Source organism: Ovis aries, chromosome 3, assembly GCF_016772045.2.
Source record: "Ovis aries strain OAR_USU_Benz2616 breed Rambouillet chromosome 3, ARS-UI_Ramb_v3.0, whole genome shotgun sequence".
NCBI lineage: Eukaryota > Metazoa > Chordata > Mammalia > Artiodactyla > Bovidae > Ovis > Ovis aries.
The window spans coordinates 205,533,647-205,588,401 of NC_056056.1; the positions used below are offsets into that span (position 1 = coordinate 205,533,647).

Genomic DNA, 54,755 nt, shown 5'->3' on the forward strand with positions numbered 1-54,755 from the left:
CAGGCTCTAGAGAAGCTCATTACAGCTGAAAATGACAGAGAGGGGAACAGCCTGGTGGTGTTAACCATGACTGCTAGAATTTCTCTGCTAAATGAACCTCCAGATATCCACAGTGGTGATTTGCTTGACAGGTCTCCTGTTTCAATTCTCTTGTTCCTTTCTCTCACTTTCAAAATAAACTGCCTGCACTAGAGTTCTCCACATCTGCTTATCAGCACTTCATGTCCTCTTTTTCTACTTCCGCTTTCTCTAGTTTCTTTCCACCTTGAAAGAAACAGCAATCTGTCTTCTCTTTGTTCCCTGCTCCTTTCCTGTTCTCAGTCCTTGGGCTGCATCACAACCTAACGTTCACGGAGAAATATAAACAGAGAATCAAGGAAAACCCCCAACCAAGCCCTGGAACACCTAACAATTTAAAAGATTTAAAAAATGTTGTGATCTAAGTGAGTTGTCAGGTAAAATACATCTTGTATTTTGAATTAACTGAATAAGATACCTGAATATTTTATTCAGTTAAATTGTAAATTTAGCTTAAAAAATAATATGTTTTTCAAGTAAGTATGCCTTATGCAATATTTCTATTTATTTTAATATGTATTGTTGACCTGAAATTCAAATTCAAGTGGAAAATCTAGGTTTTAATTTGCTAAATCTGGCCAGTCTGCACATAATTGCATTGGAAAGGGTCAGCTAGAAAAATGAAGACAAATTTGTATAGGCAGAAAATTTTATTTTAAACGGAAGAAAGCTGTTTCCTGACCACCCGACCCCACCCCTCCAGCCACATATCTGTCATTGTATCTATTTGTAATATTCATTACAAACCTCATGTTTTAACCTTTTCTTCTTTGTATGTGAAACTTTTAAACACTCCTTCTGAAGTGCGTGTATGCGTGTCACTTCAGTCCTGTCCGATTCTTTATGACCCCATGGGCTGTAAGCCCACCATGTAAAATTGTCTCAGATTTGAGATTTTGGGGGGACTATATAAAGAAGCCAAAACTGGATCACAGTGGCTTTTCCTGGCTCTGCCTTGAGTAGTTACCCGGTGAGAGGTAAGGAGCCAATCAGATGTGAAATTCTCAGAGTTGTCACTGTGCTCCAGCCAATCCCAGGCTGCTGATCCACCGCCCCTGCAGCTAGGGTACCGGTTGGTAATTGCCTGACAGCCGTTACTACCCAGGTTCATGAAAACGTAAAAGAAAAGGACACGTGATATGCGCTAGCCAAGGGGGCATCTGGATGCTAGATTTCTGCACTGTTTCCAGCTGAATCTTTCTTCCTCCCGCTTCCCAGAGAAAACTGGCTTCTTGCTTTCCTGCAGTGAGGATCAGATATAATTATCAGTTCATCCCCAGGATTATTCCATCCGCTATGACTGTCAAAGAGCCTTCTCCAAGAGCGTCTGAGATGGAGAGTGAAAGGATTGAGAATAGGAAGGTTGTGGAGCAGAGGATCAAAAGGCCAGGTAAGAGGAAAGACAGAAGTTGTCCTCGGATACAGGAACTGAGCATCCTTTCTTGATCCAACCTTGCATTCTCAGAATTTTGGTTTATATCATATGTAAAGCTGACCCTTAAGTAGAAACAATCTTCTTTACAAAGAAAGCAAAGACGTCAGAGAAATTGTGGATCTACCCTTCTCCACCAGATTAACCCCCATCTCTTGGAAAAGGCAGTATTTCATTAAAAAGCACCAGGAGAAACTTGTTTTTCTTGTCTGGAGTCCAGATAGAAGATTGAGTAACATAATTCTCAGAAATGGCACCAAAAAGTAGAGCCAAAGCACTTTTGAGACTACTGTTGCTGCAAATTAGATATTTGTGCCTTTCCTCATTTTCCTAAGTGTTAGTTACTGGGTTGTGAACTATAGCATGTAGAGATGATAGAGGGGAAAAATTATTTGGGCCTTTTGTTTCTTTACTTGTTCGCTTTTCTTTACAAGATAAACAGTGACATGTTTTCTACAGGTATAGTAACAAAGAAAATGCTAATCATGTCAAGTATGATTTGTGGAGGTATTGCCTTTCTTCTTTGGGCAGTGTTAGGATTTCCTCAAAAATGTGAGTAAGCAATTGCTGCTAAAAACATATTGATTGTATTAATATTGAGTTGGTTATACCAGTGACTAGCTTTTCCTTCCCCTTCACTGAACAACTGGACTCAGAAAATATTCTCCCTACCAGAGCCACCTAGTTTTTCTTCAAAATTAGTTACTCTGCTTTGTCTTCTAGAATGAACATTCTTTTAATAAATATCTCTTGAACTTCAGGCATATGATGATACCAAAATGAAAATTAAAAAAAGTAGATTTTTCTGCCCTGGAAGGAATTCATTATTAACTGAAGAAAAAAGCATGTAAACATGAAAAGAAAAAGGTGTCAGTTGCTCTGTCGTGTCTGACTCTTACAATCCCATGGACTGTAGCTGCCCAGGTTCCTCTATCCATGGGATTTTCTAAGGAAGAATACTGGAGTGGGTTGCCATTTCCTTCTCCAGGGGATCTTCCTGACCCAGGGATCGAACCTGGTTCTCCTGCATTGGCAGGCAGATTCTTTACTGCCTGAGCCATGATAAAATAACTACTAAGTCGAAGCACATTCAGTTTGAAGCAGAAGAAGAGATTATAAGTCTACCTCTAGTAGTTGGGCTTCCCTGATAGCTCAGTTGGTAAAGAATCCTCCTACAATGCAGGAGACCCCAGTTCAATTCCTGGGTCAGGAAGATCTGCTGGAGAAGGGATAGACTGCCCACTCCAGCCTAGAGAATTCCATTGACTCTATAGTCCACGGGGTTGCAAAGAGTCAGACACTACTGAGTGATTTTCACTTCACTTCGCTAGTAGTCAAGTGAGACTTTGTGATGGGAGGAGTGTTTGTGCTGAATCAGGAGATCAAGTAGGCATTTATCAGTGAGCTTGCCTTTGAGGAGAAAAAATACATGAGCATCAGAGAATCATACCAGGTGCAATTAGGATAGTTAAAAATAAATGGGTTGGGGTCTAGCAATTATATTACATTCCCCTAGTGCATCCTAAAGGAGATCAGTCCTGGGTGTTCATTGGAAGGACTAATGCTGAAGCTGAAACTCCAGTACTTTGGCCACCTCATACGAAGAGTTGACTCATTGGAAAAGACCCTGATGCTGGGAGGGATTGGGGGAAGGAGGAGAAGGGGATGACAGGGGATGAGATGGCTGGATGGCATCACCGACTCGATGGACATGAGTTTGAGTGATCTCCAGGAGTTGGTGATGGACAGGGAGGCTTGGCGTGCTGCAATTCATGGGGAAGCAAAGAGTCGGACACAACTGAGCTACTGAACTGAACTGAGTGCATTAATTCTCTTACTTCCATAGATGATTATTTTATGCTTTATCCTTTCTCTCCAAACCTTTATGGAGTTTTTCCAAATCTTCACTGTCAAGTCTATATATTTGCTTCCAATCTTACAGTTTAGTTCAGTTCAGTCGCTCAGTCATATCTGACTCTTTATGACCCCATGGACTGCAGCATGCCAGGCCTCCCTGTCCATCACCAGCTCCTAGAGCTTACTCAAACTTGTGTCCATCGAGTCAGTGATGCCATCCAACCGTCTCATCTTCTGTCGTCCCCTTCTCTTCCCACCTTCAATCTTCCCCAGCATCAGGGTCTTTTTCAAGGAGTCAGTTCTTGACATCAGGTGGCCAAAACATTGGAGCTTCAGCTTCAGCATCAGTCCTTCAAATGAATATTCAGGACTGATTCCTTTAGGATTGACTGTTTGGAGCTCCTTGCAATCCAAGGGACTCTCAAGAGTCTTCTCCAACACCACAGTTCAAAAGCATCAATTCTTCAGTGCTCAGCCTTCTTTATGGCCCAACTCTCACATCCATATGTGACCACTGGAAAAACTATAGCTTTGACTAGACAGAACTTTGCTGGCAAAGTAATATCTCTGCTTTTTAATATGCTGTCTAGGTTGGTCATAGCTTTTCTTCCAAGGAGCAAGTGTCTTTTAATTTCCCCTTTACTTTGATTCATTTTATGACAAACTAGTATAGTTTACTCGCAGAAGGCAATGGCACCCCACTCCAGTACTCCTGCCTGGAAAATCTCATGGATGGAGGAGCCTGAAAGGCTGCAGTCCATGGGGTCACTGAGGGTCAGACACGACTGAGCAACTTCACTTTCACTTTTCACTTTCATGCATTGGAGAAGGAAATGGCAACCCACTCCAGTATTCTTGCCTGGAGAATCCCAGGGACAGGGGAGCCTGGTGGGCTGCTGTCTATTGGGTTGCACAGAGTAGGACATGACTGAAGTGACTTAGCAGCAGTAGCAGCAGCAGTATAGTTTACTAGACATGTAAGTCCCATTAAGGAGAAGGATATTTGTATCTTATTTATAGAGTTGTACTTCTAAAGCTACAAAAGTTTATCTGGCACATGGTGGAAGCTCAAATGATAATTGTTGAATGAATGAACAAATTAGTGAGTGAATCAGAAAACATGGCTTTCTGGTGACCCAAGTTCTGAGCCAAATACTTGATTTTTGAACAAGATGTTTATTTGAACTTGACATTTTAAAATCATTTTGAAATTAATATTGGTGACCTGAGTTTTTCCACTTGACTTTTATACCAGGACTCATATGTATAGTCCCACACTGCTGGTTTATTACACAGTTTGAGGGTCTTCAAATTCAGAGTATTGAGTGTGAGCCAGTCATTTCTTTCAGCTGGGGTTAGAGGTGTCCTTTTTATTAAACCTAGTTTCTCTGAAGGTTGTTTCACTTTCATGAGTAATTTTATCTACCTAGTGCCAGTAAGTTGGAGAGTAAAAAATGGATGTTCGTTAGATTTCAACATTTTTTCCTCTCCATTGTTTTGAGTTTAAGGGTAAAGGAACAATTTTAATGAGAGGTGCTGTTTTTGAAAGACAATCTAGTCTCACTTAATTCAGCAATAGGGAGCCAAGTCTCTGAGATTAACAACAGGGAGAAATACCTTATTTATCATGAGATATGTCCCAGCCATCACAGTAAATTACAGGGAAGAAAACTGGTAAATAAAGAAAATACCAGTAGTATGAAAAAAAAATGGGAGGAAAGATGTCTAAAGAAGATTGAGTTTCTGAAAGTTTGTTTATTATTACCATTTTAAAGTATGCATAGATCTGCATTCTTCAGTGATGATTTGTTTTATGCTCTGTTCTTGACCTTTAACTTTCCTGAATTATGTCAGTTAAATCATTTGAATTGAACATGGAAATAACATATTTTCTCAGTCTGAAACATATGAGAATCTTTTACAGTGAAGATGAAACTCTTTTATTTTCTTGCAATTTCTTCATTTTCCCCCCTCAATTACTGTGTTAATTTTAGCTAAAAATCCAGTGATCTTCAACAACAAGACATGCTCTGAGGATTCAATTATATGTCCACAAAGCTGGAACCGAATCAATAATAATTGTTTCTTTCAATCTGAACGTGAAAAAACTTGGATGGATGGCCAGACAAAATGCACGGCTCACTCTGGATCTCTGGCCATATTCAACTCCAAGAATGAAGTGGTTAGATGTCTCCTTCACAGTATATATTCCATTTAATTTACTGAGTAGCTACTCTGTAACAGGTATACTTCAAGGGTGTGATAGATCAGTCAATGAGACAGTCAAAGATCTTTGTCTTTATAGAGGTTAAATCACATAGGAAGAGACAAGGAATAAAAAATAATCATAATAAACATAAATTATATAGTATGTTGCAAGTTAGTAACTTTTATGCAAAAAATTGTAAGTTGAGAGGATTTTATGAGTGTTTTCAGTGGGTAAACTGCAAGTAAGATAATCAACTCAGTGATAACACTTGAGGAAAATTTAATGTACATAGGGGAGTTAGTTGGTCAAGGGAATATCTGGGAGACAAACTTCCCAGAAAAGGAAATAGCGAGAATATGAATCTTAAGATAAGACTTGCCTGGAAAATTCAATGAACAGAAAAGAAGCAGCCAGTCAATGTACCCAACATGAGAATGTGAGTGAGGGATAGGGATCATCTAGGTCTTGTAGGCTTTTTTAAACTAGAATTAGGAGATATTGCCGAAAATGAAAAATAAAGAGTATGACGTAATTTGACTTAAGTTTTAAAACAGTCATTTTCTTTTAAATGTAATGTGCCCATGAATTACAAATATAAAAGCAGAGTGTATGTTATTAGGCTGTTGCAATAACTCTAGCAAGAGGGTAGTGGGCTCAAAATGACCATAGCATTGGAGGTAATAAGAATGAAGAAACTAGGAGAGCACTCTGTATTTTGTGAAAGGAATCTCTGATGCCCTATCTGGGACCCTCTTGCTATTGGATTGGACTGAAAATGGACAGCACAAGCAAACTCTGGATATGGACAAATGGAGATGTATTCAGCAACTGGTAAGCATTAATAGCATGTATTTGTTCATAGATGTGTTAAGGATGGTAAGAACTCTGAATCTATAATTGTTCTTGTTTGTTTAGTTGTGCCTGACTCTTTTGCAACCCCATTGACTGCAGCCTGCCAGGCTCCTCTGCCCATGGGATTTCCCAGGCAAGAATATTGGAGGGGGTCACCATTTCCTTCTCCAGGGGATCTTTCCAAACCAGGGATCAAACCTGGATTTCCTGCATTACAGACAGATTCTTTACTGCTGAGTCACCAGGGAAGCAGAAATCTATGATTAGCCACCTCCATATTTTCCTCCACACCATCTCCCAAAAAGGACCCTCAACAAATTAAATGCCAAAGAGAAGCTTCAGACAAATATATGGTCTTGGGTGAAGGTCAGATACCAATATTTATTTCTACACATTGAGATGGACTATACCACTTGTGAGCCACAGAGATTTCTTTTATTCTAGATGAAATGAAAATCCAACATGTAAGAACCTTGTCTTATTCTCAGGGCTTTGCCTTTGGTTTGTTTGTTTACTATTGCTTTGAATTCTCATTGGCATGGGAATCTTAGAAAGATCACTCAAACCTACACTTACTACACCCACTGGTGGCCTGAAATGGAAGAAAATTAAGTGATAAAGGCAAAATGTTTGCTTCCATTGACCATTGAAAATCTAGACTTTCTCTGTGTTCCTAAGCTTGAAGAACTGATTGTATCTGTAGGCTTCACTTCTGTTCTTGAAATATTTAAGATTTTCTCCAACTTCATGGAGGAGAAAGGAATTGGAAGGATACTGATTTCCCCATAGAGAGGGGGCACTAGCTACAATTTACTGAGCACCTATTAAAGACAGATGCTGTCTCAATCCAGTGGCATTTGGTGCTAGACATGATAGAATGTGTATGACGTAACAGAGAAACAGGAGTTGCTAAATTTAGAGAAATTTCTGTCATCACTGTGTTTATATCCAATTTGGGGTGAAAATACACATGCAATGATTTGAGCCCAATAATATAGCCAATCATTATGTTTTCAACTTTGAAAAATATATGACAAAGTATAACATAAACTTTCTGACTACCAAACTTAACAATTATGGAATTTTCTTGAGAGAAGATATCGTGTATTATATATAGCTCCACTTCGAAAAAAAAGATGAGAGAGAAGTAAAACTAAGTTAGTTAAAATTGGTGCAATAGTTTGCTAAGGCTACTGTAATAAATACCACAGACTTGGTGGCTTAAATAATAGTTGTGGAGACTAGAAGTCTCAGATAAAGGTTTGGCAGGGTTGATTTCTTCTGAGGCCTCTCTCCTGGGCCATCTTCTCCTCTGTGTCTTCGCATGGTCTTCTTCCCTGTGCACTTGCCTATCTGTGCCCAGATTTCTTCTTATGAGATCCGCCATACTGGAGTAGGGGCCCCTGTAAAGACCCCTTTTTAACTTAACCAACATTTTAAAACACTTCACCTCCTAAGATAATTGCATTCTGAGCTATGAGCAGTGAGGTCCTCAATATATAAATTTGAAGAAGGGGGTACATAATTCAGCCTATGACAATTATTGAGCTCTCAACACCAAAGAATGCATAAGAAAAGAAATCGCATACATTATGGAAACAGGCAGATAAAAATTTCAAGTTACACTAGAAGCTAGGAAGTGACACCAGTGTCACAAAGTAACTCCCCAATTGCTGAAAGCATTTTAATTAACAGAAATTATATACCAGGAATCATCATAACTCTCCATTCTATTTTGAACTCTCAACTTCCTTTCTTTATATATGACCCAAAATAGGTATTTAGTAAACCCTTTCAAAATATTTTATTTATAATTATTTATGTGTGTCATAACCTATCCAGCAAGAAACACCCACTTAACCATGACAGTAGTTGAAAGAGTAGATGAGTGAACATCTATTTCAGCCTTAAGATTGTCCAATTTTTTTTTAACAAGTGAAGGGTGGTAAATTTAATATCAGTTATAATGTCTCCCTTTATATAATCTTTAAATGGCAAAAGAAATTTATTTGATCATTTTTATTCTGAAGTATATTGCTTCTCAAGTAGCTCAGTGGTAAAGAATCCACTTACCAGTGCAGGAAACACAGTAGACATGGGGTTGATCCCTGGATAGGGAAGATCCCCTGGAGAAGGAAATGAAAACCCACCCGAGTATTCCTGCCTGGAAAATCCATGGACAGGGTAGCCTGGCAGGCCTACAGTCCATGGAATTACAGAGACCGTGACTTGGTGACTGAAAATGCACAATTCTGAAGTATAAAAGGAAGAATTCCATCCTTTATGAAATAATTTATAGTGTTTCAGTTCAGTTCTGTTCAGTCACTCAGTTGTGTTTGACTCTTTGTGACCCCATGAACTGCAGCACGCCAGGCCTCCCTGTCCATCACCAACTCCCAGAGTCCACCCAAACCCGTGTCCATCGAGTTGGTGATGCCATCCAACCATCTCATCCTCTGTCATCCCCTTCTGCTCCTGCCCTCAATCTTTCCCAGCATCAGAGTCTTTTCAAATGAGTCAGCTCTTCACATGAGGTGGCCAAACTATTGGAGTCTGAGCTTCAACATCAGTCCTTCCAATGAACACCCAGGACTGATCTCCTTTAGGATGGACTGGTTGGATCTCCTTGCAGTCCAAGGGACTTTCAAGAGTCTTCTCCAACACCACAGTCAAAAGCATCAATTCTTTGGCGCTTAGCTTTCTTTATAGTCCAACTCTCACATCCATACATGACAACTGGAAAAACCATAACCTTGACTAGATGGACCTTTGTTATAGTGTTGACTACCCTCATAACAAGCTGGAATCAAGATTGCTGGGAGAAATATCAATAACCTCAGATATGCAGATGACACCACCCTTATGGCAGAAAGTGAAGAGGAACTAAAAAGACTCTTGATGAAAGTGAAAGAGGAGAGTGAAAAAGTTGGCTTTAAGTTCAACATTCAGAAAACTAAGATCATGGCATCTGGTCCCAGCATTTCATGGGAAATAGATGGGGGAACAGTGGAAACAGTGTCAGAGTTTATTTTTCTGGGCTCCAAAATCACTGCAGATGGTGATTGCAGCCATGAAATTAAAAGACGCTTACTCCTTGGAAGAAAAGTTATGACCAACCTAGATAGCATATTCAAAAGCAGAGACATTACTTTGCCAACAAAGGTCCATCTAGTCAAGGCTATGGTTTTTCCAGTAGTCATGTATGGATGTGAGAGTTGGACTGTGAAGAAAGCTAAGCACCGAAGAATTGATGCTTTCGAACTGTGGTGTTGGAGAAGACTCTTGAGAGTCCCTTGGACTGCAGGGAGATCCAACCAGTCCATTCTGACGGAGATCAGTTCTGGGTGTTCTTTGGTAAGAATGATGCTAAAGCTGAAACTCCTGTCCTCTGGCCACCTCATGCGAAGAGTTGATTCATTGGAAAAGACTCTGATGCTGGAAGGGATTGGGGGCAGGAGGAAAAGGGGACGACAGATGATAAGATGGCTGGATGGCATCACCGACTCGATGGACATGAGTTTGAGTGAACTCTGGAAGTTGGTGATGGACAGGGAGGCCTGGCATGCTGTGATTCATGGGGTCACAAAGAGTCAGACACGACTGAGCGACTGAACTGAACTGAACCCTCATAACCCTTTCTTCTCACCATCACAGGTAAAGTTTGGAGGTAAAAATTGGATAAGAAAAGAAATGTGGCTTATTTCACTTCTTCTATTCCTTCCACATCCCACGTGTTGAAACATAGTCACCAGAGTTTGCACTGCATATTTTAGGTTATGCTTTACGGTTTCTCATGAAGTTCAGTCAATGAAGAGTCCATCTTTTTGTTTTGTTCTAGGTTCAGTATTGACGGAAGTGGAGAATGTGCCTGCATGTTTCAGAAGGGCATAAGCAGTGGCAATTGTAGTGATGCAAAAAAGTACACATGCAGCAGAAAAGGGTTTTGTCCTTAGATAAAGAGTTTTTCCCATACAGAAAATAAAGTGATTAAAGAAAAACGTATCTTTTTATACTTTATAAATTCATGTTGTTGCATGTTGTTCTTTCCATCAAACATACTTTTTTTTAAATAATTTTTTTCCTTTATTTTAATTTACAATACTGTATTGGTTTTGCCATACATTGACATGAATCAACCATGGGTATACATGCGTTCCCAAACATGAATCCCCCCCCCCCAACTCCCTCCCCATAACGTCTCTCTGGGTCATCACCGTGCACCAGCCGCAAGCATGCTGTATCCTGCGTCGGACATAGACTGGCGATTCGATTCTTACATGATAGTATACATGTTACAATGCCATTCTCCCACATCATCCCACCCTCTCCCTCTCCCTCTGAGTCCAAAAGTCCGTTATACACATATGTGTCTTTTTTCCTGTCTTGCATACAGGGTTTTCATTGCCATCTTTCTAAATTCCATATATATGTGTTAGTATACTGTATTGGTGTTTTTCTTTCTGGCTTACTTCACTCTGTATAATCGGCTCCAGTTTCATCCATCTCATCAGAACTGATTCAAATGTATTCTTTTTAATGGCTGAGTAATACTCCATTGTGTATATGTACCACAGCTTTTTATCCATTCATCTGTTGATGGACATCTAGGTTGTTTCCATGTCCTGGCTATTATAAACAGTGCTGCGATGAACATTGGGGTACATGTGTCTCTTTCAATTCTGGTTTCCTCGGTGTGTATGCCCAGCAGTGGGATTGCTGGGTCAAAGGGTAGTTCTATTTGCAATTTTTTAAGGAATCGCCATACTGTTCTCCAAAGTGGCTGTACTAGTTTGCATTCCCACCAACAGTGTAGGAGGGTTCCCTTTTCTCCACACCCTCTCCAGCATTTATTGCTTGCAGATTTTTGGATCGCAGACATTCTGACTGGTGTGAAGTGATACCTCATTGTGGTTTTGATTTGCATTTCTCTAATAATGAGTGATGTTGAGCATCTTTTCATGTGTTTGTTAACCATCCGTATGTCTTCTTTGGAGAAATGTCTATTTAGTTCTTTGGCCCATTTTTTGATTGAGTCATTTATTTTTCTGGAATTGAGCTGCATATGTTGCTTGTATATTTTTGAGATTAGTTGTTTGTCAGTTGCTTCATTTGCTATTATTTTCTCCCATTCAGAAGGCTGTCTTTTCACTTTGCTTATATTTTCCTTTGTTGTGCAGAAGCTTTTAATTTTAATTAGATCATATTTGTTTATTTTTGCTTTTATTTCCAGTATTCTGGAAAGTGGATCATACAGGATCCTGCTGTGATTTATGTCGGAGAGTGTTTTGCCTATGTTCTGTTCTAGGAGTTTTATAGTTTCTGGTCTTACATTTAGATCTTTAATCCATTTTGAGTTTATTTTTGTGTATGGTGTTAGAAAGTGATCTAGTTTCATTCTTTTACAAGTGGTTGACCAGTTTTCCCAGCACCACTTGTTAAAGAGATTGTCTTTACCCCATTGTATATTCTTGCCTCCTTTGTCAAAGATAAGCTGTCCATATGTTTGTGGATTTATCTCTGGGCTTTCTATTTTGTTCCATTGATCTATATTTCTGTCTTTGTGCCAGTACCATACTGTCTTGATGACTGTGGCTTTGTAGTAGAGCCTGAAGTCAGGCAAGTTGATTCCTCCAGTTCCATTCTTCTTTCTCAAGATTGCTTTGGCTATTCGAGGTTTTTTTGTATTTCCATACAAATCTTGAAATTATTTGTTCTAGTTCTGTGAAAAATATCCTGGTAGCTTAATAGGGATTGCGTTGAATTTGTAAATTGCTTTGGGTAATATACTCATTTTCACTATGTTGATTCTTCCAATCCATGAACATGGTATATTTCTCCATCTATTAGTGTCCTCTTTGATTTCTTTCACCAGTGTTTTATAGTTTTCTATGTATAGGTCTTTAGTTTCTTTAGGTAGATATATTCCTAAGTATTTTATTCTTTTCGTTGCAATGGTGAATGGAATTGTTTCCTTAATTTCTTTTCTACTTTCTCATTATTAGTGTATAGGAATGCAAGGGATTTCTGTGTGTTGATTTTATATCTTGCAACTTTACTATATTCATTGATGAGCTCTAGTAATTTTCTGGTGGAGTCTTTAGGGTTTTCTATGTAGAAGATCATGTCATCTGCAAACAGTGAAAGTTTTACTTCTTCTTTTCCAATTTGGATTCCTTTTATTTCTTTTTCTGCTCTGATTGCTGTGGCCAAAACTTCCAAAACTATGTTGAATAGTAGCGGTGAAAGTGGGCACCCTTGTCTTGTTCCTGACTTTAGGGGAAATGCTTTCAATTTTTCACCATCAAGGATAATGTTTGCTGTGGGTTTGTCATATATAGCTTTTATTATGTTGAGGTATGTTCTTTCTATTCCTGCTTTCTGGAGAGTTTTTATCATAAATGGATGTTGAATTTTGTCAAAGGCCTTCTCTGCGTCTATTGAGATAATCATATGGCTTTTATTTTTCAATTTGTTAATGTGATGAATTCCATTGATTGATTTGCGGATATTGAAGAATCCTTGCATCCCTGGGATAAAGCCCACTTGGTCATGGTGTATGATCTTTTTAATGTGTTGTTGGATTCTGATTGCTAGCATTTTGTTGAGGATTTTTGCATCTATGTTCATCAGTGATATTGGCCTGTAGTTTTCTTTTATTGTAGTATCTTTGTCAGGTTTTGGTATTAGGGTGATGGTGGCCTCATAGAATGAGTTTGGAAGTTTACCTTCCTCTGCAATTTCTGGAAGAGTTTGAGGAGGATAGGTGTTAGCTCTTCTCGAAATTTTTGGTAAAATTCAGCTGTGAAGCCGTCTGGACCTGGGCTTTTATTTGCTGGAAGATTTCTGATTACAGTTTCAATTTCCGTGCTTGTGATGGGTCTGTTAAGATTTTCTATTTCTTCCTGGTTCAGTTTTGGAAAATTGTACTTTTCTAAGAATTTGTCCATTTCTTCCACGTTTTCCATTTTATTGGCATACAACTGCTGATAATAGTCTCTTATGATCCTTTGTATTTCTATGTTGTCTGTTGTAATCTCTCCATTTTCATTTCTAATTTTATTGATTTGATTTTTGTCTCTTTGCTTCTTGATGAGTCTGGCTAATGGTTTGTCAATTTTATTTATCCTTTCAAAGAACCAGCTTTTGGCTTTGTTGATTTTTGCTATGGTCTCTTTTGTTTCTTTTGCATTTATTTCTGCCCTAATTTTTAAGATTTCTTTCCTTCTACTAACTCTGGGGTTCTCCAATTCTTCCTTTTCTAGTAGACATACTTTTTTTTTTTAAAGTTCACTGATGAAATATTCAATCATACTCATCTTCATTTAAATATTTATCTGAGAAGACAAGAGTCAAGGTGGTGGATTAGTAGAGTGTGGAGTTTGCTTCTCCCCACAAATGCATCAAGAGTAGAGCTACAGGGACTACCCTGGTAGTCCAGTGACTAAGACTTTGCACTCCCAATTCAGTGGGTCCAGGTTCAGTACCTGGTCAGGAAACTGGACCCCACATGCAGCCAAATATATATATATATATATATATATATATATATATATATATATATTTAAAGCAGTACATTTATAAATGGAGTAATTTTCGAAGAGCAACTGTTGAACACTATTAGAGGAATTTGGACACCTAAAAAGACAAGAAAAAGTCCTCACACAACTGGGTTGGACAAAAGAAAGGCAGAAAAAGAAGAGGAAACAGGAAGGGACCAGGACCCCATGGAATATTTGAAAAGAGGAAATCAACTTGTAATCTACACATGAACCACCTCTGAAATGTCCAGTTCAACACATTTTATTAAATTTTATTAGATGATGTCACATTTTTGGTGGAAATATAAATTGGTATAATCTCTTTGGAAAGCAATGTAGCCAGATCCATCACAATTTACATGCATAGTCTTTGACTCCACTTACAAGATTTAGTCCTCTGGATACACTTGAAGATGTATCTAAAGATAAATGTAAATGGATTTGTACTTAGAAGACTGAGAAACAACCATAGTATCTAAAGGAGCAAACTAGATTTGTTTTACCCATACAGAATACCTTATATTCATATAATTCTTAAAAACGAGTTATATGAAAATCTTTTAAGATTTATTGTTAAAAAAGAAGGTGCAGAATAATATACATTATATGTTAATATTTGTACAAAAATATAAACACCCGTATGTGAACATATGTGTATAAATATATGTGTGTGTGTTAATCTCTCATTGTGTCCAACTCTCTGAACCCCATGGACTATAGCCTTCCAGGCTCCTCTGTCCATGGGATTTTCCAGGCAAGAATACTGGAGTCGGTTGCCATTCCTTTCTTCAGGGGACCTTCCTGATCCAGGAATTTAATCCAGGTCTCCTGCACTGCAGGCAGATTCTTTATTGTCTGTCTGAACCACCAGGGAACGTCGTGTGTGTGTGTGTGTGTGTGTGTGTGTGTGTGTGTGTGTGTGTACGACATCTGAGTATATATATCTTCCTCTGACATTTACTGAGTCTGAGGCCAGAGAACAAACTGTGGTTCACATATCCTATGTTTAAATATGCACATTTATAATTCAAGCTCTATGCTCTATCCTCCTATCTGAACAAAAATAACTTCAGAACCACATAATTGAAAAATATGTAAAAAGAGCATAGGAGTGATGAGCGTGTGATTTCTAACATTTTCTTAGATTAAACAGAAACTCAAGATATACTTCTCACAGAGAACAAAAAATAGACATTAAATGTGCTATTTAAATTTTACAAGTGACCGCTGAATACACACACATACAAAAGTATGTGTGTGTGTGTGTTTAGATAAGAATCAAATAAGACGAAGTAGGGCTGCTATTTTCCTCAGGATTTTTATTGATAATCCTCAGTTATCAACAAGAAATTTAAAAGATAGTATCTATAAAAATAATATAAGTATATTTTTGATAGTTTCTTTTGGAACCACCAGAAAAACCACAAATAGTAATATAACTTCATCCTTTTATTTCTTAGTAAGAAGATTTATTTTAAACACCTTTTATTTCATTAACAAACATTTTGAAAAAAATTTTTTTTTACTTTATTTTACTTTACAGTACTGTATTGGTTTTGCCATACATCAACATGAATCCGCCACGGGTATACATGAGTTCCCAATCCTGAACCCCCCTCCCACCTCCCTCTCCATATCATCTCTCTGGGTCATCCCAGTGCACCAGCCCCAAGCAACCTGTGTCCTGCATCGAACCTAGACTGACGATTCATTTCTTATATGATATTATACACGTTTCAATGCCGTTCTCCCAAATCATCCCACCCTCTCCCTCTCCCACAGAGTCCAAAAGACTGTTCTATACATCTGTGCCTCTTTTGCTGTCTCGCATACAAGGTTATCATTTCCATTTTTCTAAATTCCATATATATGTGTTAGTATACTGTATTGGTGTTTTTCTTTCTGGCTTACTTCACTCTGTATAATCGGCTTTAGTTTCATCCACCTCATTAGAACTGATTGAAGGCAAAACAAAACATCAATCTTTTAGATACCTTATAAGTAAACAGCAGTCTTTCTGTTGGTGCATTTTGTATTGCAAAAGGTTGGAAGTTGCCATTCCAACATAAGCCAACCCAGAGAGTATGGCATGGGATTATTCACTAATAATAAAGTACAAAGCAGAAACCCTCAAGGTCAACTAGAAGACCGCAAAATAGGCTGCTGCTGCTAAGTCACTTCAGTTGTATCCGACTCTGTGCGACCCCATAGATGGCAGCCAACCAGGCTTCCCTGTCCCTGGGATTCTCCAGGCAAGAATACTGGAGTGGGTTGCCATTTCCTCCTCCAATGTGTGAAAGTGAAAAGTGAAAGGGAAGTCACTCAGTCATGTCCGACTCTTTGCGACCCCATGGACTGCAGCCCACCAGGCTCCTCTGTCCATGGAATTTTCCAGGCAAGAGCACTGGAGTAGGGTGCCATTGCCTTCTAAATATATTTAAATTCTCTAGCAGATAGAAGATAAAGAAAACTACATGTGTGAAATATTGAAGAAAAATAATGTAGCTCTAAAGAAGCTTGGATTTAGGTGTGGAATCAATGCTCACTGAGAATCTGTAATGTAGAAAACAGCCTCACCATCTTTGTTTCTGGATATCCCATGACCATACTCCCCAGGTGGAAAAGTAGAGTCACTAGTTTAATGTCACCCCAGAAACTGAAGTGGGTCAAATAATTTGTATTTTTAAAGTATGACCAGGTAATCACAGCATTCTGACAAGTTACCAGGCCCTAGTAGTATTGATACATATGAGTATTTTGTTGCCTCTGTCAGGTTTAAGGAAAACAACAATGGTGATTGCAAGGCAAAATGTGGGGTGCTTTAATACAAGTCCTCAACCACCAGGATCTAATGCCCTGTGATGTGAAGTGGAGCTGATGTAGTAACAATAGGCATAAAAGTACACAATACATGTAATGCTCTTGAATCATCTCGAAACCAATCCCAGCCCTCCACCCCCATTCATGAAAAAATTGTCTTCCAGGAAACCTGTCCCTGTTGCCATGTAAGTAAGACTGTGAGGGACACATAAGGGGAATTCAGTAAAGTTGCTCAGTCGTGTCCGACTCTTTGTGACCCCATGAACCAAGCACTGCAGGCCTCCCTGTCCATCACCAACTCCTGGAGTCCACCCAAACCCATGTCCATTGAGTCTGTGATGCCATCCAACTATCTCATCCTCTGTTGTCCCTTCTTCTCCTGCCCTCAATCTTTCCCAGCATCAGGGTCTTTTCAAATGAGTCAGCTCTTCGCATCAGGTGGCCAAAGTATTGAAGTTTCAGTTTCAGCATCAGTCCTTCCAATGAACACCCAGGCCTGATCTCCTTCAGGATGGACTGGTTGGATCTCCTTACAGTCCAAGGGACTCTCCAATGCCACAGTTCAAAAACATCAATACTTCAGCGCTCAGCTTTCTTTATATTTGAACTCTCACATTCATACATGACTACTGGAAAACCAGAGCCTTGACTAGATGGACTTTTGTTGACAAAGTAATGTCTCTGTTGTTTAATATGCTGTCCAGGTTGGTCATAACTTTCCTTCCAAGGAGTAAGCGTCTTTTAATTTCATGGCTGCAATCATCATCTGCAGTGATTTTGGAGCCCAGAAAAATAGAGTCAGCCAATGTTTCTGCTATTTCCCCATCTATTTGCCATGAAGTGATGGGACCAGATGGTGATTGCAGCCATGAAATTAAAAGACGCTTACTCCTTGGAAGAAAAGTTATGAGCAACCTAGATAGCATATTCAAAAGCAGAGACATTACTTTGCCAACTAAGGTCTGTCTAGTCAAGGCTATGGTTTTTCCTGTGGTCATGTATGGATGTGAGAGTTGGACTGTGAAGAAGGCTGAGTGCCGAAGAATTGATGCTTTTGAACTGTGGTGTTGGAGAAGACTCTTGAGTCTCTTGGACTGCAAGGAGATCCAACCAGTCCATCTTAAAGGAGATCAGCCCTGGGATTTCTTTGGAAGGAATGATGCTAATGCTGAAACTCCAGTCCTTTGGCCACCTCATGCGAAGGGTTGACTCACTGGAAAAGACTCTGATGCTGGGAGGGATTAGGGGCAGGAGGAGAAGGGGATGACAGAGGATGGGATGGCTGGATGGCATCACTGACTTGTTGGATGTGAGTCTGAGTGAATTCTGGGAGTTGGTGATGGACAGGGAGGCCTGGCATGCTGCGATTCATGGGGTCGCAAAGAGTCGGACACAACTGAGCAACTGAACTGAACTGAACTGAACTGATGGGACCAGATGCCATGATCTTGGTTACCCGAATGTTGAGCTTTAAGCCAACTTTTTCACTCTTCTTTTTCACCTTTATCAAGAGGCTCTTTAGTTCTTCATTTTCTGCCATAAGGGTGGTGTCATGTGCATATCTGAGGTTATTGATATTTCTTCCGGCAATCTTGATTCCAGCTTGTGCTTCTTCCAGCTCAGCGTTTCTCATGATGTACTCTGCGTATAAGTTAAATAAGCAGGGTGACAATATACAGCCTTGACGTACTCCTTTTCCTATTTGGGACCAGTCTGTTGTTCCATGTCCAGTTCTAACTGTTGCTTCCTGACCTGCATACCGCTTTCTCAAGAGGCAGGTCAGGTGGTCTGGTATTCCCAGTTCTTTCAGAATTTTCCACAGTTTATTGTGATCCACACAGTCAAAGGCTTTGACACAGTGCATAAAACAGAAATAGATGTTTTTTTAGACTTTTCTTGCTTTTTTGATGATCCAGTGGATGTTGGCAATTTGATCTCTGGTTCCTATACTTTTTCTGAAATCAGTTTGAACATCTGGAAGTTCATGGTTCACATATTGCTGAAGCCTGCTAGGAGAATTGTAAGCATCTCTTTACTAGTGTGTGAGATGAGTGCAACTGTGTGGTAGTTTGAGCATTCTTTGGCATTTCCTTTCTTTGGGATTGGAATGAAAACCGACCGTTTCCAGTTCTGTGGCCACTGTTGAGTTTTCCAAGTTTACTGGCATATTGAGTGCAACACTTCACAGCATCATCTTTTAGTGTTACCACAGGCTTATATGCCCATTGTGCCACCAGTGTACTTTGGTGAAGTCATGAGTTTAAATTGGGAAAGACATGTTTTTCTACAGGAGCAGTGAAAGAACACCCAATGAAAAGAGTTCATGTAACTTTCCAGAAGTCAAAAAAAAAAAAATTGCAATTGTAAACCCAAAATTAGAATCAGGTCGATCCAATTCCATAAGTGGCTCCTTCCAAAAGTTCACCAGACATGGACCAACCACAATGAAGGTACCCAAGCTTCTAGCAATATTGAGCAAAACTTAGGGGATGGTCATTGGTCCTTGTATATAGGCTTCTCAATTCCACAGAAATGAACAGAGTACTGGCTCTACACAGCAAACAAAAGGTATGCACAGATTTTGGTTGTCATAATTGCATGTATTTCAATACATTAAAACCCAGAGAGTAATGCTGACTAACAATGAAAGTGAATCAGTGATCTAATGAAGGACATAAAGATGTAACATTCTTTAAACATAATATAGCTTCATACATAAAATTATTCACAAAGAATAGCTTTATTTTAGCTCATATAAATGCTGAGATTCATAAGCAGATTCCAAAGTAACACAAAATATACCAGAATATATGTGTACAGATAGATAAGAGAGATAGAAATATGTTTGACATAAATGCCAGGCATGAAAATTCTGAGCATTGTCCCTATAATGTCTCATCTGATCATTGTATCATTTTTACAAGATTAGTACAATTTTCCTCTCAATTTTACAAAATGGACAACTGAGCAAGAGCATTTAGGTAACTTGCTCAGAGTCACACAAATAATAAATGTGTTTGAATTTATACAGGCTTAATATCTGTTTATAATTATTATCAATGATTGGTGTATAGGTTTTCTATAAAAATGAGAAATGAGAGACCACTTCAAAAATAGCATGAAGTGCTATACAAAATAAATACTACTTTTTATGTGCTCCACTCAAGATGTTTTTCTTGTTAGAGAACAAAAAGTTTTCACTAATTTCATGATGTCCCTTGCCTGTGGATGAGTCAATTTTCTGATTTCTTTTCTGAACTAACAAGTTTGTCTACATTTATATTTGATTTAAACCAGTAGTGCCAGTTTATTTGGATTCCAAGAGCCTATTTTGATCATCAGTTGTTTTAATTCTATCTTTATAAGATAGAATTTTATCTTTATAAGATTCTATCTTTCTAAGTGTTTTTTTTTAATAGGTGGTGTATACAAGGATCTTGGTTTCCTCCTATTGATCTGGATTAATTACCACCTTTGCCATTATTATTTTGGAACTATGTTATCGACAGGCATGACAACTGGATACACATGGCAGTTAAGTTGCATAGAATGAATGAGAATAAAAGAGAAATAAAAATCAAGTACAAGACAGCCTCAAAATGCTAACTTCCTTACTTAAGGAGGAAAACTGCTAAAAGAAGTGAGGTATGGGTGAAAGTACTACTGCAAAGTAGCAGAAGGTTTGGGAGAATGTGCAGAGCTTTATGTCTGCAAGAGTGGGCATACATAAGCTTGTGTGTATATAAAGATACTCAGAGTTGAATTTTGTGGCAAGTGTATTATACTCCAATACAAAAGATTTTTTAAATGTGCTTTTACAGAAATGAAAGAGGTTGTTTACTACAGTTTTGCCCCATCCTGTAATCAAGATATTTTTCCCCCGATTCAACTGGCACAGCCCGAGAATGGGTAGAAATAGCTAATGTCTGGCTAAAGTGAATGAAGATGTTTCTAAATGACTTATCTTAACTCTGGTTGACTTCAAGAATCATTAGGCATCTAGCAGCTTCTGTTGTTTCCTCATCACCACCTTAATATTATGGAAAATAGAAATAGAAGTAGAGAGGAGAGTAGGCGGGAGTCTCAAGAGGGAGAGGATATATGTGTATATTTGACTGATTCATGATATTATACAGCAGAAACTAATGCAACATTGTACTCCAATTATATTCCAATTTAAAAAAAAGAAATAGAAGTAGAGAAAGTCTGAAGATGGCTTAAGGATGCATAATGAGATCTAAAAGTGCTTTTAAAGAAGTTTAGGATCGAATGAACCTAACAGAGTTGTATTTAGTACCTGAAATATGAACAAACAAGTGACAACAAGGCACAAAAACAGAACAAAACAAAACCCCACCATGCACAATAATTCAGAGAGTTTATGTTAGACAAAATGAGTGAATTGTGTGCCAAAGGACTGGAATAGGCAACCTATAAAACTTCAAGATAAAGACACTAAAGGGAAAAAATTAAAAGTTTGATATGAATTGCAGATAACAATTGAAACCACTGATAAAAATTCCAATGCTGACTACTCGATAACTCTCTTAATAAATAAATCTGATCATCGTAAAAGTTAAAGAGACTTCAGCAGTCACTTAACAAAACTTCTTGTCTAATGTGGTATTCCCAACTACAGCATTCCTAACAGCCTGTACTAGAAGATCTTCAGTGATGAGAATATTTCTGCCTTTCAAGGCTGTCTATCTCAATTTTGACAAATTTAACTAGAAGTGTCTTTCTTTAGTGAATGGATATAATGTCACTCATGATTCATTTAAAAGTGGATAAAATGCTTACATATATGCATAGAGTAGTCTTAGATCTCCAAAAGAGTTTCCAGCAGTCCCTCATGGAATGTTCTTTAAGCTATGAACTAGCAGAAAATAAATTCAAACAAGAAGAATACAAGTGGGACAGGAAAACAGCTTGAGAGCAAAAGGACAAAAAATATTGAGTGTACATAAGAGCTTTTTATAATTTTAAAGTGACCTTAGATGACCTTAAATATTATCTCTCTGAGCATTTGTTTCTGCATTTATAAAATGAAGATAATTAATCCTGTGTTATAGCTATTGTTATAAGGAATAAATAAGACAGAATCTATGAAGACCATTTATTTCATTGCCGGATAAACACTGAATTCTTGGTAAAGGGTAACTGCACACATATACACACACCTGTGTTTTGGGGTGTGCATGTGAATGGATGGATGGATAGATGGCTGTGTACATGACAGATAGAAAGGTACAAATAGATTACAGTAATAAATGCAAAAATTTGAGAATCAGAAGCTTTATTAATATGTCTACATTCACATCATTAGAGATTCCCTTTCACCACTGGTAACCAATAGTGTGTTCCCTATCTGTGAATCTGCTTCTTCTTTTTTCAAATTAATTAATTTGTCTTAATTTGCATCAGGTCTTAGTTGCAGCATGCAGATTCTTGTTGTCTTTTGTGGGATCTTTGTAGTACATGAATTGTCTAGTTGTGGAGTGTGAGCTTAGTTGCTCCATGGCATGTGAGGTCTTAGCTCCCTGACCAGGGATCAAATACACGTCCCCTGCATTGCAAGGCGTTTCTTACCCACTGGGCCGCCAGGGAAGTCCTTGTGTCTTTTTTTGTGTCAAGATCCAGAAGACCCTAAGGTTGATGCCTGCCCACTAGTGGGTGAAGCCAGGTTCTGGGGTTAGTGCAGAACTCCCTGCAGGCGGAGCAGCCCTGGTTGCAGGGCCCAGGGATCCCAGATCTGGTGTCAGGCTGCTGGTGAGGAGGTGCTGATTCCTCTCATGGTTGGGTACATGGTCTGGCTTGGGGTGTCCTAAAGTTTGTGTTGGCCTGCTAGTGGTCAGGACTGAAGTTCAGCTGATCCCAGGGCATAGTCTGGCCTGCTGTGAACAGGCTGGTTTTACAGGCTGTCTGACTGTCATTTTCTTACCTCTAGTGTTTGCTCCCTAGTGGGTAAGGCTGACTCAGAGTCCAGAGTAGGCTCCTTGGAGAGCAAGATCACTGGTAGGTGAAATTGGGTCCTGGGGCCCTCTTGTAGGCAAGGGCAACCATGGCCATAGGCTACTGTGGGCTCAGAAGAACTTTATGCAGCCTATCTCCTGTCTTCTTGTGGGTGGGGCTAGGTGGCCCCACTCAGCAAGGGGCGTGACCTGAAGCCTGCCATTACAGGCTTTCTGTCTTTCATCTACTTTCTGTCGAGCAGGGCCGGGTCTTGGTGCCAAAGAGCTAGAGGGAAGATTCCAGGATGACTTCGTCCTGCACCAGCATTCACTTGCTAGAAGAACCTCCCAGTGTGGAAGCCATTCGCTTCCACCAGTGTCTGTGTCTCCAAGGTGAGCAGCAGGCCCTCCCAGCCTCTACAGGAGGTGCTCCAAGACAAGCAGGTGGGTCTGGCCCAGGCTTATATCAAATTTCTGCTTTTACCCTGGGTCTTGAAGTGTGTGAGATTCTGTGTGTGCCCTTTAAGAGTGACGGCTCTATTTCCCCAGTTCTGTGAGACTCTTAAAATTAAACCCCGCTGAATTTCAGAGCCAAAAGCTCTGTGTGCCCATCTTTCAGGAGCAGGATCCCTGGGCTGAGGGCTCTGAGGAGCCTAAGGAATTCTCACATCTGTGGGAGAACCTCTACAATATAATTACTCTCCAGTTTGTGAATCACCTGCACGGGGCATACGGGACTTGACTAAACTGTGAGTTCACCCCTCTTACCCATCTCTTTATGGTTCTTTATTTATATCCTTAGTTACAGAAGATATTTTCTGGTAAGTTTCAGTCTTTTCCATTGATGGTTGTTCAGCAGGTAGCTGTGATTTTGATGTGTCTGTGAGTGGAGGTGACCTCAGGGTGTTCCTACTCCGCCATCTTCACCCATCTCTCTATTATATGTTAAATTTATGCAGCATTTTTATGATGTTTAGTAATGAAATGTTATAGACTTATGATTAAGGATAAGAAAAGGTGCTCACTCCTCGGTACCCTTCAACCTAGTAGAGCTCTAGCTTTTGTCAGTGATACAAGAAAATTAAAGGAAATAAAAGTTGATTCTGTTGGTGTTTCTTTTTATGTAATCATACTGTCTAAAATCATTGCAGATACATCTCTTCCATTAGAATCCTTTACCCTTTTTATTGTGATCATGAAACTGAAGGAAACCAGAATATGTCACCTCAAAATTTGCCTTTTGATATAAAAATGACTTTGAGTTGAAGGCATGTAGAAACCAGTAAACAGCAGAGAAAATTCATTGTGCCTGCTCTTGTTTTTGCCCAAAGACAGGATACAAATTCTCTCAATTACTCTATTAATTTCTCCCTACATATTTGCCTTCTCACAGTTGGCTACTCTTGAAAGTAAAAAACTGCTTTTTCTGTCCTCTCATTTTTCTAGAAATGTATTGTCCTTGGTGGAAGATGCTCCATTAGCTGGGGTTCTAAGCTATTGCTTTTAATTACTCTTTATGTAGGTTTTTCCCAAGTGGTGTGCACCACAGCCATTAATAAACTGTTTTTCTCTTATTAATCTGTCTTTTTGTTAAAAAAAAAAAAAGCCAGCTGAAAACCCAAGATGGGTATAGTTAAAGTTTTGCCTCCCCTATGAAACCTAAAAACTTCATTTTCAACCACTAAGTCTGTGGTACAACTCTGAAAAGAGACAGAGTGTATGACATCTTTTTAATTTTTTTCTTTAAAATTTCCTTTTTCTGGTATTAAATGTGTGTGTGCATGTGTGTACACAATCTTCCCAGATTGTTTTTATATCTGCTAATGGTATGATAGAGGATGAAATGGTTGGATGGAGTCACCGACTCAATGGATATGAGTTTGAGCAAGTTCTGGGGTTTGGTGATGGACAGGGAAGCCTGGTGTGCTGCAGTCCATGGGGTCACAAAGAGTCAGACACGACTGAATGACTGAACTGAATAATGTGTCAGACATGGGGATCTTAGTCATTAATAGAATTATTACTGTTTGTTCCTAATGTCCTAACATTTCCACAAGTGCTAACTTCCTTCTTTCTAATTCATTCTGCTCAGTACAAATTACTGTTTTTAGCTTAACTTGCTTTTGCTCAAAGACATTAAACTTCTGCCCTCTGTTGCTTATCAAATTAAAAAAAGTTTATTTTACATTTTAATTCTTCGGTCATACATACTTATGACTTTTTTTTCTTCCCTATCTTTGTTTTGGTTGATTCATATTTCTTTTGTAGCCATTTGTCTGATTATAGCCCTTTTGTTGATTCTGATGCTTTCTTGACTCTAATCTTTCATTCACACTATTTCCAGCTTAGGGATAACCTTGTTTTTCTTTCTTCCTTCCATCAAATCTAAGTACTCTCCTCACTCCCCACTGCCAATCTGAGCAGTTATAGCAATCATTGGGGCTTATCTTTCTTGTGTTAGTACTTTATAAGGCCAGTATATCCTTTATTACTTTAGGATGTAGATGCTTTTAGTGTGAGTTTCTTGATTGATTATTATGGCAGAGGAATAAGTGAATAATCAGTTCCCAGTCAGAATTTCTCTGGAAATTTAATTTTTTTTTTCATTTTACAGTTTGCAAGTTAAAAAAAGACTGGTGGAAGAAATTTCTTATATGTGTCCTTGTAGTAGTAACAGGTGGGTGACTTGTGAATTTTCTTTGGTTCTTTATGCAGCAGGCTATGCATTTATACCTCATGCTTAGTCCCAAATCTCTCAACTCTGCAGTAATAAAAAGACTGTAGAGACTTGACCTCAGGTTCCTACTAGCTTGGCAGCATTTGCCACCTTCCTTGGGGCTTTCCAGTAGTTCCACTGTAAAGAATCTGCCTACAGTGCAGGAGACGCAGGTTTGATCCCTGCGTCGGGAAGATCCCCTGGAGGAGGACATGGCAGCCCAGTCCAGTATTCTTGCCGGGAAAATCCCAGGAACAGAGAAAGCTGACTATGTATGGTTCTTTGGGGTCACAGGGAGTCAGACATGACTGAGGTGAGTGAGCACACATGTACCATCTTCCTTGCCTCTCTTAAAATTACTCTCAGAACTTAGTCATCTTCTTGACTTCGTAAGAGTTCTTGATCTTTGAATAAAATAATCATAGGTTCTCAGATAACCCTCAAACAGCAACAGCAATAACTTTAATTGAGAGTATTTTGTGTAAACTGAAGAGCTAATGTTAAATATACTATATTTATTATTATATTTTTATGAAGTAGTTATGAAATCCATTCACACCCAAAGAAATAGCAACCAGAGTGAATTAGTCACTTTTTACAAATAACAAATTCCAGGGCCAACCAGACTTGAGATTCTTTTCTGTTGGCTAAATTCCAGTTCTCTAATTTCTGATATTTTAACTACCATACAACATTATCTCCATAATTGCAGTATTTCTTTAATTTCTTTTGGATCAAGAGTGAGTTATATTACTAACAGTTGCTCTGTAAAATATTTGCTTATTTCTATTATGTTAAAAGAGAAAAAGAAAAATATGGAACTGGGGATTTACTTCAAGATTTTCTCTGTTGGAGTAAATTTGCAAAGATGAAGATATTTACATTTTTTTCCTGTATATTATGGGTCTATTTTCTGAAAAATATCCAAAGGTAGATTTTAATTTATGACTTGTAGCCTAATAGTCTCCAGAACTTGATTTTCCATCTGCAAGTTTTGCTGAATTTAGCTCTGAAATTAAATAAACACTTAACATTCTAGAGTCTCATTTTCTTTCTTTTTGTCATTCACAAAAGTTCTGATATTATTCCTGTTTATAGCCTCTTCTGTCATTATAAAGTCCTGAGAGTGCAATACTAATTATATTTAAACATCTGGAAATTAAATATTTGGAGGGAAGAGTTTCTCTAAGACACATTTATATTCATTTATTCACTAAAAAGGTAAAATTGAAACGATGTATTTTATTACCCGTTTGTGGTAGTCTGGATCCAATTCTGAGTATTACAGAAGAGAAAAAGTCAGGAGTTTGGAGTTGGCTCTACATTTAAACATTTACTTGACACTGTACCCGTTAATTAGCTTTAAACATTTGGAGGGCCAGGACTTTATCTAATCTAACCTAATTACTCAGCACCTCACTAAAATCTGGAAACAGTAAATTCTCAAAACAACGTACAGAGAAATAAAGTCATCATTATTCCAGCTTCTTTGGCACTGAATATTGGTGACATAGAACCAATATTTGATTAATTCTGATTTCAATGATTCATTGTCCTCTATGGTGAATTTCACTTCCTTAGCTCATATGTCCCCTCCTGTCCTTAACCTTTCCGTTTCTTTGAGGTAAAAGTAAGCCTTTATTTCTTACATTGGTCCTTGACACTATTTATATTTTTGTCTCTTCCTTGGTTGCTAAATCTGCTGCATGATTTTTGGTAGGATGTCAATATAGACCATGAGAGGTTTGCAGTTCCTCTTCTCAAAATAGAAGCCAGGAAAATAGAATAAAATCTAGACTTCTCAACCACTAAATGGTCTTCCTTATGGACAACAGAGGATTTGAATTCATCCATCATTCCATGAGTGAAGCTAGTTTTCATGTTTCAAACCATGGCAGTAAAAAATAAAATTGATTCACCAGAATGAGTACAAACACTTTGTAACTGTTTTTATTCATTTCTCTTTTTTTCAGGATTATATTTTTCAGTATCACGTTTGATATCTTCAGAAAGTACCAAAGCTATGGAATGTTCAGAGGAGTGGATTGGTGTAAGAAGGAAGTGCTTCTATTTTTCTGATGATACCAGAAATTGGACAGCCAGTAAAAGATTTTGCAGTTCACATGGATCAGAGCTTGCTCAGATTGATACACCAGAGGATATGGTAAGAAAAGGGAAAAGTTTTCAATTATTTTGAAGCTTAATTTTGTACAAAGAGAAAAAAAAATGATAAAAGCTAATACTCCATGATTATGTCAGAGAGGGGAAAAATTTCCTCTACCCTTCTATGTTCTTCTGGCTGATCTAAGAATTCAACTGGCATGAGACAGATTAACAAGAGAAAACCAAATTAATTATGTACATATGAGGGCTTTATAAGAAATGATTCCCAAGGACAAGTTAGGCAATTGAGGCTTATATTCATCTGAGAGAAGAAGAAAGGAGTAAAAGTTTGGAACATCAAAGTGAAAGAAAGCAATTCACAGGAGATGGAAATACAAATAATTTATTTTTAATTAGCTTATTGGAGTATAATTGCTTTATAATGTTGTGTTCGTTTCTACACTACAGCAAATTGAATCGGCTATATGTATACATATATCCCCTTTTTAAAAGATTTTCTTCCCATTTAGGTCACCACAGAGCACTGATTCTGAGGTTCACATAAGCTATCTGTTATATACATATTATCAAAAGTGTGTATATGTCAATCCCGATTTTCCAATTCATCCCTCCTCTCCTCTTCCCACCTTGGTATCCATGTGTTTGATCTCTATGTTGAAAGGCACATGTTTGGTGGAGCGGTTTGTTTATTTATGAAGAAAAACTATAGGTTTGTGGTTCAGTAGCAAAGAATCAGTAGGAGAGACTGTGGAATGATGGCACTCAATATACTTTATTAGAAGAAATTATATTCTCCCATAAATTAGACTTCTGATTATAGGAGATAATGTGCAATGGAAATTACATTGTCTCTTCTAGTTTTATTGAGATGTAGTTGTATAAGTTTAAGGTGTAGAGCATAATGATTTGATTTACATACATCCATCATGAAATGATTATCACAATAAATTTAGTGAACATCCATCATCTCCTGTAGATACAAAATTAAAGAAATAGAAAATAATTTTTTTCTTGTGATGAGAACTCTGAGCATCTCTCTCTTAACAAATTCTATACATAACATACAATATGTTAATTACATGTACCATGTTGTACATGACATTCCTAGCATTTATTTGTATCTGGAAGTTTTTACCTTTTGACCACCTTCATCCATTCCCCCCACCTCCTCCCACCCCACCTCTAGTAAACACAAATCCCATCTCTTTTTCTACGAGTTTTTTTATTTGTTTTTTTTTTTTGACGTTTAATTGACCTGTAAGATATGTTAGTTCCTGTTACACAAAATAATGATTTGATATTTCAATACTTTTCAAAATGACCTCTAGAATAATTCTAATTATGATATGTCACCATATGATATATATCACTAAATGATATCAAGTAGTTATAGATTATGTTCCTCACTTTGTACATGTCATACCCATGACTCATTATTTTGCAACTGGAAGTTCAAAGCTCTTTCAACTATTTCTTTGCTCTCCCCACCCATCTCTCCACTGACAACCGCCTATTTATTCTCTGTATCTGAGACTCTGTTTCTGTCTTCTTGTGTTTAATCATTTGTTTTGTTTCTTAGATTCCACATATAAGTGAAATCATACAGCAATGACATTATTATTCTGGTATCTGTTGCTGTTTAGTCACTAAGTTGTATCTGACTTTTTGCAACTCCATGGACTATAGCACACCAGGCTCCTCTGTCTTCCACTATCTCCCAGAGTTTGCTCAAATTCATATCCACTGAGTGGATGATGCTATCTCACCACCTGGCGCCCCCTTTTCTTTTGCCTTCAAACTTTCCCAGGATCAGAGTCTTTTCCAGTGAGTTATCTCTTTTCATCAAGTGTCCAAAGTATTGGAGCTTCAGCTTCAGCAACAGTATCCACTGGTATCTATTCAAAGTAGTTTCTGAGTTTTCCTATTTTAACAGTACTTATACTTTCCTTTAAACACCCTCACCTCTCTATAATTTGGGAGAGAAGATCTGTGCACAGAATAAGATATGTGTTAGCCCTCTGTCACCCTTAAGAAACATGATATGCCTGTTCCTATAAAAATGCTCAGCTCCTGAATTTGTCATCCAGACATAACATCCTGTCAGTTTAGAGTCTTTGTCCTTTACTCTGTGAGAAACATACTGGTGTTTCATGCAGTAGAACTTGTAGGAAAGGAAGTCAAATATGATTTTTTTCATCAGTTTCTCATTTGAGAGATAGAAATTACCCTTAATGATAATTCAAGACATAGTAGCTCAAAGAGCTTTGATGACTTGTTAGAAGTCACTCTACTACTTAAGTATATTTAAGAAGTAAAAGAGCAAAGTGAAAATTATTCTGATAAAGCTAACCTGAACATCACCATCTGTATTGCTTGTTGCTATGGAAATATTAGGGCACACAAATTAGGATGTAAATCATAAAGATGGGATGTTCCAGTGAGAAGTATGTTAGCTATATGCTATAAAATGTTGTGTAACGGAGAATTCTCTGATTTGTGTGAAAGAAATTTTTGAAGAAGCATGCAGGAACTTCTATGTACTGGATTGGATTAAGCAGAAAACTAGGAGAGTCTTGGAAATGGACAAATGGCACTACATTCAATGCTGGGTGAGTTTCAAATTTACTAGGAAAGGTTCTATTCTGCTGTTGTATAAGAACTTTAAATCAGTTTGAGTTGCATTATTATAAATAAGTCTCCCTGTTTTCTATGTGTAATTGTCTTTCTCAGTTTCTACCCTGTAACATGTGTCGTCTCAGATTGAAACATACCCTAGAACAACCCACCTTCCTTCTATTTTGTTATATGGCATGCAGTGAAATTTTCCACTTTTATTTTTGTTCCTTATTTAATTTTATTTTTATTGCCAAGCTCTTGCTAATATACCCTCCTATTGCTAACTCAAATTCAACTATTCTGCAAATTCAAAGTCAAAGCACATGTATTGTACTTTTAAAATTTTTGTAAGATCTCTTTTTTTTCTTTAAAGTGTTAGAGACCATATGAAAATAACCATATTTCCAAGTTTAAAGTCTTTAACTCTCCAAGATTTCTGGGAGGAATATCAATGACCTCAGATATGTGGATGATATCACTTTAATGGAAGAAAGCAAAGAAGAACTAAAGAACCTCTTGTTGAGGGTGAAGGAGGAGAGTGAAAAAGCTGGCTTAAAACTCAGTATTAAAAAAAACAAACAAACAAACTAAGAACATGGCATCTGGTCCCATCACTTCATGGCAAATAGAAGGGGAAAATGTGGGAGCAGTGACAGATTTCCTCCTCTTGGGCTCTAAAATCACAGTGGATGTTGACTGCAGCCATGAAATTAGAAGATGATTGCCTCTTGGCAGGAAAACTATGACAAATCTAGACAGTATGTTAAAAAGAGAAGACATCACTTTGCTGACAAAGATCTGTATAGTAAAGGCTATGCTCTTTCCAGTAGACATGTATGGATGTGAGAACTGGACCATAAAGAAGGCAGAGCACAGAAGAATTGATGTTTTCGAATCAATTGGTGGTGCTGGAGAAAACTTTTGAGAGTCCCTTGGACAACAAGGAGATCAAACCAGTCAGTCTTAAAAGAAATCAACCATCAATACTCATTGGAAAGATTGATGCTGGAGCTGAAGCTCCAGTAGTTTGGCCACCTGATATGAACAGCCAACTCATTGTAAATAATTTTTATCAATTTGTTCAGTTGATGATCAATCTTTTTCTTTTTATGCAATGAGTATAATCTTTCTTGTCTTTCCATATTTCTAAATTGGTTTCCATTTTTCTTTTTTTTTTTTTCCATTTTTCTATCTAGCAATTATATTAAGGCAGGAAGACATGGATACAAAGTCAGGAAACAACATTCCCTCAAGAAATAGTTATATAAATAAATAATATTGCTTTTGTTGTTGTTCAGTTGCCAAGTCATATCTGACTCTTCTTAACTCCATGGACTGCAGCATGACAGGCTTCCCTGTCCCTCACCATCTCCTGGAGTTTGCCCAAGTTCATGTCCATTAAATCGGTGATGCAAATTGATAAAAATTATTATAATTAGTCTCCTTGGTTTCTATATCAGTATATTTCAAAAGTGCCAAATGCATATAAATCTTGTTTCTTACTTTCAAAACTGCACATTGGCTAAAAAATATACCAGGTAATATGCTGCTGCTGCTGCTAAGTCACGTCAGTCATGTCCGACTCTGTATGACCCCATAGATGGCAGCCCACCACGTTCCCCCACCCCTGGGACTCTCCAGGCAAGAACACTGGAGTGGGTTGCCATTTCCTTCTCCAAGGTAATATGCTAGGAAACTGCTTTTAAAAAATTCCATATATCACTTGATTTAGAAACACTCTCTTTCTTGAAAGAGATATAGTTAGATAAGTCGAGATAGATATAAGCTCTTATTTATATCCATTATTTCTCTTTGTCTACTTGTATCTCTGTATTTCTACCTATTGCCCTAAATAAGTTGACAGATTATGCTAATAATAATAGTAATATTAAATACCTACATTGCTTTAAAAAAACAGATATTGGGGAGGTAGAGTATTATGATAGGTGAGTAAAGCTCAGTGTTGTGTATAAAATGTGTCAAATTGCTCTATTCTTAATTTTATTTTTGATTACAGCTGAAAGTGTCCCCAAACTGATTTTGTTTCTTTTCAGGTTTGAAATCAGTGGGAACGGACACTTCGCTTTTTTGAATTCTGATGGAGTCCACAGTTCCAGGGGATTTGTTGATATCAAGTGGATTTGCAGCAAACCAATATCTAAAACAGAGAATAAATTAGGAAATCAATAAAGAATTTTGCATTTTTTTTAATCGAAGTATAGTTGATTTACAAATGTTAGTTTCTGGCATACAGTAGAATTTTGCAAGAATTGAAGGAACTAAAAATTGTTGAATGAATGAATGATTATATATAGAATCTTATTAATTCAAGGCACATAATTGCCCATCATGAGCACAAGTCAGGAAACCTGTTAAATAGGACCAAACAAAGTTACAGTATACAATTAGATGACATTTACTGCATTAGTAGTTATGATAATCAAATTTAAAGGGATTTATATTGATAGGTCAGCCAAGACCTACTGCTTAAAAGTTAGAGAAATATATGTACTTAATATGTGCAAATATTACAAACCACTAAGCATAGCAACTTTGGTTTAAAGAAATGTTACAAGAGAATCACCTATGAACAAACATGTACTTAAATAATATCTTACAAATAAGGGAAAGGAAGGACCCTAACTCTATAAGTAATAAACACAGATACATTATCAGAGTTCTGTATTAAAATTACAAAGCTTAGATTATAGAATATAAACTAGAAAAATAACATTAAAAGTTAATAGAGAATAGATTATTGAAAAATATTTCCCTTTTCCAAGTAAGAACAAGGAAATAGGATGGACTTATGATGCAACCCTGGATGTGTCATAAAATTCAATCTCTGTAGGGTGTGGGAAAAATTATATCAAGCCCTTCTTTGTTACATTAGTTTGAGTTAACTTCCTGCCTAGGTAACTGCAACCTCTCAGTACAAGAAGGGATGAGAGTGTAGGAGAATACATAGACACTTAGGATGGAGAAGCTGGAGAAAAAGAAAGTATCTAGGTTACAGGATAAACATACAGAAACACACAGACTTATCTTTCTTCCATATCTTTAGTGGAGGCTCATTCCTAACTTAGTTGCAGATGAAACTTTCTGATAAATGAAAAGGAGATTCTTGTGAGTCTCAACCATAAATGTTGTTCCTGGTACTATATGTGAATGCAAATACTTGGAAAATATCAGCATGTAAGCAAGCACAGGCATATTATATCTAGTCATCATTTGTCACCAAGAAAACTTAAAAATATGAAATTTAGCCAAAGTTACATTTTGGCTCGGATTAAGTTCAAATTTTGCTTGATTCATAATGTGTTTTATTTTTGCTGTTGGTTCCTGATTACAATTTAATTTTAACTGCTTAATGATTTAAAGTAATTCACTCCTTGTTTTCCTTTAAGTCATACCTATCAGGGTGAATCAATTCCTGATGGCTCAGCATGAGCTACAGAGAACTTCCTGATGATATTATGTCATACCTCCTCACCTACTTAGGGGACACAAACTGTTGAATTTATTTTGAAATATGAGTGCATTTTGGATAAATGAGAGAAAAAATAAGATACTTTGTATAAAATTTCAGTTAGAAAACTAAGAGAGTGAGACAATTCTCAATATAACAATGTTTAAATGCAAATTTGATTAAAGGGAAATGAATTGTAGAATCACATTAAATACAAGATGGTATATTACTTCAAAAAGATATTCATAATTACAATGGCTGAGTACTTTATTATCAGTTGAAAGTTTAATTTCTTTTTGATAAAAACTGAAAGTAATTAAGGACAAAGCCCACCATGAAAAAAAAAATGTTGTATAACCACATCTATGCCCTGGTCTGTTATTTCATCAAATGCACAGGAAGAGTTAAAACCCAAGGAATAGAGAATAAGCAGGATTAGAAGATTAAATTTCATATTTTTTAGACACTGCAGCAACAGGGATAAATAAGAATGTCAAAGACTGAAGTCAGAAATCAACATTCTTCCCCAACCAAAACATGTTTTGTTTTGTGTTAGGAAATCGTCAAACTATTTAAAAATAGAGAAAATAATACAGTAAGTCGCATATACTCATTATTCAGTTTTAAGTTATTAACTCATTGTCAATCTTGTAACCAGTCAATCTTAAAGGGAATCAACCCAGAATACTCATTGGAAGAACCAATGCTGAAGCTGAAGCTCCAATACTTTGGTCACCTGATGTGAACAGCTGACTCATTGAAAAAGACCCTGATTCTAGGAAAGATTGAAGGCAAAAGAAGAGTGTGTCAGAGGATGTGATGGCTGGATGGCATCACCGATGCAATGGACATGAACTTGGGGAAACTCCAGGAGATGGTGAAGAACAGGGAGGCCTGGCATGCTGCTGTCCGTGGGGTCAAGAAGAGTCAGACACGACTGGGTGACTGAACAACAACAACAACAATCTTGTATCATTTATTATTTAAGCAAATTCTAGACATAATATCATGTGAATGTTTCCCTGTCTATACAACATAACCACAATACAATTACCACATCTAAAAGTAATTAATACTAATCTCTAATAGCATTATAAAAAAATCAATAGGTAATTACATTTTCTAATTTAAAAATAAGTTACTCCATTTTCTAATTTTGGAGTGTTGTATCTGTACAGAATACATGAAAATTTTTTATTTGTATTAAAAAATAAGTTTGTATTCCAAAAAAAGATAGGCACTGTTAACATCCATATATTTCTCTTCCAATTATTTAAATGCACAGATTTGCTTTTGTTGTTCAGACAGCATCTCTCTGGCAAATGCCATTAAATTTGGAGTCACAGTCTTCGGAATACACCTGATTTCTTGTTATGACAGCACAGCTCATGTTATCAATGGGTCCAATCACCGAGAAACTAGAAGACACAAGGCAGACTTTAGAGCATTTATCTTAAAATAATGGTTATACTTCTTAAAGTTTCCCCCAGCCAAGTTTTGCAGGTAATTTTTTTTTCCAGCAGTCAAAATGTTGCAGAGATATTAGAATAAACTCTTCTTTTGTTGCCAGGGACAACAAAAGATTTAGAATAACAACAACACATTTGTTATAACAAATCTGTTATATTGTTATAACAACAATAACAACAACAAAAGATTTTAGAATAGACTCTTTTGTTGCCAAACTCTTCTTTTGTTGCCAGTGGGGCACTCTTGATTTGCTTATCCCCCATGCCCTCCCTTCTGGGATGGCTCTTACCTGAGTATCAATACTGTTGGAGTGCTAGTCTGAAGACTAGGAGCATTCTTGGCTGTTCCTGCCCTCTTAACCCTCGAATTACATGCATCAGCAAGTCCTGGGCATTCCATCTCAAGATTAGTCCTGACAGCCATTTACTTCTCTCCCAAGCTACCATTGCCTCTCTTTCTCCCTGGTCATAGCCTTGTGATTGAAAATCCATTTCCGTGTCACTTTCCATCTACTCATTTTTCACATAGCAGCATAAATATGCCCTTTCGAGACAGCTAAATGCTAAAATGAAAGTTTTTGATAAAGGTTATGTGGTGACAGATATTCTACATACCAGTGGGAGTTTCAGGAGTTTCAAAGTTGGAAACTAGGGATAGTTTCAAGTTAAAACTGTTTAAATAACTGCTAATTCTTCAGTGGTATGACAGGGTTAGGAATGAGTGTGAATAGAATAATTTTTGAGAGAGCTATTTCCTTAACTATTTTTTCTAGTCATTGATTGTGTTTGTTAGTTACTCAGTCATGTCCAACTCTTTGCAACCCCATGGACTGTAGCCCACCAGGCTCCTCTGTCCATGGGATTCTCCAGGCAAGAATCCTGGAGTGGATTGCTATTCCCTTCTCCAGAGGATCTTCCTGACTCAGGGATGGATCTGGTATCTCCTGCAACTCCTGCACTGGCAAGTGGATTCTTTACCACTGAGACATCTGAGAAGCCCCATCTGCATATCATTTTTCCTTAAATATTTAAATGAAACCTTTTAAAATGAGATATGTTACTCGGTTATTTACTCTCCTTCTACAATGCATTTCTCTTTTGGCTACAGGATTAAAAGAGAGAGAGAGAGATGCTGCCGTAACAATATTCTGCTTTCTAAATAAAAGAATAAAAAAAGAGCCTAGTTATTTCTAACTAAATTTTGTCAAGTTTGCAATCAAAGCATGTCCAAAGAATGAATACTACTTCATACTTTAATGTTTGTGAAAGACAAGAATGAGTGGAGCATAGCAATATCTAGGAAGGCAATGGCACCTCACTCTAGTACTCTTGCCTGGAAAATCCCATGGATGGAGGAGCCTGGTGGGCTTTCGTCTATGGGGTCGCACAGAGTCGGACACGACTGAAGCGACTTAGCAGCAGCAGCAGCAGCAGCAGCAGCAGCAGCAGGACTGAATAAACAGATTGAAATGAACTGACATGTCATGGTCTTTGTCCCAAACTTGACAAATCTCAGGTGCTCTAGCAGGTTAGAATGTTAAGAAAATCAAAGCATAGAGAACATGCAAACATCTGTGACACCTAAGAATCTTAAAGCCATCTTACATGTATTACGTTATAGTGTTCACACAAGAATATTGTGAGAAAAGCTTCATTTTCTTTTCATACATACAAAAAAATTTTTTTTCCTACATGCAAAAAAAAAAATTATTTCAGTGAGATTGAAATAATTTTCTAAGGGCAAAATTGCAAATTCTCACTTTCTGATTTCAGCTCAAGAGATGTTTGTATATATTTCAGGTGTTTTTCATTTATAAGTAAAATTTATCTTTGCATTTTGTATATAGAAAATATTTGCTTGGTAATATTTTAAAGGAGATTTAAATCAGTTTAACAATGTAAAAGTAACTATCATTTTTTGTAATTAATAATTTACAGGTTCCATAATGAACACTTTCTATTCCCTTTGCATGCTCAGTCACTCAGTCATCTCTGAATCCTTGCAGTCCCACAGACTAGACCACCAAGCTTCTCTGTCCATCAGATTTTACCAGCAAGAATACTGGAGCAGGTTGCCACCTCCTCCTCAAGGGAGTCTTCCCAACCCAGGGATCAAACCTGTGTCTCCTGCATTGGCAAGCTGATTCTTTACCACTGAGCCCCCTGGAAACCCCCTCTATTCTCTTCAGTAAATGTTAAAAGGAGAAGGAGAGGAAGGAAAGAGAGTGAAGGAAGAAAGAAAAAAGAAAAAAAAAGAGAGAAAAAGTTTTCAAAAGAAATGAGGAAAGAAAGAAGAAAAAGACCAGAAAGCAAAGAAGCTTAAATAAATATACCTTTCTATAAATAAAACATCAATACCATTACCATTTCCTCCCTGCAAATAAGTACTTACATTTCTTGTTCCACAAAAAGTTGTTCATTTATCCATATCCATTGTTTTCCTGGCGATGTAATATATAGTCCAAGCCAACTAGGTTGTCCAGATTTCAAACTCTTCTGTATGAATTCCTACAAGAGAAATAGTATATTCGTTCACTCATTCAAAAAAATTTGGGGATGTGGAGGCAATAGGTTTGTGACATCTGTCACCATATTGATCGCCAGTGTTGATTCAGGTGATCTGGCTGGCTAGGTGGGTGTCCCTTCCTCCCTAGCCACTCCGTGTGCATCCCTCTAGAAGCTGCAAGTTCCACCAAAGAGGACAACCATCCCAATAGAAGAGGACCAGTCTCCTGTCAAGAGTATACAAGTAGCTGTACTCCCCTGTTAGAACCTCCAAACAAGCTCTCAAAAAAATTTTGATGCCTTTTATACAGTAAGGGCTTCCCTCATAGCTCAGTCTGTAAAGAATCTGCCTGCAATGCAGAAGACATGGGTTCAATCCTTGGGCTTGGAAGACCCTCCGGAGAAGGAAATGGCAATCCACTCCAGTATGCTTGCCTGGAAAATCCCATGGCCAGAGGAGCTGGGTGGGCTACAGTCCTTGGGGTTGCAAGAGTTGGACACGACTTAGTGACTAAACCAAACCATACAGTAAGGCACTGAGCCAGGCATTAATGGAATGATAAATAACCATTTCTTTCAGAATAATAGGGTTTAAAAAAAATAAACAATAGTAATTGTAGGCCCCCGGGTGGCTAGAGGGAGCAGAGAGACCAGGGTGCCCTCTACTCCTGGGTGTCTTCCGAATTTGGCTCCAGCCTCTCCCAGAACCCCTTCCCAGTCACTCCAATAGGGCCTTTCCCTGACACCAGGCTGCTTATTGACCGATACCCAATGGCCAGTGAAGGTTTACAGGCTCAACAAGGACCAGCAGTGGGACAGCCGGGGCACCAGGCATGTCATCCAGCTACATAGAGTGGCTGAAGGGCATGTCCCTGCTAGTTAGGGCTGGACAAAATGAGGTCCACTGGAGAAGGAGTTGGCAAACCACCTCAGTATTCTTGCCTTGAGAACTGCATGAATAGTATGCTGGTTAAAGAATGTTCAAAGGCAATGACTATGAACCACTCACACTTTGAATTGTACCTAGTGATTTACCCTTACACTTAAAAACTGTTATTGACTCCTCACCAGCTCTTTTGAATTTTGAATCACAGGTAAATGTGCCTGTAGCTTTAAACAATCACGTTGACTTTCATTCCAAGTTTTAGGAACAGTTGAAAACCTGTAACATTTTCCTTGATTCAGTAGCCAGTCACTTGGGCACACATAATGATTTCCTGAAGGAAAATACAGGGGAAAGCAATCAGTTAAACTACAGTCATTAGAGAAAGTGTGAATAGTATCAAATGTAATTGAATGGAAAATAGATTTTTGTCAACTCATTTTTTTGTGATTAAAAGGTACCTCATTAGCAGCATGAGAATGAAATTAATTCAAAATCTGTCTATTTCCTGGAATGGAGTCAGTGGTTGGGGCTATGGGTTGCAGAGAACAAAGCTTATGAATTCTGAGCCATAATTAGGAGATACAAATATATAATATAAATAATTTATATATAAATAATACAGATACATTTATATAATATTTATATATTAAAATTATTCCATATTTATTTATTAAATAATATTTTATATTAAAATATAAATAATTTATATTAATCAATATTTTATATTATTTATATATTTAGATATATTTAAATATATTTAAATTTATAATATATTTTTAATTATTTTTTGTTTTTATTTATTTATTTTTTTACTTTACAATATTGTATTGGTTTTGCCATACATCAACATTAATCCACCACAGGTGTACACGTGTTCCCAATCTTGAACCCTCCTACCACCTCCCTCCCCATGCCATCCCTCTGGGTCATCCCAGTGCACCAGTCCCAAGCATCCTGTGTCCTGCATCAAACCTAGACTGCCGATTTATTTCTTATATGATATTATACATGTTTCAATGCCATTCTCCCAAATCTTCCCACCCTCTCCCTCTCCCACAGAGTTAAAAAGACTGTTCTCTACATCTGTGTCTCTTGCTGTCTTGCATACAGGGTTATCGTTACCATCTTTCTAAATTCCATATATATGTATTAGTATACTGTATTGGTGTTTTTCTTTCTGGCTTACTTCACTCTGTATAATCAGCTCCAGTTTCATCCACCTCATTAGTACTGATTCAAATGTATTCTTTTTTAATGGCTGAGTAATATTCCATTGCTTTCCACAGCTTTCATATACAGTCGCAGCACTGTTTATAATAGCTAGGACATGGAAGCAACCTAGATGTCCATCAGCAGATGAATGGATAAGAAAGCTGTGGTGTAATATATATTTAATTTTAAATAATTTTAAATAATATATCTAGACTTAAATATATTACATATTAATAAATAATAAAACATATTATTATTAATTTTAAATAATATTTTAAATAATATAGTTAAATTTAAATATATCATTTATATATTAACATATAATATTTTATATTATTAATAATTAATAATTTAAATTAACATAAATAATTATCACAAATAATATCTATATTAAACTATTTGTACCTGAATATTAATATTTATATAATATACAAATATATAATATTTTAAGTGTTTATAGCTAATCAAAAAATTAAAAATCTGTTGTTTGATTCTGTCCCTTGTTTCTAATTTCTTTTCAATTTGAGATTGTCCTTACAACCTGCACTTCCTTCCTGTGAGATTACTTTTCATCATCATTTCTTGCCTTATTGTATTGATTGCTTTTCAATCACAGTTCCCTGCCAGGAGCCAGCATGAGGAGTCCCGCCCGTGGCAAAGGTCATGAGGTTAAGGGGCCTGACAGGCAAAGGCGAGTCGGGCCTTAAGGGAGCCTCACTAAATCTGCTCGTGCATCTGCCCCCAAAACCAGAGTTTGCCTGCCTTGCTGCATTATGCCTTTCATCTATACTTCTGACATTACGGGGGGTCTGAAACAGATGGGAATACCAGACCACGAGACCTGCCTCTTAAGAAATCTGTATGCAGGTCAGGAAGAAACAGTTAGAACTGGACATGGAATAACAGACTGGTTCCAAATAGGAAAAGGCTGTATATTGTCACCCTGCTTATTTAACTTATATGCAGAGTACATCATGAGAAACGCTGGACTGGAAGAAGCACAAGCTGGAATCAAGATTGCCGGGAGAAATATCAATAACCTCAGATATGCAGATGACATCCCCCTTATGGCAGAAAGTGAAGAGGAGCTAAAAGCCTCTTGATGAAAGTGAAAGAGGAAAGCGAAAAAGTTGGCCTAAAGCTCAACATTCAGAAAACGAAGATCATGGCATCTGGTCCCATCACTTCATGGGAAATAGATGGGGAAACAGTGGAAACAGTGTCAGACTTTATTTTTTTGGGCTCCAAAATCACCACAGATGGTGAGTGCAGCCATGAAATTAAAAGATGCTTACTCCTTGGAAGGAAAGTTATGACCAACCTAGATAGCATATTCAGAAGCAGAGACATTACTTTGCCGACTAAGGTCCGTCTAGTCAAGGCTATGGTTTTTCCAGTAGTCATGTATGGATGTGAGAGTTGGACTGTGAAGAAGGCTGAGTGCCGAAGAATTGATGCTTTTGAACTGTGGTGTTGGAGAAGACTCTTGAGAGTCCCTTGGACTGCAAGGAGATCCAACCAGTCCGTTCTGAAGGAGATCAGCCCTGGGATTTCTTTGGAAGGAATGATGCTAAAGCTGAAACTCCAGTCCTTTGGCCACCTCATGCAAAGAGTTGACTCATTGGAAAAGACTTTGATGCTGGGAGGGATTGGGGGCAGGAGGAGAAGGGGACGACCGAGGATGAGATGGCTGGATGGCATATCTGACTTGATGAACGTGAGTCTGAGTAAACTCCAGGAGATGGTGATGGACAAGGAGGCCTGGCGTGCTGCAATTCATGGGGTCGCAAAGAGTCAGACACAACTGAGCAACTGAACTGAACTGAACTGATGCCCCACCACCTCTCTCTGTAAAGGAATTAACTTAGGACTCCAGTTAATACATCTCCTGGGCGTGGTCCCCAAACTCCTCTGATGGCTCTCTAGCCTGCCTGACAGGATTATCTGGCCACATGTGATTGTTTACAGCCTCCCAACCCTGAGAGGCACAAGATGCTTTAAACTTTCTAAAAACAGATTCTTTTGAGAAGTTAGAAAATTATTAGTATAGTATTAGTGAGTTAGTCAGAAATTATGTTGGTGCAGGGTTTCATTGCTGAGTTGATTGCCACCAGGCCTCCATAGCCTTAGGCACCTGGGAGTATGTTAATCAATGTAATTGGAATGTAGGAAAGGAAATATAGTAGTTTTGATATTAGCAATACTAGACTTTTTGAGTTAATGAATTTTCTCTTTTGTTATAGATCACTGTACTCCTCTTTCTTTGTTATAAATCACTGTGTCCTTGCTATGTAAAAATGTAACTTTATCACTATCTTAAGACTAAATAGATCTTAAGGGGAAACAAGTTTTCTGATGATTAACCTTTATCAATAGAAAGAAAGGTGGGGCCATAAAATATTAATTGGTCTCCAGACCAGAAGATATTGTAAAACAAATGTAAGACCCTTGTAAGAACAAAGATATGCTGAGAACACATTTATCTCTATGTATAACTGAAAGTATAAAAGTGGACTTGGAAAATAAAGAAACAGACCAGTTCCTAGAAAGACTGATTTCCCCCATGTGGTCTTTTCTCGTTCTCTTCTTTTCTGGCTGAATTCCCATCTGGAGCATGGAGGCTTACCATGTATACTTATTTTCCCTGGCTTCTAAGACCCATGTGAGAGGGAGCCCAAGGCAGGGCACCCTCCTCTATTCAAGCCAGCACTGGTGGCCTACGTAGGTGGTGCAAACTCCTTGTCTTAGAGTTTTATTGGTTCTCTGTGTAAACCAAGTTATTCAGCCTCTTTCTCCACTAATAGTTCTACTACACTATTTCTTTCTAATCTCCCTCCATATCTTTAATCGAGTAATTAATTCCTCAGATGCTGACTCCGTCCCTGCTTCAAATTCCCTGGATCCACCGGGGCTGGACCCCAGCAGTTCCCTAGTCTTGAATAGCCTTCCCTTCTTCTTCATCCTCTAAATTATGTGTATCTTTTAATGATCAGTCTCATTTCTGAGGTAGGAGATAAGCCCCTGAGCCAGACAGCTGCTGTTTGTTAAGTGGAGTAAAATTTTTGTTCTCATCTAGACCCTCCAAGGACATTGCTAGTGGCAGAAGCTGAGCACTACTAAAGTAAAGAGATAAGATGACCACTTCTGAGGTCAAGAAAAACTCTCCTGCCTGCATATACACAGGAAGACTCTTTGGGGGTCAAAAATGGAGGGTGCACCATCTGATAATAAGTGTACCCACAGGCCTCTGCTGTGGGATGCATCTCCGCAAAATGTTTTTGTGCACCCACGTTGGGGAGGGTCCGAGGACTAGTCAAGTGTGAGAAAAGAACTGAGATAACTGGCCAAAGGTAAACAAAGACCCAGAAGAACTGTCCTATGGTAGTGATCTAAATTGCCTCTTTACTGTGCTCTGCCTCATTAGCAAGGACGCCCACACTCTTCCTCTATCAGTGTGTATCTCTGCCTTGCTTCTGTCTTAAACAAACAAGCTGCTTCCCTGTGTGCTCTCCCACTTTTTACATTGTTTCTAATAATAAACTTTGTGCATGTGTTTACAGTTTTTGCTTCCTTGAAACATTCTTACTTTAAAATGGGGAAAAGAGCCAGGGCTGCTCCTGGAGTCTCTAACCCTTGGTGGACTAAAGGCTAGGATTCCTGATTGTCATCAAGGCTACCTAGGTTCAATTCTTGAGGAGGGAACTAAGATCTCTCTTTAGGACTGCTCACTGTTATCTCTCTGAGATCATTTTTCACCTCCAAAACAAAGTTTTTAAACAGTCATAATTTCTGCCACCTCTAAGAATCAGAACACTCAGGTGCTGCTTAACTAGTCCATGTCATTGTCACCTGTGAATGACTCCATAACTTTTATCTGATTGGAAGGTTCTTCAGGTAACTGACATATTCATCATTGACTCTCCTTTCATACATCATTTTAATTATAGTGCGTGAAGGTTGATTGTTGAATGACTGAATTAAATATCCATAAGTTAGAGCATGTCAAACTTTTCATGGCTACTATTTTAGTCTGTCATCTAAAGACTAAATTTTTTAAAAATTCATTTTAGGAAATTGAATTAAGATATCTAGCTATGATGGGAAAACAAAACTTCATCAGCAGACATGACTTGAAGAAGACTATCATGGATGTAATATAAAATTTATAATAATTTATATTTTATAATAATATAAAATTTATATATTGAAGACTATCAATATATAAAGCATCAAATATATCTTTAACTACTTTCTACTAGGGCAAGAGTTGACAATCCTGAGTAATTATAATCTTCCAAAAGTATGTGATGACTCAGGGTGATTGGATTATAATCTCAGCTATACAAGTACATACACGCCTGTGTGTTAAGTCACTTCAGTCGTGTCTGAGTCTTTGTGACCCCATGGACCATAGCCTGCCTGGTTCCTCTGTCCATGGGATTCTCCAGGCAAGAATATTGGAGTGGGTTGCCATTCCCTTCTCCAAGGGACTTTCCTGACACAGGGATTGAACTCACGTCTTATATCTCTTGCATTGGCAGGCGGGTTCTTTACCACTGAGGCCACCTGGGAAGCCTGTACAAGTACATAGTCATGTGCTAAAATGACCTTAAATATTCTTCTCAGTTTATGATTGGAGAGATGCTATTTATTCACTAGTGAAAAGGAGTCATTTGGACAAACTAATTCTATTACATGGATTCTGATAGACTGTAAAGGTACAGGTCTAGAGCGGCAAAACACACTGAAAATACTCCAAATGATCAATGTAATATGTTAAAACCACAAAAAAATGCAAAATGTGGACACTTATTGTCCAGAAGAGTTATAAGAGTTAATTCAGTTTCAAGCACCACGTTCTACAATAAGGAGAACTATCATGAGGATGAGGATGGAGAAAAATACTTATTGAGCAACACTTTGTATCAATTCCTGTCTCAGATGGTTTGCATAATAATAACTAACACAAAATGTCATTACTGTGGGCCAAGCAGGTTTCGAAGCGCTTAACATATATTTATTTTTAAAAACAACTTTATAAAAGATAGATACATTCAATGAAGCAATAGAGATAGACACAGTAAGATCCAGAACATGAGAAATTAGACACAACCATAATCCATTTTTTTCAACATTAAATAAATGTTTAAGAAGGAAACAAAAGTAAGGAGAATGTACAGATTTAGAGACTCGAGACATTTTAGCTGATGTAACTGGTCTTTGCTCTGATTCTAACAAATAAAATGGAAACAAAAATCAAATGCTGATGGAATAGCAAGATGATATTAGGAGGTTATTGTCAACTTGGTTTTAGGAATTGTGGTAGAATTCTAAAATGGGCCCAAGGAGACATCAAATGGTGCAGCTGCTTTGGAAAACAGTGGCAGTTCCTCCAAATATTCAAGCAAAGAATTGCTATGTAACTCAGTAATTCTACTCCTAGGCATTACTATATATGAAATGAAAACACACCCATACTCACCTCAAGAAAGAAATGGTAACTGTGATGTGATGGAGATAGAAATCATCTTGCAATATATGTATATTAAAGCAACCCATTGTACACAGTAAATGAACACAGGACTTATAGTGACATTGTGATTGTGTTAAACCCTTAACTGTCAGAATCACATACTAAAATATTTAAATATTAAATGGCATGATAGCCAGTAACTGCTTTAATAAAACCTAGTATGAGAGTGTGATGGAGGTGGAGATATAGATGAGTTAATCTTCATTACGTGTTAATAACTGTTGATACCAATTGAAAGGCACATGGAGATTTATTATATAATCCTTTCTACTTTTAGTTATGTTTTGCATAATACAAATCTGTTATTTAGTGCTAAATTGTGTCCAATTCATTTGTAACCCCTTGGACTGCAGCTCACCAGGCTCCTCTGTCCATGGGATTTCCCAGGCAAGAATACTGGACTGGGTTGCCATTTCCTCCTCCAGGGGATCTTCCTGACCCAGGGATCAAACCTGTGTATCAAATGCTGTATCTAAAGTCCAGCATTGGCAGGTGGTTTCCCTGAACCACCAGGGAAACACAATAGAAATACAAGAATATAATAAAACAAAACCTTATGAAGCAGATATTATTATGCTTAATTTACAGATGAGAAAGGGAGTCACACAGACATTATCACTTTCCCAAAGTCATACAGCAGATAAATATTAAAGCTGAAGTTTCAATCCAGTTACTTTGGTTCCATAACCCATGTTACTAATCACTGAATCATGCCATCCTGCCCTATGCTAACTGGTATGTTACAGTTCTTCAGAGAAACAGAACTAACAGAATTTTGTTTCTGTGTGTGCATGTTTAAAGAGAGAGAAATAAAGAATGACAATGAAAGGAGAGAGAGATTTTAAGGAACTGGCTCATGTGATCATCAAGGCTAGCAAGTCCAAAATTTTTAGGCTAGCAGGTTGGAGACCCAGGGAAAAGTTGGTGTTGCAGCCCAAATCTGAAGGCATTCTAGAGGCTCAATTTCCTCTTCCCCTGAAAACTTCAGTATTTGTCTCTCAGGGTGTCAGGAGCCACGTTAGGCATTACTGACAAAATGGAGGCACGGCCCCAACCCCTTCTCCTCATCTCGCAGGCACGGCCCCAGGATGATGGAGTTAGGTCTTGTGATTCTGACTTGTTCTTTCCTTTCTTTGGTTGGGTTGGCTGGAAAGAATGTTAAGGTGTTTGAGAGAAGCATGAGAAAGCACAAAGCCTTCTGCAGTTGTGCCCAGAAAATAATCTATAAAATAACCATTGACATTTGTTCAAGGGTCTTTACAAAGAATGTCCCAGGATGAGCACGTAGGCTGCAGCTTAAGGCCAAGGGAAGGATTGTTATCTGAGACCTGTTTGTGAGGGAAATATTTATGGCAAAAGAAGTTTGCTGAGTTTCAGTTCAGTTCAGTCGCTCAGTCGTGTCTGACTCTGTGACTCCATGAATTGCAGCACGCCAGGCCTCTCTGTCCATCACCAACTCCCGGAGTTCACTCAGACTCACGTCCATCGAATCAGTGATGCCATCCAGCCATCTCATCCTCTGTCATCCCCTTCTCCTGCCCCCAATCCCTCCCAGCATCGGAGTCTTTTCCAATGAGTCAACTCTTCACATGAGGTGGCCAAAGGACTGGAGTTTCAGCTTCAGCATCCTTCCTTCCAAAGAAATCCCAGGGCTGATCTCCTTCAGAATAGACTGGTTGGATCTCCTTGCAGTCCAAGGGACTCTCAAGAGTCTTCTCCAACACCACAATTCAAAAGTATCAATTCTTCGGCGCTCAGCCTTCTTCACAGTCCAACTCTCACATCCATACATGACCACTGGAAAATCATAGCCTTGACAAGATAGACCTTAGTTGGCAAAGTAATGTCTCTGCTTTTGAATATGCTATATAGGTTGGTCATAACTTTTTTCCCCAGGAGTAAGCGTCTTTTAATTTCATGGCTGCAATAATCATCTGCAGTGATTTTGGAGCCCAAAAAAATAAAATCTGACACTGTTTCCACTATTTCTCCATCTATTTCCCATGAAGTGATGGGACCGGATGCCATGATCTTTGCTTTCTGAACGTTGAGCTTTAAGCCAACTTTTTCACTCTCCTGTTTCACTTTCATCAAGAGGCTTTTTAGTTCTTCTTTACTTTCTGCCATAAGGGTGGTGTCATCTGCATATCTGAGGTTATTGATATTTCTCCCGGCAATCTTGATTCCAGCTTGTGCTTCTTCCAGCCCAGTGTTTCTCATGATGTACTCTGCATAGAAGTTAAATAAGCAGGGTGACAATATACAGCCTTGACGTACTCTTTTTCCTATTTGGAACCAGTCTGTTATTCCATGTCCAGTTCTAACTGTTACTTCCTGACCTGCATACAGATATCTCAAGAGGCAGGTCTCGTGGTGTGGTATTCCCATCTCTCAGAATTTTCCACAGTTTATTGTGATCCGCATAGTCAAAGGGTTTGGCATAGTCAATAAAGCAGAAATAGATGTTTTTCTGGAACTCTCTTGCTTTTTTGATGATCCAACAGATATTGGCAATTTGATCTCTGGTTCCTCTGCCTTTTCGAAAACCAGCTTGAACATCAGGAAGTTCATGGTTCACGTATTGCTGACGCCTGGCTTGGAGAATTTTGAGCATTTACTAGCATGTGAGATGAGTGCAATTGTGCGGTAGTTTGAGCATTCTTTGGCATTGCCTTTCTTTGGGATTGGAATGAAAACTGACCTTGCTGAGTTTAGGGTTTAGGAATAATTAAGAATAGTTAGAAGCCTTTTTAGGAGATAGTGATCTTAAGATGCTAGGGGCAAATGGGGTTTAGAAAGATAAGAAATAAACTGAGGAATGTGGCATGAGTTACAATGTAATCACAAGTATAGGACACATAACAGAAAGTAGATAATCGATAGTAAAGCCAATTTTGAGAATCTGAAGCAGGAACTCTGTTTGAAGGACAACAATGATTTCTGGAGACAATAAATCTGGGTGGGGGAAACTAAAAATGTCAAACCTCTGACCTAATGCTTTTGTCAAAGTATAAAAGAAAACCTGAAGCTTGAAACAAACATGTAGTTATGGACTTCCCTGTAGCTCAGATGGTAAAGCGTCTGCCTACAATGCACGAGACCTGGGTTCAATCCCTGGGTCAGGAAGATCTCCTGGAGAAGGAAATGGCAACACACTCTAGTAGTTTTGCCTGGGAAATCTCATGGATGGAGGAGTCTGGAAGGCTACAGTTGGTGGGGTCGCAAAGAATCGGACACGGCTGAGCAACTTCACTTCACTTCACTTCACTTCTGTACTATGAGTCAGAGGCTACATCATCATCTGCCAACACCGCTCACCCCTTGGCTGCTGGAGCTGAACTCCAGCATTAGGGCTTTCAACTGATTGGGTGAAGTCCACCCACATTCTGGAAGGTGATTTGCTTTACTCAAAATCGATTGACTTATATATTAACATAACCTAAAAAGTGCTTTCACAGCAACATTTAAACAAGCGTTTGATCAAATGTCTGGGTATTGTGCACTGCCTAACCAAGTTCACACATGTAATTTGAACAGTTATACTTGGTTCAATCTACACTAAATGTTCTATGATGTTAGTTATTACATTATTCCTTTGCAAGTTTTCAAAACTGATGTTTAATTTTCCCAAATTCATGTGACCAGTTGATTGAAATCTTTGATTCAAACAGAACAGCACATTACAGACATATGATTACCTGCTAGGCTGGCGATATTAGCTTTCTGAAGGAAATCCATTTCTCTATCTGCATTCAATGCAAAGGGAAAAATATAAAGAGAAACTTAAAATAGATAGAAGTCTAGGTATATGAAAATAAGCATGCTAGCACAAAATAAAAGCATACAAATAAAAATTCAAAATCTCTTTTTTCTGCTATGCCTCTATTCCTCTCCATCCTGAGAGTTAACTACTTTTTACCATATCTATTTTTACTGCTTTACTGCTGCTGCTGCTGCTGCTGCTGCTAAGTCGCTTCAGTCATGTCCGACTCTGTGCGACCCCACAGATGGCAGCTTACCAGGCTCCCCTGTCCCTGGGAGTCTCCAGGCGAGAACTCTGGAGTGGGTTGCCATTTCCTTCTCCAATGCATGAAAGTGAAAAGTGAAAGTGAAGTCACTCAGTTGTATCCGACTCTTGCGACCCCATGGACTGCAGTCTCCCAGACTCCTCCATTCATGGGATTTTCCAGCCAAGAGTACTGGAGTGGGGTGCCATTGCCTTCTCCAAGTACTAATCAAAATCCAAATATTCTGTGCATTCTTAAAATTCATACCTTTTACTTTTTTGTATATTTTTCACTGAACTTTTTAATTACTATTATTTCATCTTGTTGCAGGCATACACACAAGAATCTCCTTTCATCTAATTAAGTTCCTTCAGCTTCTTATTTGCATTATCTATAGATTTTTTAACACAAAGTGAATTAATTGCTTTTCAGAACACAGAACAGCTGATAATCTGAAAGGTCTTTTGATTACATTCCCAGGCTAGTTTCACTCCATCTAAAATTAGCCTCACCCCCTTATTTGCTCGAAAAGAATGCATAAAAACTCTTACATTAAAATGAACATTGCTCATAATTTTTAGAACATTGCTGCAGTGGTATAAGTTTATGCACATTTGAAAATGTGAGGCCAATTTGTCTTTTCTTTGAGAGGAAATGAATTCTTCATGTAAACATCTAGGATCATGTCTTTGTCTATGGTGTTCTGAAATACAATGAATCTATTCTATCTTATTGCTTTAGGAGCATTTTTATTTGTTTTTGGTATGATATGATGGGAATTGCCACTATAAGCAGAGTAAGGCTGTCACGACGCCAGTTTAAAAGAGCATACCGTAAAGTCTTCCTATTAATGACTTTGCTTCTGCACTCTTATCTCTGAAAAGGGGCTCCTCTCCAGGTTTTGCTGTGAGGAACAGCTCCATCTAGATTGAAGTCGTCTATTAACCGTTTTCTGAACTGTGGTTCCCTTCCTTGATTTATCCAATAGCATTAGCCCATCCAGTTTTCATTTTCTTTACAATTTTCTTCACTTACCCTTTTGTGTTTCTATTCGTTATTCCACTTTGTTATTATATATATATATATATATATATATATTTACTATTTTAATATAAAATCTTGGGAAAGAGTGTAAGTAAATATTTATGGTCAATACTTTGTTTTGAACTAGAAGCATGAAAAGTATTTTTAAACTGGTCAAAGTATAAGCAAAAATATAAAAGAAACACTAATATTAAGATTGTCACTAATTTATTAAAATATATATAAATAGCAAAGAATATTATCCTCACTAATATTTTTATCAATGTATTAAATTTTATTGGTTTCCTTGAGCCCTATATTTTCAAGAACTACAGTTTTGAGAGAAAGTTATAGAAACCATGAATTAGTCTAGTTACTTCAAAAAGAACAACTATAGAATAAGCACATTAACTACTACTTCAGAAAAAAAGTGTAGGTACTTTTATATCACTGTCCTGTCTCTTAAGGTGATACCAATGAACATATACTTTTAATAAAAATACAGTACTAATTTTTTAATAAAATGATTTCAATCTTTTATTGGAGGTTCTTCATAAGAAGAGATATGGAATAAGCGCTAATTTTATACTTGAGTGTTTCCTAATTTTTCTTAATTTAAAAATAATTTTGTAATATGAAATATATAACTGGTCAGCTTACCAATATTGAGCTACAGTGTGGAGCTTATCTTGATAGTAAGAGGAATTAAAGATCAACTGTTATTTTTGAAAGTGAAAAAATAAATTAAAATTCCATACTCACCCCAAAAGTTCAGGCCAATTACTGACAAAATGAAAATAAGGATGCCAATGCATCCAAGTACTAACATGAGACAGTAACACTGTAAATACAGGATGAAATCTGAAATATTGAAATTTAAAAAAAAATTTTAGAAGTCTGTGACTATTTACTTTGTATACATTTTTCTGTTTTGTTTTTATTACAGAGAAAATTTGTTCATTTTAGATACAGCATTAGAATCTGTGATTAACTTACGTATAAGCTTTTCACTTTAATTTATTTTTATTTAATCTTTAGTTTATAATTTTAATTTATACCCAAATTATGATGAAAAGTATGATTAATTGAAATTTTAAAATACAATACAAAAGCAAAGAGATGCTATGGTTATCGAATGTGTTTGATTATGCTGAAATTGTCTTGCTTTGATTGTTTGGTGACTTTTGATGACTTACAATGACATTAAATTACCTCTGCATGAATAAATATAATGTATATATGTATATATATATGAATAATATATCATGTATATAATGTGCAGTAATATATTAAGGAGTTTGAAGGAGAATGGATTCATATTTGTGTACGGCTGAGTCCCTTTGCTGTTCACCTGAAACTATCACAGCATTATTAATAAGCTATACCCCAATACAAAATAAAAAGTTTAAAAAATTAATTTAAAAAGTTAAAAATATAAAATAGGAGGAGATGCAAAAGTAATATATTAAAGATATGAAGCATTAGTATATAAAATACAAAATATGCAATTTATATTACATATGTAGAATAATATATATATCAGCTATTGCCATGTATATTATTTATTTTAATGACTCACTATAACAAATAAAACATTTATTGAAGTTCTATTAATGTACCAGCCACTGTACTGGGAATATTTCCATATTATTCTACTTTTACATATGCTATACTGTATTTTCCAGGCTTTGATATTTTGGACAGCAATCAACATCAGCCTAAACAGCATAGATATCTGATTAGTGAGGCTTGTCTAAATTAATGCACAGTATTCCTCTGGCTCAGAATTGACAGGAATGATCCCTTTACAGAGGAGAAAACAAACTTCCAAATACCTTAAACAGGCATACTATGTTAAGATCCTCTTTCAATTTTAATCTATTTTTGGTCACATACAAAAGTAGAAAGACCTCTGAAAAAGTGAAAGTGAAGTTGTGTCCAACTCTTTGGAACCCCATGGACTGTATAGTCCATGGAATTCTCCAGGCCAGAGTACTGGAGTGGGTTGGTAGTCTTTCCCTTCTCCAGGGGATCTTCCCAACCCAGGGACTGAAACCAGGTCTCCTGCACTGCAGGCAGATTCTTTACCAGTTGACCCATCAGGGAAGCCCAAGAATACTAAAGTGGGTAGCCTATCCCTTCTTCAGGGGATCTTCCTGACCTGGGAGTTGAACCGAGGTCTCCTGCATTACAGGCAGATTCTTTACCAGCTGAGCTACCAGGGAAGCACCAAAGATCTCTACTTCACCAAAAATCCTCATAATATATTTTCTCAAGTTTATGACCACATAGATCTGCAGTTAATAGATTCCATACTTACCAGAGATGAAAATTTTAAGCTTAATGCCAAATACTATTATAGGTATAAATTAAAGGCCAATGATCTTTTACATAAGCCAAAATTTACATACTGTATCAAGCCAGGTACCTGAAGTGCATTGTACTGGTCCATTTTATACCCACTTAACTGGTTGCCATTAGCCTAAGTGGTTCAATATTAAGAAACTGCTATTTGAATTCCATTATTATCACTCCTGCAAGATTATTAGTTGTGTTATTCATATCTGCTTTATGTTGGGAAATTTTCCTTGACTAGTGGGCTACAGTCCATGGGGTTGTATAGTCGGTCACGACTGAGTGGCTAACACTTAACTAGCTTACTTACTTATGCAATAAGTGTAACTTTATTTTATAGTATGAGTCAAATAATGAGGCAGGTTTTCTTTTCACTCATCAATAATAAGCAAGCTTATAATCCAATTTATCAAACACAAGCATGTTTAATATGTAATTTCTGCTGAATTACAAGCTTAATTTATGTTGCCATAATTTAAATGGATGTTATCTTATATTCTATGTATCTATACTAAGATTTCATATGTCTCTGCTTCCTTGTCTATTACAAAGGGATTTATACATTAAAGAAGAAATAGCTAATAATTTAGTTTCATTTACTGTAACGTCTACATTTAATAAATCACAATATGAGGACCTCCCTGGCAGTTCAGAGGTTAAGACTTCACACTCCCAATTCAGGGGGCACAGGTTTGATCCCTGGTCAGGGAACTAAAATCCTGTATGCTGCATGGCATTGCCTAAAAAAAAATTAAAAATAAAATAAAATAACAGGAAGAAACTTCCATAAAAAAGAGGGGAGCATAAAATGAAAGTAGATATTTAAATAAACATTAAGAAGAGAGAGAAAAAAATCACAATATATATATTTGCTTTATTATAAGTAAAGGGATTGAGATTTAAAAGAAAAACAAAATTGTCAAAGGTCAGGCACTTTGTGGGGCTTAGGGTCGAATTCAGTCAATTTGACTCAATTTGACTGTCATTCCCAACCGATTATTCTGCCAATTCCATGGATCTTCTGTGAACATTGAAAATGGGTATGTATAAAAATGACTTTAAGGCTGTAAAACACTATATACCACTGCTACTCCCACCATCAGTACTAGCTCTTTACTTTTGAAGTATAATAGATATCTTCATGTACATAAGACACCCAAATCATTGTGTCTCTTTCTTATGTTTTGTAAAAGAAATAATTTATGCAAAAATACTGTTTTTGATCTTTTAGTTGAAAGTTGCATTCTTATTCTTGTATTGCTACTTTGAAGGGATTATACTTTACCCTATTAGCATTTCTCTGTACCATGGCTGCAAAAATCATCTTTTTATGGTTGATGCTTATAGAAGTCTGAACAATTTATCTTAGATGATTCATGATCATCTTTTAAAATCCCAGAATATTGTTAATTTTAAAACGTTAGGGATAATTTTGCTCCTAAGAGAATAATGCAATTTTAAACTGGAGTCTAAATAAAGGTGAATAATATTCCTACCTTTAGACTTTTTCCTTGATTCAAAGCGATTCTTGAATTTCAGCATCATATAGCCATCTTCATTCTCCATTTCCTCAAATGTTTTCATATAATATTACCCAGAAAATAGGAAAAATAAAATAGAGGATAGCCTCAGTCTTGAATATTTCTCCTAAGCATGATATACCAAAAGCTAAAAGGAAGTCCAAAAATAATCAAAATTCACTCTGGCAGGGCTATCTAAAACCACACAGGATATGTTGGTGAATGAAAATGAAAAGACATGTTGATTTTTAGATAAAATTCTGTATGTTTCAAGGTAAGAGTGGCTATTTTGTTTGACTCTTTTCAACTACCTTGTTATAAATAGACAAATTACTTGGCTGAATTAGGTTCTGGTGTGTGGAAAGTAGAAATTGTAAGACGTGAGATTGAATATTTTGCTAAGAAGATGTCTAAGCAAAGTGTTGAAGGTTCTGCCAGGGTGTCCTTACTATTTATGGTAATATGTGAGAGGAGAGAGATAAATTAAGGAATCATTAAGCAAAAAAGAAACCCGAAATTGAAGATTTGGAAAATTCTCAGCCTACCCATAGAAAGGAAGTAAAAAGACATACTCCGGAGAAAA

The 54,755-nt window shown here is 37.4% G+C and overlaps 3 protein-coding genes across 5 annotated transcripts; 2 read left to right on the forward strand and 1 right to left on the reverse strand.

Moving 5' to 3' along the window:
• The first annotated feature begins 1,181 nt into the window (after positions 1-1,181).
• On the forward strand, positions 1,182-10,449 carry LOC101120482 (C-type lectin domain family 2 member F-like). Of its 3 annotated transcripts, XM_042247557.2 has the most exons (5): positions 1,182-1,468; positions 1,970-2,062; positions 5,362-5,549; positions 6,301-6,407; positions 10,267-10,449. In XM_042247557.2, the coding sequence occupies exons 1-5, from the start codon at positions 1,375-1,377 to the stop codon at positions 10,379-10,381; spliced, it is 597 nt and encodes a 198-aa protein (XP_042103491.1). In that variant the 5' UTR covers positions 1,182-1,374; the 3' UTR covers positions 10,382-10,449. The 3 variants fall into 3 exon arrangements, 2 of the variants coding, with proteins under 2 accessions (XP_042103491.1, XP_060270210.1); XM_060414227.1 differs by lacking the exon at positions 1,970-2,062; XR_003588542.3 differs by lacking the exons at positions 1,970-2,062; positions 5,362-5,549.
• A 14,539-nt stretch (positions 10,450-24,988) lies between these two features.
• Positions 24,989-32,404, forward strand: LOC101102719 (C-type lectin domain family 2 member A). The gene is made up of 4 exons (XM_027965988.3): positions 24,989-25,414; positions 27,427-27,617; positions 30,083-30,186; positions 32,248-32,404. The coding sequence occupies exons 2-4, from the start codon at positions 27,477-27,479 to the stop codon at positions 32,381-32,383; spliced, it is 381 nt and encodes a 126-aa protein (XP_027821789.2). The 5' UTR covers positions 24,989-25,414; positions 27,427-27,476; the 3' UTR covers positions 32,384-32,404.
• KLRF2 (killer cell lectin like receptor F2) lies at positions 32,395-54,293 on the reverse strand. The gene is made up of 6 exons (XM_027965858.3): positions 54,149-54,293; positions 51,060-51,158; positions 48,966-49,013; positions 38,705-38,853; positions 37,524-37,639; positions 32,395-35,080 (listed from the first exon to the last, which is right to left on the reverse strand). The coding sequence occupies exons 1-6, from the start codon at positions 54,234-54,236 to the stop codon at positions 34,963-34,965; spliced, it is 618 nt and encodes a 205-aa protein (XP_027821659.2). The 5' UTR covers positions 54,237-54,293; the 3' UTR covers positions 32,395-34,962.
• Between the last annotated feature and the right edge of the window lie 462 nt (positions 54,294-54,755).

Coding starts and splice junctions, on each gene's coding strand:
- KLRF2 (XM_027965858.3), bottom strand. CDS start 54,236: ATGAAAACATTTGAGGAAATGGAGAATGAAGATGGCTATATGATGCTG. Junction 51,159..54,148: donor ATCAAGGAAAAAGTCTAAAG/GTAGGAATATTA, acceptor TCAATATTTCAG/ATTTCATCCTGTATTTACAG. Junction 49,014..51,059: donor AATTGGCCTGAACTTTTGGG/GTGAGTATGGAA, acceptor CATTGAATGCAG/ATAGAGAAATGGATTTCCTT.
- LOC101120482 (XM_042247557.2), top strand. CDS start 1,375: ATGACTGTCAAAGAGCCTTCTCCAAGAGCGTCTGAGATGGAGAGTGAA. Junction 2,063..5,361: donor GTTAGGATTTCCTCAAAAAT/GTGAGTAAGCAA, acceptor TGTTAATTTTAG/CTAAAAATCCAGTGATCTTC. Junction 5,550..6,300: donor TCAACTCCAAGAATGAAGTG/GTTAGATGTCTC, acceptor ATTTTGTGAAAG/GAATCTCTGATGCCCTATCT.
- LOC101102719 (XM_027965988.3), top strand. CDS start 27,477: ATGGAATGTTCAGAGGAGTGGATTGGTGTAAGAAGGAAGTGCTTCTAT. Junction 27,618..30,082: donor TTGATACACCAGAGGATATG/GTAAGAAAAGGG, acceptor TTTGTGTGAAAG/AAATTTTTGAAGAAGCATGC. Junction 30,187..32,247: donor GGCACTACATTCAATGCTGG/GTGAGTTTCAAA, acceptor GTTTCTTTTCAG/GTTTGAAATCAGTGGGAACG.